Raw genomic sequence first — 72089 nt, forward strand, 5'->3', positions numbered from 1 at the left:
TTGTTGTTTTCTTCTTTCACCATGCTAACCATCCATCTTCCATCTCTGTCCAACCCTTCTGTTTCCCTTCCCTCCCCCCAAGTCTGGCATCTTTCCTTTTTTTCATCACCTGTTCTCAACTACCCTTTCATCCTTCATCTCTCCCTCCTTCCCCACCCCCCAGGGTCCACCATCTCTCCCTTTCTCTTCCCAACTACCTTCCTATCCAGTATCTCTATTCCTCCCTCCATACCATCCCTTGTTTCCAACTTCTTCCCTGTCTGTTCCTTCCCTCCCTAAATCCCATTGTCCACCATCTCTCTCCCTCTCCTCTATTTTTAAGACCCATTATTTCTTTTCCCCAAAGTCCGGCATATGTACGTCTCTTTGAACCCCTTCTCTCCCTCCCTCCATGTACTTCTACACCAGGGCCCCCAGAAAAAGAAATGTACATGTGTTTCACTTTACACCCCCCTCCCCCGAAGGCCTGACCCCCCCTTGAAGGTCTGCACATTCCCCCCCAAAGGTTGACTCCCCCCCTGAAGGCCTGCACTACCCCTTGAAGGACTGCACCCCCCCTCCTGAAGGCCTGCCCTCCCCACATCCATTTACCTAATTCCAGCAGAGAACAATCTGCAGAGAGGATCGCTGGTACTTTAGCGATCCTTGCAGGTTGCCATAGGCCTCAGGAGCTGTCTTCCCTCTGCCCCAATCCTGTCTCTGACTCAGAGGAGGGGCAGGACCAGGCAAAGGGAAGACCTGAGGCCTATGGCAACCTGCAAGAATTGCTAAAGTACCACCTGCCACCGGCTGTCTCCCATTCGTCCCCTTTGGAGATCCCCACAGGAACAAGGAAGTTAAATTAATAGAATACTTAGGCACAGGAAAACAAAGAAATGCAGAAGAGACATACCTTCAAGAACTGCCCCATGTGTCACAATGCTCATTAGTGGAACTGAATAAAAGACAAGTACAAAGGATTTAGAAGGGGTGCACAGCCTGCCAGGTCCGGGTCATCCTGCCCTTCCTTTCCCCCGGTCCACGCTCGGGGCTCGCGCCTGCCTGGTCCCGCACCAACGCTCGAATGGCGCCGTCAACTCCCACGAGTCTGGCGATAACCAACAGCACCATTTGGGCGGCGGTACAGGACCAGGCAGGTGCGAGCCCCGAGCGCGGACCGGGGGAAAGGAAGGGCAGGAGGACCGGACGACTGTGCATCCCTCCAAGCCGTGCACCCGGGGCAGGGTGGACCTCCCCCCCCGGTACGCCACTGATTGGGAGGCCGATTTTGGGGGTTTTAAAATTGTATATCGGGCAGCACTAGGCCTCGGCTCTTACCTCAATCATTACAGGCACTTCTATTTCTTGTGGTGCGCTGAGCTCCATCCCCCACCGACCTTCACCCCGCCCTTCCAGCACTTTGATTGGCCGGCGTTCTTCAAGAGGCGGGCCAATCAGGATGGGAAAAAAAAGAAGGGAAGAAGGGAACCCGCTCTGCGATCAACTGGGGTCGCCTGAGCGAACGACCTGTCAATCGCGATCGACGTGTTGGGCACCCTTGCCATAGATGATTAAAAATACATAAGGAGTACAAGGATAAACTACATTTGTTTAAAAATGCGTCCTCCGCGCCTGATCATAAATTTGTGGAGTATGTAACTTGTCGCTCATGCATATTTTTTTTGCACACACCTCATCAATCCTTAGAGGGAACATTTGTCCCAAGCCTTAGGCCCCTCCTGTGGGTGGGGTCTTAGGCGCATGGGCCCAACCCAGCCTAGTGCGTCCATAGACTAACATGCATGCGTTAATATTTAGTGCATCATTAGCGTGCACTAAAACTCTTAGCGCACCTTTGTAAAAGGAGCCCTTAGTTTAGGTGCCATTTATAGGATTTCCCTCTTATTTGATAGTTAAGGCCACTCAAATAGTAGAATTCTGAAGCAGTTTATTTAATGGCAGAGGGAATCAGCTTAGCAGAGGCAATTAGCAAGCAGTATCTAGAAATTATCTTTAATTGTCTTATATTCTTTCTTCCCAGTAAAAATGTGTCAATAGCCTCTCTTTACCTTCCTCTATAACAGCGTAGCAAGTAGCATAAGATTGTTTCAAAGAACATTAAGTATTGTCTGATGCTAGATGTTTTGGGAGACTCAGGGATTCTTTAAGCTACTGCATAAAATCACCCATAGCACCACGTAAGTGGGTTTAGGCACCTCTAGGCATCCTAACTTTAGGATTTATGCCAGGGTTTTCTTTAACTAAATACCTGCATCAAAGATAGGCACTTTACGGTGTCAAATTCACAGAGATACCTAACTTGCTTGTTCTCTTAGGCTTCCACAGCTGGTCTCATGATCATTATGGTGATATTCATCATGCCATGTCTAGATAAGTGGGACCAACCTTTCAATCTGGGGAAAATCACAGCCTGATGGATAAAATGTTGGCTCCACTTACCTGGACATGGCATGACCTGAACCGTTACAATGATTATGGCTGTGATGAAGGGGTTTTTGTAAAGGCTTACAGCAGCTCTTAACTGTTTGCTACACTGGAGGAAGCCACCCCCACTCCCAGCATGGGAAGAGAAAGAGGTACATGCTAAGCCATTAATTTCATGGGTGTAGATAGAAGGGCTTGTGCTTCTGTATCATTGAGGAGCAGAAGGAAGATTGCATTTAGTGCAGCTCTGGGGATAAGGGATTGTATGGCAGCTCCTGGAGCAGTGGGACGGATCTCCTCATTGTCTAAAATCTGGTACTTCTGCCTCCACCTCAGGCCCCCCCCCCATCCCCCCGGGCATCTCCCCTGTCTACAATTCAGTTTGGTACCTCTCCAAACAGTATTTAGGATGATTCAGTGTGGCCAATTTAGTGCAGCTTCGAAGAAATATCCCACAAAGAAACTGAACATGATGAATTGACCCATTCTGGTCTTGGAATGGTGCATTTCTAGATGTACACAGATACATTTTTGGAGCTGGTATGAATTTATGCACAGGCATTTGTGCATTTAAAAAGGTTTTTGTGAGTATTTTGTAGGTATGTAAGTGGTACAAGTTCTGGGGAAACACATAGATAGATGTCTGTTGTGTTTATGAATAGGCTTAACAGAGGTTCCTTTTTCCAAATTGAGCTTAGGTGCCTTGTAATAAAATCCCTCCCCACATATGCAATGCCCTTGATAAGTGTTATCATACTGATCCCCACACATTTAAGTCAGATTAACATTTGTCTCTCTCTGAGTTTAGCTTTAAAAAAAAAACAGCAGCAAACTATATTTAATGTTAAATATACAGATCTACAGCAGATGCCCCTTGAGAGCAAACTCTAAGGAGAATGACACTATAAAGTTTCTGTATCCTTAGTGGGAGAGTTAAACTCAAAAGCAGTAACAGGCTTAAATGACACCCCCTCCCTTTAATTTGATTTCTATTTCTTTCCTTATATACCTTTTTCCAGTAAGAACATGTCTAAATTTACGGGGTGTCAATAATTTAAAGATGAATTTCTTTGGGATCAACAAGAACCCTGCAACATCTTCTACCAGACCAATGAACTACGTACAGTCTCAGCAGGTGTTTTGTTGGACAAACTATTTCACAGTTTTGAAGACAAAATCTAATTCTATTCTGATATTTTTAATCCTTTCTCATATCCTGTGGAAGTTCGTTGAGTGTTCATGCTCTTTAGGACAGGATTTTATGGCTTCACCTGGATATCATAGGAACGGAGACATCATAATTGGGGGAATAGTAGCTTTGTACAATTTGAATCTAACTGAACGGTTTTCCTTCACAACTCCTCCAAAACTGTATCATGACACATTGTAAGTAGCCTTGTTTAGCTCTTCAATACCAGGTTTATGATCACATATTTTACATAAATGGCCAATAACTGTTGGAGTTAATGAACTTAGTTTGACTATTTTTAAAATTGACTAGGTTGAATTATTTAAATTAAGGATTCTATTACCATTTAGAATTAACTATTTTGCCCAATGGGCTTTGGTGTGATTACTTCAGGCTGACATAACACTGCACAACAAAGTTTTTGCTTCCTGAACACTGCTGGGTGTTTCTTATAGAATTTTGGGTGCTGATCATGAATATTACATCAAAAATTACCCATCACGTACCATTTCAGAGAAATCTTCAATTTTGTCGTGATTTTTTCTTATATTTGGATGCAAACAATTTTTTCTCCCATAAGTGTCTTATCAACAACGGTTTGTGCCGCCTGGGTATGTCCATGCATAAAATCTAGCCAGGTTGGAAGCTGTTTTATGGAAGATGACATCCTGGGCATGTCTGGGCAGGTCTGAACGAGCTTGCGCTGTCTCACCATGCTATAATGGTGGCTTCCATACACCGATCCTGCTCATTTGGTTAATATAGATAGTCCGTGTGTGTATGTAGTATCAGTATAGTAAAGTATAGTAGTATAGTAGCTGTAGCAATATAACAGTAAGTAAGCTTGATGCTATAGACGTTTTGGTGTCGGGCAATATGTCTCGTCGGTGTCGTAACAGCCGCGACACATTCTGCTATATCTGTGGGGAATATACACTTACGCCTCAGAGACGTTCGATGACTGCCCTTGTAAAGAAAGCCTATCATCTGTATTTTGGCTGCAAAATAGGTGATCAAGACAAGCAATGGGCGCCTCACATTTGCTGTGCGACATGTGCTGTTAGTCTGAGAGCCTGGCTCAGAGGTACTCGAAAGACGATGCCATTTGCTGTTCCGATGATATGGCGAGAACAGAAAGACCATGTGACGGACTGTTATTTCTGTTTGACTAATGTGTCTGGTTTCTCTGCCAAAAACAAGAAGTCAATTGAATATCCTAATCTGCCTTCAGCAATGAGACCCATGCCACATGATGACAGTCTTCCAGTTCCGAAACCACCAGAGGATTGGACCTTAGACGAACCAGATGAAGAAACTGCAGTGCAGGGTTCTAACAGTGACATTGACCCGGATTTTGAACCATCCTCATCAGGCGATCCACATCTGATAACACAGTCCGAATTGAACGATTTGGTCAGAGATTTGGGTCTGTCAAAAGCAAAAGCTGAGCTGCTAGGTTCGAGACTGCAGGAATGGTGTTTGCTATCACCAGGTACGAAAATTTCTGTGTTTCGAGACCGGCATCATGATATAACCAAATTTTTTGCACAAGTCGACAGTCTCTGTTTCTGTTGTGACATTGAAGGATTGTTCTCGGTCTTTGGTTGTGATCACAACCCGGAAGAGTGGCGTCTTTTCATTGATTCGTCAATGTTAAGCCTGAAAGCTGTTCTGTTGCACAATGGCAACGTTTATCCTTCAGTACCTGTTGGCTATGCAGCACATATGAAAGAAACATATGAGAATATGGAAATGTTACTAAAGTATGTCCAGTATACCAGGTATAACTGGAATATCTGTGGAGACCTCAAAGTCGTTGCTCTGTTACTAGGACTGCAGCTTGGCTATACAAAGTACTGCTGTTTCATCTGCGAATGGGACAGCCGAGACAGAGAGTCGCACTATTCTAGAAAGAACTGGCCACTCCGTAAAAAGTTAGTTCCAGGACAGAAAAATGTAGCACATGAATCGCTTGTTGACCCGACAAAGATATTTTTGCCTCCTCTTCACATTAAACTGGGACTCATGAAGAATTTTGTGAAAGCAATGAACAAGGAAGGGGAAGGTTTTCGTTATTTAAGACAGATGTTCCCAAGAATAACTGATGCCAAGATCAAAGAGGGTATTTTTGTTGGCCCCCAGATCAGACATGTTATGAGTGACAAGCGATTTGAAGATCTGTTAGTTGGGCCGGAAAAAATTGGCTGGAAAGCCTTGAAAGACGTTGTTGACAATTTTCTGGGCAATTACAGAGCCCCAAACTACATTCAGCTGGTAGACAAACTTCTCAAAGCATACAAGAGAATGAAGTGCAATATGTCACTCAAGATTCATTTCCTCCATTCACACTTGGACTTCTTCCCCGCAAATCTCGGTGCTGTGAGTGACGAGCACGGTGAAAGGTTTCATCAAGACATAGCTACGATGGAGAAACGATACCAGGGCAATTGGAATCCGTCAATGCTTGCCGACTATTGTTGGATGCTACAACGTGATGCACCAGACACTGAATATAAAAGAAACTCGGGAGCAAAACACTTTTAATTCTGTTTCATTTAGTCGCTTGTGCGAAACGTAAACTTGACTATATATTTTATTGTCAGTAAACATAAAAATGTCTATTTCTCATAGTTCTTACGTGATGCAGTAAAACCAAAACCATATTTGAGCATACCAAGTTGGTACCTGTCATAATCACCAAAAACTTTTCAGGAATCAAGACTTAACCAAAAAATTGTTGTGCAGTGTAATCAGCTTTGTAAAAGAGGGTTTTAGGTTCCTAAAACATTGGTTGTCATGGAGTAGAGTAAGGACATGGAAGGAAATTAATTTTCCAGAGCACTTTTTCATAGAAGAGCACCTGTTTGCTGGATAAGTGCTGCTGACTGGGATATTCACAAGCACCATTTGTGAACTGTCTATGAATATCCTTAAAGACCCCTTTGCTTTGTGCGCAAAGTGCCAGTGTCCTAAGTTATGCAGATAAGTTATTAGGATAGCAGATGATATTTGCCACTGTCTGGATAAGTTCCAGTGCTAACCTCCTTATTTGGATATTCAGTGCCAGCCATAATAGCGACACCAAATAAGTGGATATTGGTTGATTGCTGAAAGTGGCAGATAAAAATCAAACTGACCACAGCAACTGAATATTGAATGTGGATGTAGAACTTATTGTCAGAAGTAGGCAACTGTGGGGTCCTTTTATTAAGGCACGTTAGCCATTTTAGCACACGCTAAATATTAGTGCGTGCTAAATGCTAACATGTCCATTATAGACTATGGACGCATTAGCATTAAGCATGAGCTAAAACGATAACACTCCTTAGCAAAAGGACCCCTTAGGCAACTTTTATTGGAAAATTAATTGCAAACCTACAGTTTAATGTCTGACAGCTTGCACTTAAATTTTAAGAAAACATATTAATCCCTTACTCTTCTAACAGAACTCTAAGATCAGATGAACAGCATTTATTAACAATCCCTTCATTAAAAATAATAAATACGCGCCGGCAGTATATTTTTTCAGTCACAGCTCCTCAAAACTGGAATTCTCTCCCAGGTTATTTACGAGAAGAAATCACATTAGAAAAATTTAAAACTAAACTGAAAACTTTTCTTTTTTAACGACGCCTTCACAATTTAACCCCAGCGGAAATTTTTAATTTTTAAGAATTTTAATGAGTCTTAATATCAACCTTTTCTTCTTTCCACAATCTCATATCGAATCATTTTCATATTTTACCCTTTCCTTATGTGTTTTCCATTATTGTATCCCTCTCTTTAATTATATATTGTAATTTCTTCCCCGACCTATCCTTTTGTTTCCAGTTCTTGTCAATTGTCCGTGTCCCGTCAGTCATTATTTATTTTATATATATATCTTTTTACTGTAATTTTAATTACTTGTAAATCGCTTTGAAGAATGACAAAGCGATTAATCAAATACATATTAAACTTGGAAACTTGGATAAATTGTCTAGATAAACTGTCTAGATAAATTGATGAGAAAACACCAGAGATAAATTATTAACAGTTGTGTGGTATGAACAAGCATTTTTGTTTATAATTTCTTGTTAAATTCATTTATTCTGTGCAATAGAACTAGAAATGATCTCTTTTTCCAAACAGTCTGCCCATTTCTACAGTGATGAGTCACACAAGGGAATTCATCAAGGAAATCCATCTGTAGTTTTCTCTTTCATTCCTTCTTACAGTGCTGGACTTGAACCTGCAACCTTGGGGTGCTGAAGCCCTGACCACTAATGTGCCACCTCAGTTATCCACCTGCCTTTTAAAAATCTATTTACTTCAACTTCTTATAAAGACACCTTGATTTTCAGATATTCATTCTATGGAAAATGCTACTTATTTTTGCCTTCTCAAAGCCTGTTAGAAAACCTTTTCCATCTCCAGAGTTTTTAATATGTTGACTATATAAGATTTTGAAACATTCCATGTTACAATGTCCCATTTTTTATGTAGTCACCAAACTCTTCCAGTCACCTAACAAAATCATGCAAAGGCACCATCTCTATAACACTGTCATTCGCACATCTCTGCTAATGTTTCCCTCAACAATAATAATAACACAAGACAAATTAATGGCAAAATTTGGGCTGCAGCTTTATTAACTCGCAATGTACAATAAATCCATCAGTGATAATCATATATCAAAAACAGTGTAGCATACCAATCACAACCCCAGAAGCTAGTCAGTACCATACTAGCTCCATAGACAAAAATGTCCCCACAATCCCCAGCAGGGCTCGCGGTGCCGCAGATTCCTGCTGCCACCCATAGTGTTTCCTCTGTCCTGTTAATCTCTTTCTCCTCAACAACACATTTTCGGTCCTATTAACTCTCCTCTTCTCCCCTCTTAAATTCAATCAATTTGCACCTCGCTTAATCTATTGTAAACCGCATAGAACTTAACGGTATTGCGGTATATAAACTGTTATTATTATTATTAAGTAGCCAGTTAGGTGGGTTAGTGAACTATATATTCAGTTTTCCTGGGATACTTTTTAAATGTAAAGGAAGAATTTATTTTTACTTTGGAAAATAATTACTATTCATCACTTTGCATGTTAAGAAGGACACACATACAAATCAAACATAATCATTGCCGAAACACAGTGTTGTATAAGGTGTCTTGAATATATTTAGAAGTTTCCCTTGTCAGTTGAGCCTATGGTTGGTTATGGAAGTATCTTGTTTGCATTAAAATTTTGGGACTTGTCTTTGTGATGGAGGCTTCTCCTGATATAGTGCAACCATGCAACACATTGTGCTCTGTCCATTTCTTGAGGATGACACTTGTTCAGTGCAAAATTATACTAAGGCTAATACAAGAGCACAGACAGTGGAATGAGATATGATTTTCAGTGGTGGACATAAAAAATATGTTAATTTTTCAATTTGTATCTAATATATCTTTTATTACATGTCTATTTTATATTATCTCAAAAACCTACTCTGACAAAATAACTTAGACACTCAGGAGAGTAGGCTTCACCTTAGTTAAACAATCCTTTTATCTAAAATGAGCCTCAGAGCTAAAGGCCCGACCAGGAACACCAGAGCCTCTGTATTCAGCTTTACAGCTGACCTGCTATAATCATCAGCTCTTCTTACAGCCAGCACTTACCCAGGAAAAAACTCCACCCATGGGAGAAAAAAACCTAAGGTATTGCTAGCTGTAGAGACAAAATCAAACCAAAAGCACTAAACAACCCAGTGTCTAAGAGTATGGTAATACAAATAACATACACTTAACAAAACAAACACATAGACAAGCCAAGTACTAAGCTGCTCAGTCCCGGGAGTTCAACAGAAACAAAGTTTTCACACAGCAGTTCTGCAAACACTGACATTATTTCCTTTTGATCCTAGTTGTAAATCTCCAGTGTCTCTCTTTAAATAAACAAATTCACAGTTCACAGATCCCTGGAAGGTTTCAAACCGCTGAGGGCACACATCTCCTTCTTAAACAAATAACTCAGTCCCAAGGCTCATGTGTAGCTTCCACTGGGGAGTTTAGTGCTTTTGGTTTGATTTTGTCTCTACAGCTAGCAATACCTTAGGTTTTTTCCTTCCTTGGGTGGAGTTTTTTCCTGGGTAAGTGCTGACTGTAAGAGGAGCCGATGATTATAGCAGGTCAGTTATATAGCTGAATATAAAGGCTCTGGCGTTCCTGGCCGGGCTTGTAGCTCTGAGGCTCATTTTGGATAAAAGGATTGTTTAACTTAGGCGAAGCCTACTCTCCTGAGTGTCTAAGTTATTTTGTCAGAGTAGGTTTTTGATGTAGTTTATTTAGCTGACATAAGTTACCTTGTGTGTTGTGCAAGTATTTTATATTATCTAACATTTAATCTCATTACAGAATTAATGCAATAGACTACTACAACTTCCTGGCCTTTGTCTCTGCAGTGGAGGAGATTAACAACTCAGAACTCTTACCCAACCTCACACTGGGGTATCACCTTTATGACTCATACAGTAATCCACTCATGGGACTTTGGGTTGCTATGAATATATTTTCACAAATGGACACACCATGCATTAATTATAACTGCAAAACATCTGGTACAGTTGTTGCTATCATGGAAGGTCTCCCAGCTGAGGGATCAAGTCAAATATCAAATGTGATCTCAATATACCACCACCCACAAGTAAGGGGACATCTACATTTTACTTTATTTCCTATTCTCTAATGCATTTCTACAGACCATCATCTTCTATAAAAGTGAATCCAAGTTGTTATTACAAACATATACATATTTTAAGCTGCTAAAACTATGACAATTAAAGTTATATTTTTAGTAGCATATCTACTTGCAAAGTCAAATGCTAAGTCCTCATAGATCAAACCAATTTTTGAGTAGAAGAAAATTTAAAAATAGTCTGGCAACAGCTACACCCTCAAGTAACCTCAGATATGCAGTGCCAGAGACACCACATGACCTGCACTTAAAATTCAGGTCATGTTGCACCCCTCCCCCTGGGTTTAATAACAACCACAGGAGGTCACGTGATGCTAGAGCCTTGAACAGACATGCCTCTCTGCAGCTCCGGGGTATCTGACCTCCAATTCTCTCATTCTTAGCTAAATCAGACCATAACTATTTTTTTAAATATCTTTGCTGATTGCGCCGAGTGAGGTGGACCAGTGGATACTTTTTTGAGGCGGTATTATATCGCTATTTTTGTAAACGAACAGGGGTCCAGAAACTTCTATGTAACAAAAAATAAACCATGTTTGTCTCATAGATGCTGATGCTGTATATCTCATCCAAACAATAATAATAATGCCTCAGTTGTACCTTCGATATCATCAATCAGAAAGTGATAGTCTCAATTATTTAGCATCCAGGCTCAAAGAGTACTAGTCAATAAATCTGAGTTATATGAAAATACTATGGTATAAACTATATATTCTTGTATGGACCTTCAGACCACCTATAGGTACATACCCCAGGCTGTTGTACTCTTCGTCAGTCCAACTTTATTTATTCAAATTTTGTTGTAGCCGGTTAGGTTTGAAACTTTGCAATACACTAATGAAAGGAGGCCGCTCAGTTGGGGTGGTTTATCTGGAAACTTGGAGAAATTAAGGCTGTAGAGAAATTAAGGCAGTTGTTTGTTGCTGTTTATTTTATAGTATCCCTCGACCCTGAAGAAAGTTTCTCTGTGTGAAACATGCATGTCAGGAGGGGTGAAGATTGAAGAGCATCACTATAAGCTAGAGCTAAGTGATGTTTTGTTGGTTTTAAAATGACCTTAAATAAAAATAAAAATAAACAAAATTTGAATAAATAAAGTTGGACTGACGAAGAGTACAACAGCCTGAGGTATGTACCCTATAGGTGGTCTGAAGGTCCATAAAAGAGTATATAGTTTATACCATAGTATTTTCATATAACTCAGGTATATCTCATCCTCCAAGTCCAAATTCATGGCCATTGAGATGCAGAAATATTCTGCTTAATCTCAATGCTCCAAATGTCTCTAAGACAAGTTTTGGGGTTTTTATTAAAAAATTCAGATATTAATTTATACCACCAGGCGGCCTGATGTCCTAGCAAATCTGTCTGGAAGTATAGAACCTGCAAGCTATAATATTTTCTAAAATTTTGCCATTCAGGGAACCCCTTCTGAAAGGCTTGCTTCAACTGCAACCACTTATAAATTTAAGTCTTTGAAATACCAAAAGATTGTTGCAGTCATGAAAAATCAAGCATTTTCCCATTTGAAATAACATCATCTAATGTATGTATGCCTGCATGCATCCAGTGCTTCCAGGCAATCTTAGACTCACCAATTTGAATCTTGGTGACACATGGATTTCTCTACTGGAATTTCTGTTAAATTGTTAATACATTTCAAGGTTTTCCAGGTGTCAAATATAATACTATTGTCCTTAACGTAACTATGTAACTTGATACTCAACACATGAGCCAGCCATTATGGGGACATAATTTGCCACTTTAAGTGCAGCCAATCAGGAAGATATTCCATGAGCTCAGGAAGGACCCCATATATACCCTGATGCAGTATATAGGTCTGATGATACCTATAAAAGTTTGGGAAATTTACTCCACCCACCGTAATTGGTTTTTGTAAAGATACTAAAGCTATTCTAGCAGTTTTACCTAGCCAAATAAATTTGGTAAGAATGCTATTCAACTTCTTGTAAAAGGACCCCTGAAAATAAACTGGAAACATACCCATTTTGTAGCAAACCAACTGTTATATTCTGATTTCCTTAATGCACCCTTTGGTGATGTGCACGGGGTAGGTGACCCAGAGCTGCTGTCTCTTGCTGCAATTATTGGTATGGGTAGACTACATAGTCTGAGGGGTAAGGGAAGGGTGGGGAGGATGTCCTGGGTGGGAGGTGTTGTTGTTGTGTTTCTGTGTGGGGTATGTGTCTTTTGTGAGTGTGGGGGAGAGTGTGGATGGCAGGCTTGGGAGGCCTATGGGGGTAGGGGCTCGGCGAGGACTTTGGGAATAGAGGAGATCTATCTGGGACATCTCCTCTTTCTTGGTTACAATCGTTTCCTATAATCTTTCTGTTAGTAATGGCTAATTTGAATGTCAAATCACTGAATGTTGATGGGATCCATTCACCCATTAAGAGAACTAAAATCCTCACCTATTTGAAAAAGGAAAGAGGGGATATTGTGTTTCTCCAAGAGACGTATTTGAATAATACCGAACACCTCAAACTCAGGAGGGACTGGGTGGGGCATGTCAGCTTTGCATCTTGCAGCACTAGAAAGAGAGGCGTAGCCATGCTTATTCATAAGAGACTCCCATTTACCTATATAAGGAGATCAAGGATCCCGAAGGTAGATTCCTGTTCTTACAGGGGGAGCTATGGGGGCAACATATTGTGTTGGGAAACATATATGCACCAAATACATACTCCCATGCCTTTTTTTCTTCTTTGGTGGGGACCCTTGCTCAGTTCTCAGATCATTTATTGATACTAGGGGGGATTTTAATATTGTGGCTAATCCCTTCTTAGACTGTAAGCCTGTTAAAGTGCTTCCCAAGTCCCACTACTCTCGCGGGATCAATTTCTTGATGCAGGAGTTGAGCTTGCTAGACGCTTGGCAAACGCTCCATCCCGTGACAGGGATTTTTCATTTTACTCACACACTCACAACACTTATACTAGAATAGACTACCTTCTGATCTCAGAAGCTTTGTTCCCTAAACTGGGGCAGGCCATTATGGCAGCCCCTCATATCAGATCATGCACTTTTGGGGATTTCTTTGCAGTTTACCCAGACTTCCGGGAGTCACGTGTGGCGGATGTCCCCTCATTTATATTTGGACCCTGCTTTTGCAGACTTTTTGGGAAAAAAGTGGGAAGACTTTTCTCAAACTAACACCATGGAGGATGTGGACCCTGTCCTCTATTGGGAAACTGCAAAAGCAGTTATGCGAGGTCACATTTTGGCATATTCTGCCGCTTCCAAACATAAGCGTGAGCAGGATCTGATGGCCTTGACTAAAAAGTTACATGGTTTACATACGCTTCACATTTCTAACTTAGATCAATCTTTGCAAGACATATTGCGGCAAGTAAAAACAATTATAAATGATATCCTGAACCGCGGCTAAAAGCATTTATTATTATAAATACAAACTGCATGTCTGGGGGAACAAAACGAGGCGTATGTTAGCTAACTTGGTGTGTCTTTTGCAGGCTAGGCATGTGATCATTAGCATAAAAGATTCCTTGGGGAAACTACATATGACCCAGAAAGCCATCTCTGACCAGTTTGTCCGCTTTTATACCACTCTCTACTCTGGCCAACCATGTGATGACCAGACGCGCACAGCTTTTTTTCAGGATCTCCAGCTTCCTATCATCTCTGAGCTGCAGCACCTGATGCTTAATCGACTGATTAGCAGGAAGAAATATGTAAGCTTAAACTTGGAAAAACCGCAGGCCCCAATGGGTTTGGCCCTGAATTCTATAAACTCGTCCCACTGAGGGCACTGGGCTCTTTACAGAAGTTTTTTCACAGGCCTGAAGATAGCTATGCCACCTGGGAACTCTCATAACTAAGCCCATGTCATTATACTGCCTAAGCCTGTTAGGCCTTTGGACCAACTAGGGTCCTATAGACCTATTTACCTTTTAAATCAGGACATAAAACTTTTGGCTGGTATCCTTGCCTCACATCTTAATATTCTGCTTCCTGCTCTGATTCATGAGGATCAAGTTGGCTTTGTCCCTGGGAGGCACACATCAATTAATTTACTGAATGTGCTCGCAATTCTCCAATCGCCCCATTCCGCTTTGGACAGAGCCTTGATCACTAGTTTAGATGTTGAATAGGCATTCAACATGGTGTCCTGGAACCATCTTTTTTGGATTCTTGGCCGATTTGGTATTTCTGGTGATTTTGTGGACTGGGTGGCTGCTTTATATCATTGCCCCACCTCCCGGTTGTTGGTGAATGGGAGCCTCTCCAAGGCATTTCAATTGGGTAGGGGCACCCGCCAAGGATGCCCTCTCTCTTTCCTTTATTATTTCTTCTTTCTATGGAGCCCTTTGCTGTTCGCATCCAGATGGGTTCACAGCTGGAAGAGTTGAAACTAGGAGCCCTAGAGTTTTGCATCGGTATGTTCGCGGACGATATGCTCTTATATGTCATGAATACAGATATCCATCTCCCTCTCTTCATGTCATTAATCAACATTTATGGGTCTTTTTCTGGCCTAAAAATAAATTATGATAAAACTGAAGCCTTATTGTTGCATGACTCCCACGCCGATCCCTGGTTCACATGTATGGGGGTGGGTATAGCACTATACCAAACATTCAAAACCCCATATGGAAACATGTACAACATGAAACGGGAGGTTCCCCATTTGGTTTACTAGCTGCTTTGCCCAGGATTGTGGATTGAGAAGTGCCTGGAGAACGGCAGCAGCTAAGTGTTGTTTTTTTCACTGGCCTCTTGGCTTGATTCTGGACCTTAGTGCTTTTGTGCCCCTCGTCCACACTTTCACGTTTGGGGTTGTTTACCCCGGGTGCTGATGTACATTTTCTCTACAGGCTATTACAGTGCTTTTTTGCTCTACAGTTTTTGTGTACATGCAGGAGTGTTTTGTAGAAATGGAGTTTTTTGCCAAATGAAGCAGAACTGAGGTTTTTTCTCCACTTCTTTTTTCGTGTTTCTGTTCTTGTTTAGATTTTCCTGCTGGTTTAACACTTGTGCTGTATGTGTGTGTGTGTGAAAGACCTTCTAGAGTTGTAGAGGTGTACTTGTTTCCATATGGGGTTTTGAATGTTTGGTATATAATCTGACCCTTTATCCCTAGATTAAGAGTGTGGTGGGTACATCACCAAGGAAATTGAAGTACTTGGGCATTACCTTATTTCGTGATCCACAGAAGCATTATGAGGCTAACATCACTGCAACTATTGGGAAGATCAAAGCTATGTGCCATAAGTTGTACTCTCTGCCTTTGTCATTGATGGGGATGGTCGCTCTAGTGAAGATGGTTTTGTTTACAAAACTTCTATATCCCATCCAGACTCTGCCTGTTTGGATTACTAGAACGGATGAGCGTCACCTTAATCAGGTTCTTCGGATGTTTATTTGGCATTCGAAATCCGCCTGCATTAGCTTTCAAAAATGGATTCATCTAAGGCCCATGAGGGGATGGGCATGCTGGATATACATATTTACAATGCTGCATCCCTATTCCACTGGATCCATGAACAAATAGTACCCTACTGTCATTATTCCTCTTTGGGTTTTGTGGCTGCCTGCTGTGCGCCTCTGTCTTTCATGTCTTATATACACGACTTGCATGGGTCCTACATAAGGTTGGCGCATCCCACCTTGGGCTTTCTCACTTCATTTCATTGGGCATGGCGTTGGTGGAGGGGCCAATAACAGAGGTTGTACCACACATCTCCATTCCTCTCCATATTGTGTAATCCCTGTTTTATGCCTGGGTTTTGTGGAATCCAGGGCTTCACGGGATAGGATGAGAGAGGTCATTTTGGGGGACTATTTACACTTGGAAGGGGGTCACTTTCCCTCCTTTTCACAAATTCAGGATCACTGGGGACTCCCACAGCATGGGTTGTATATTTACCTGCAGACTAGACACTATTATGACTCTTTGGTCAACTCTTCTTCCCTGTGGGATTATGGACCGTTAGACAGCAAGGCTTTTCTCACTCTACCTACACTAAACAAAATTTCCACCTGGTACAAGCAGGGCAGAGATATTCAGGGATTGAGATACTTTAACCCTATAGCAAGGGATTGGTCAGCAGAATTGGGAATGGAAGTTAAGCCTTCCGATCAGTAGATCTTTTTTCAAAATGTTTGTCAGTTTGTGAAAGTGGTTTCTTTGCAGGAAACAGTTCAAAATTCTACACAGAGCATACATCTCCCTCTTCAAAGGCTGTACTATGGGACTGTGGTCGGACAATAACTGCATCAAATGTCAACAACTACCTGTATCTTTCCTACACTCCTTTTTTGATTGTTCCAAACTTTTCTTCTGGGACACTGTGCAATGACGCCTCATCTCTACACTTCAAACATTACCTTGGCTGGAATCCCAAGGCGCTTTTGTTGGGGGATGTACAGGATCTTACTCAGCAAGGTCTGCCTGCCTTTTGAATACCAAAAGTTTATCCTTCATGCAACCCTGTTGGAAAAAATATATTCTGCAATATTGAGCCTCTCCAGAGTCTCTCACATACCAGTTGTGGACTGCTCAAATGAGGGCCCTTGTCCCATTTGATATTCACACCTATTCTACAAGAACTAAGGAGGTGTGGAAGGCTTATTGCACCCTTTGGGAGCGTTTTATGTTATCCTTTGATGTACCATAGTTGATGTATTTCTGGGTGGCCTTTACTGGTGGAAGCTTTGGTATCCTGGGTGCTTTGTTCTGATAAGTCTCCTTGGCTGAATGTGTGGGGGTGTGGATGGTTGTATGGAGTAGTGTGTGTGAGATTCTGGGGCTGGGGGTATGTGTGATTGCTGTATGTGTGGGAAGTGTCTGTTGCCAATTATACAGACAACCCCCGGCAAAAGAAAAGATGTGATAGTAGTAAAGATTGCAACGTAAACAATATCAGTAACTCATTTCTTAGCATTGCAATGGAAAGTGAAACGAAACAAAAATCTATACGAAAAAGGAGATTACCACTGAAAAATATCTGGAAAGTGATGACCACAAATGCTCGCAGTTTAAGCAACAAAGTTCATGATCTGCAAGCCCTGATGTTAGACGCAGATCTGGATATTGTTGCTATCACAGAGACGTGGTTCAGTGAATCCCATGGATGGGATGTAAACATACCAGGATAATCTTTTTAGGAAGGACAGAGATGGTCAAAAAGGTGGAGGAGCAGCTCTCTATGTAAAGATCGATATCCAAGCAACCAAAATGCAAGGGATCTGGCGAGAGGAAGAAGCGATATGGATCGCTCTGAAAAGAGAAGATGGAACTTCTATCTACGTGGGTATAGTCTACAGACCTCTGACTCAATTGCAACAAATTGATAAGGATATGATTGTGGATATCCAAAAGTTTGGAAGGAAAGAGGAGGTGCTGCTGTTGGGAGATTTCAACCTGCCGGATGCGGACTGGAATGTTCCGTCTGCGGAATCTGAAAGAAGTAGGGAGATTGTGGATGCCTTTCAAGAGGCTCTGCTCAGACAAATGGTGACGGAACCCACGAGGGAAAAAGCGATATTGGATCTGGTCCTCACAAATGGAGAGAGTATCTCTAATGTTCGAGTGGGTGCTCACCTGGGAAGTAGTGATTATCAAACTGTTTGGTTTGATATAACAGCTAAAGTGGAGAGCGGCCGCATGATACTTAAAGTCCTAGATTTCAAACGTACGGACTTTAATGAAATGGGAGAATACCTGAAGAAAGAGCTGTTAGGATGGGAGAACATAAGAGAAGTGGAAAGACAGTGGTCTAAGCTGAAAGGAGTGATAAAATGGCTACGAACCTTTATGTGAAGAAAATAAATAAAAATAAGAGAAAAAGGAAACCAATATGGTACTCCAAACTAGTGGCGGAGAAAATAAAGGCGAAAGAGTTGACGTTCATGAAATATAAAAAAAATCAAGAAGAGGAGTGCAGAAAGGACTACAGGGTGAAACTAAAAGAAGCCAAGAGAGAAATACGTCTGGCGAAAGTGCAGGCAGAAGAACAAATGGCTAAAAATGTAAAAAAGGAGACAAAAATGTTTTCAGATATATTAGTGAAAGGAGGAAGATGAAAAATGGAATTGCTAAACTAAAAGATGCAGGGAAACGATATGTGAATGAGGAAAAAGCAAATGTGCTAAACAAATACTTCTGTTCTGTGTTCACAGAAGAAAATCCTGGAGAAAGACTAAGATTGTCTTGCAAAGTTACATAAGAAAATGGAGTAGATTCTCCGCCATTCATAGAGGAGAGTGTTTATGAGCAACTTGAAAAACTGAAGATGGACAAAGCAATGGGATCAGATGAGATCCATCCCAGGATACTGAGGGAGCTCAGAGAGGTGCTGGCTGGTCCTATTAAAGACTTGTTCAACAAAGTGGTGTTCCACAGGGGTCAGTGCTCAGACCGCTGCTATTCAATGTATTTATAAATGATCTAGAAACAGGGATGAAGTGTGAAATAATAAAATTTGCAGACGACACCAAACTATTTAGTGGGGCTAGGACTAAAGAGGAATACAAAGATCTACAAAGGGACCTGAACAAACTAGGAGAGTGGGCGACAAGATGGCAGATGAAGTTTAATGTAGAGAAATGTAAAGTCTTGTATATAGGAAACAGAAACCCGAAGTACAGCTATACGATGGGAGGGCTGTTATTGGGAGAGAGTACCCAAGAAAGGGACTTGGGGGTAATGGTGGACGAGACAATGCGCAGTGGCTGCTAAGAAGGCGAATAGAATGCTAGGTATAATCAAGAAAGGTATTACAACCAGAACAAAAAAAGTTATCCTGCCATTGTATCAGGCAATGGTGCATCCACATCTGGAGTACTGCGTCCAATATTGGTCGCCGTACCTTAAGAAGGATATGGTGATGCGCAAGAGGGTTCAGAAGAGAGTGACACCTTTGATAAAAGCTATGGAAAACCTTTCATACACTGAAAGATTGGAGAAACTGGGGCTCTTTTCCCTAGAGAATAGGAGACTTAGAGGGGATATAATAGAGATCTATAAGATTATGAAGGGCATAGAGAAAGTGGACAGGGACAGATTCTTCAAACTCTCAAAAACTACAAGAATGAGAGGGCATTTGGAGAAGTTGAAAGGGGACAGATTCAAAACCAATGCTAGAAAGTTCTTCTTCACCCAATGGGTGGTGGACACCTGGAATGAGCTTCTAGAGGGTGGGATAGGACAGAGTACAGTATTGGGGTTCAAGAAGGGATTGTACAATTTTCTAAAGGAAAAGGGGATAGAGGGGTATAGATAAAGGATTGCTACACAGGTCCTGAACCTGTTGGGCCGACGCATGAGCAAACTGCTGGGCACGATGGACATCTGCTCTGATCCAGCAGAGGCACTACTTATGTTCTTATGTTCTTACTAGCTTTATAGCCCGTTACATTAACGGGTGCTAGAATATATGTGTGTGTGTCTATCTTCATTTTTTTCTCTCTCTGTCTCCTTAGCCGCTTTCTGTATTTCTGTCTTTCTTTGTTTTGGCTGTCCCCCACCACCCCTTGCGTGCTCCCCCTGTCCATTCTCCCTTCCTTTTACCTCCCCTTTGTCCACCACCACCCCTTCACTGCTTCCCTTAGCCAGCAGCAGCCCTTCTCCCTTTGTTTTACCTCCCCCCTGTCCATCAGCACCTCTTCCTGCTCCCCCTGTCCAGCAGTAGGCCTCCCTTCCTTTCCCCCCCCTGTCCATCAGCACCTCTTCCTGCTCCCCCTGTGCAGGAGTAGGCCTCCCTTCCTTTTTCCCCCCCCTGTCCATCAGCACCTCTTCCTGCTCCCCCCGTCCAGCAGTAGGCCTCCCTTCCTTTCCCCCCCCTCTGTCCATCAGCACCTCTTTCTGCTCTCCCTGTCCAGCAGTAGGCCTCCCTTCCTTTCCCCACCCACCACCAGAGCAGAATCTCCCCTCTGTCTATCCCCCCAACAGTCCAGCATCTCCCTTCTCTCTATCTCCCATCAATCCATCATCTCACCTCTGTCTACTCCTGTCAGCCACTGCCGTTTGCCATGTGGTCGATCCGCTGCTGACAGGTGGGGTCCAGTTCCGGCGCGTCACACGCACACAGCAGCGGGAGCAGCACCACCAACAGCAGCGCCGCCATCGGGAGCCCTTCTCAAGGGGGCGGGAAAGGCTGCTGAGGAGCTTCGGGGGCTGCTGAGATGGCAGAGATGGAGCGGCCGAGCTGAACTGGCATCCCCCTCCCTCCCCGGTGCCAGCGCCGCTCTCCCTCTCAGCGGGCTGGGCCGGAAAAAGAGGAGACTGTTGTGTGGTGACGTATAAGCGCGCATGCACACTCTTGTGGCCACATCGTGATGGATCAGTGAACACGGCTTTAGAGTGCGCATGCGCGCTTACCATTTTATTATTATAGATGTAAATCTCTGGAGATGGGTGTGGTTCCCGGAGTTTGGAGAAGAGTGGATGTGGTCCCTATTCACAAAAGTGGTCACAGGGATGAAGTGGGAAACTACAGGCCTGTGAGCCTCACTTCGGTTATTGGAGAAATAATGGAAGTGTTGCTGAAAAAAAGGATAGTTTCAAGTTTAATAAAATTTTGATTTGATCACAAAATCTTATTTCAATGCAATTTACAAACACAATTAAAAATTGGGGTAACATAATAAGAATAACACATTACTCAGACAATTGATTTACACAACTATATACCAGCCAAATACAAGGAAAAAAATAAAATGGATTAAATACAATTTATAAAGTAAATCAAACAGGGTAGGATATTGAAACAGAGGATGGGTAAAAGATTACCTGCTTGATTCTACTTATAGCTCTTTCTATTACTTAAAAAAAAAAAGGCTTGGGGATATAAAAAATGCATGTAACTTAGTTAAAAGCTTCCTTAAAAAGCCAACTTTTTAGTAAGTTTTTAAATTTACCAAGTAATTTTTCATCCCTTATATTAGCTGGGAGGGAATTCCAGATTTGAGGGGCTGTGACAGAAAAGATTGTGTCTCTCCTAGAGTAGATGACTCTTAGTGAAGGGATTAGGAGTAGTGATTTCTCTTCTGATCTTAAAGATCTTAGTTCACGGCAGACAAGATGGCGGAAGGACTGTTAGGCTGAGAGCTTTGTCGCAGAGAGCTCTACCATTACCGTTTCTTCTCCCTTTTTTTCTTCAAGAAACCTACCTTGTAGCATGCCGAAGCGCAGTTGGAGCCTCATGGCGTTTGGGCCCAGCCGGCTTTGGCTCAATGGATGAACTTCTCCGACGAATGCAGGGAGCTGCGGGGGCGTCGGCACGCCCGCAGGAGACGCACCGTGGCGAGATGGAAGCATCCTCCATGGGTCCAGACACCAACTTGAGCCCCGACGCCAGAGTTCCTCCTCCTCCTCCTCAGACCACCAGCTCCCCGCGGGTGGAGGAACCATCGGAAGGTGGTGAGGAACTCTCCCCGGAGGTCGTTGGGAGCAAAGAGGGGGGCATGGTTGTGGATTCCCTGTTGTTTCAGGGGATTCCAGTGGAAACTGAGGTTTCATCATCTCCGCGGATTGTCCGTGAGCAGAGGAACTACACCCAGGAGGGTATACTGGTTGGTTAGAGTTTTTCTTCACAAGAACCTTTCTCTATATTAAAGAAGCCCCAAGAGGTAACACTTGATGCAATTTGGGACCTTGTAGCGGATCTATCTAAATCAGTTAAGCCCCAACTGTTGCAGTTGGAGCATAAGATTTTTTCCCAAGAAAATGAAATTAAGAATATCAAAGTTGACTTGCAAGATTTAAAAACTTCAACAATGAATTCTTCCCAGGAAATTAAACTTGCTAAACAAATAACTGAAACACTGGTGAAAGATAATACTAATTTAAGGAGAAAATTGGAGTCTCTAGAAAACTTTTCTCGCAATAATAATCTTAGATTAATTAATTTTCCTAGGGTTGCGGAGGTAACTCCTAGAGACATGTTAAAATGTTACCTAAAGGAAGTCCTGGAAATTACCGAGGAATTAATGCCGCCATTCACTCGAGTGTACTATCTACCTATTAAAATGGAAGAAAAATTAATGGAAGAAGGCCAACAATCGCTTAATATTTCCAAGGTTTTGGAACTTTCAGATCAGGAGGTAGCAATGCCCGCAACACTTTTGCTTACAGTTGCCTTATCACCTGATAAAAATTGGTTATTGAAACTTTTCTTTAAAAATAAACAGAAAGCTTTTCTTGGGTATAAGATACAAATGTTTCCAGATCTGTCACGAGATACACAGAAAGGTCGACGTGAATTTCTGTTGTTAAAGCCAGGAGTTATTGCTCTTGGGGCAACCTTTTTTCTTCATCACCCATGTAAATATGTGATAATTTATCAAACGCAAAAATATGTATTCTTTGATCCTAGCCAACTTAGAACCTTCTTGTCAATGGCTTCTCTGAAAATAGGAGAGGGAATTTGAGTACTCATTGATTGTTGATTACCTTCTCAGCCTACACAACCTTTAGTCTTCATTTTATTTTTGTAATATTATATTATATTTACTCGCTGATTCTACATCTTGCTTTCCTTATTTAGAGGACTTGAGTTAAAGTTAAGCTTTATATACATTTCTTATTAAGATAGCAGATAATCTGTTTAGTATCGTATTGTCTTACATTTATTTTTGGCTTGACTTTACCTTTCTGTACAAGTGGATACTTGATATGTCATTGAAAAATGAAATAAAATTAAAAAAAAAAAAAAGATCTTATAGGAGTATAGGGAATTAAAAGTTTTTCTAAGAACAAACTTTGTTTGTTAAAATTTTATGTGAAAGTAGAGCTATTTTGTATGTGATTCGTTGGTTAACAGGTAGCCAGTGTTTTTCCTTTAAAAGGGGAGTCACATGATCAAATTTTTTCTGTTTAGTGATTATTTTTATTGTATGAGTTGTATTCTGCGTATTTTTTTAAGAGTAGTTCCCTTATATAAAGCGTTACAATAGTCAATTTTTGCTTTGACTAAGGAGTGCATTAAGATATTTAAGGATGCTTCATCCAGAAATGTAGCTAATGATCTAATCAGCCTATACCTGTAGAAACAGTTCTTCATCAGTGAATTTATTTGGTCATGATAGCTCAGTTTTTGGTCTATAAAGATCCTGAGCATCTTTACCTTAGTGATTTCTTTGATCGTACTGTTATTTATATTTATGCTAGCTCCTAATTTTTGGCCCTCCCTGCATGTAAAGAGCATGACCTCTGTTTTAGATGTATTAATGGCCAACTTGTTATCATGTAGCCATTTAGATATTATTGCTAATTTCATGTTAACTTCCGAAATTTGCTCAACTGATCTTAAATCCAAGGGATACAAAAGCTGAACATCGTCAGCGTAAGCAAACGGTATAAACCCAATTGATTGACTAATGGTTAACAGGGGAGCCAAGAATATATTGAACAGTAGGGGAGATAAAATTGATCCTTGTGGGATCCTGAAACTAGTTGCAATGGTATTTGAGGAAGAGTTATTAAATATCACTTTTGAAGAACGTTCTGAAAAATATGATTGAAACCATCGGACAACGTCGGTTATTCCCAATGATTCGAGTCTATTTAAGAGAAGATGGTGGTCTTTAGTATCAAAGGCTGAGGATAGGTCTAAGGAAATGAGAAGAACAGATTCATGATGATCCCAATGATAAAGGATTGATGATGTCAAACCAATTAGAGAATGTTCAGTTGAATGATGTTGGCAAAAGCCTGTTTGTTGAGGATGAATTGCCCCAGTTTTCTCAAAAAATTCTGATACCTGATTAAAGACTATTTTTTCCATCATTTTTGCAACAAAAGGAATTTTTGCAATGAGTTTGAAGTTTGTGGGGTCATTCAGATTTCCTTTTGGGTCTTTAGGAATAGGGTGAATAGTTGAGTGTTTCCATTTTTTAGGAATGATTCCTGTCTCTAATGATGTAGAGGTCATTTTTTGGATGTATTTTCCAAAAATATTGAAGAATTTTTTCAAGATGTATGGTGGAAGTAACTCAGGAACAATACCTTTTGTATTCAATGAAAGAAATAATCTTTGCAAATCAGAGAGTGTAAATGTTGCAAAATGAGAACATTTTGAAATTGGGATGTTGGCAACTATGATGGAATGATCCGACTTCGTTATTGAAGTGTCTAGAAAATTATTTCTGATCCCTGTAATTTTCTCTATGAAAGAATTGGGCAGATCTTGAGCTGACAAAACACTAGTTGTACTTTGGGCTAAATGGGGTTTAAATATTGTTAAAGATTTTAAGATGGAGAATAGTGTGGAAGAATTATTTGCTGTTCGGATACGGGAGATATTATATTTTTTCTTTGTCTCATTTATTTTATTTTTGTAATATTGTGCTTGGTTTAGATATCTTGATTGGTTGGTAATTGTTTTCTCCCGCCGCCATTTTCTTTCTAGGGATCGTAACTGTTTTTTTGATAAGAGATAATTCAGCTGTGTACCATGGATTTCTTTGTTTTCTGGCGGTGATAGTTTTAGTTACTGTTGGAACTAGCTTGTCTAGAACTATTCTACAAAGTTATCCCAACTTACTATTTGGTCCTCAAAAGATAAATTAGCAAAGTCTTCAAAAGATAAATCAATTATAGACTTTATTTTGGACTCTTCTAAATTACTAAAATCTCTATAGGTGTGATTTTTCCTGATATTTACTAGTCTAAGTTATCTGTTCAAATTGTATGGAAATTAGACTGTGATCTATTCCAGGGGACTGGAGTGATTATTGGTGATGAAAATTCCACACAGAGATTTTTAGATATGAACACCATATCTATAGTATGTCCAACTAAATGAGTTGATTGGGAGATTCTGGGAATTAGATCTAAATTAAATGAAAAATTGATCAAATCTGATGTGAACGAGTTCTCTGGAATATCAAAATGAATGTTAAAATCTCCTAAAACTAGTAGATTTTGAGATATTGTACTAAACTCCATGAGTAGTGACTGTAGTTGTGTCACCAAATCCCAGGTTATGGGGTGTATTTCCTTGAATCTAATGGGTTACAGGATCTGAGGCAACATGGCCTTATATAAGGTAAATCGTGCCAAACGAACCTGATTGAATTTTTTGATTGTGTGACTGGAGAGCTGGATCGAGGACATATTCTAGATGTAATTTACTTAGATTTCAGCAAAGCCTTTGATACAGTTCCTCATAGGAGGCTCTTGAACAAATCTGAAGGGCTGAAGTTAGGACCCAAAGTGGTGAACTGGGTTAGAAACTGGCTGTCAGACAGATGCCAGAGGGTGATGATTAATGGAAGTCACTCGGAGGAAGGAAAGGTGAGTAGTGGAGTCCCTCAGGGTTCGGTGCTGGGGTTGATCAAGTTCAATATGTTTGCGAGTGACATTGCTGAAGGGTTAGAAGGAAAAGTGTGTCTTTTTGCAGATGATACCAAGATTTGAAGCAGAGTAGACTCTGTATAGGGAGTGGAAAAATATGAAAAAGGATCTGCAAAAGTTAGAGGAATGGTCTGATGCCTGGCAACTAAATTTCAATGCAAAGAAATGCAGAGTAATGCATTTGGGGATTAATAATTGGAAGGAATTGTATATGCTGGGAGGTAAGAAGCTGATATGCATGGATGGCGAGAGGGACCTTGGGGTGATAGTGTCTGAAGATCTAAAGGTGAAAAATAGTGTGACAAGGCAGTGGCTGCTGCCAGAAGGATGCTGGGCTGTATAAAGAGAGGCTTAGCCAGTAGAAGGAAGAAGGTATTGATGTCCCTGTACAGGTCATTGGTGAGGCCCCACTTGGAGTATTGTGTTCAGTTTTGGAGACTGTATCTGGCGAAGGATGTAAGAAGACTTGAAGTGGTCCTGAGGAGGGTGCCGAAAATAATAGGAGGCTTGCGCCAGAAGATGTATGAGGAGAGACTGGAAGCACTGAATATGTATACTCTATAGCAATGGAGGGACAGGGGTGATATGATTCAGACATTCAAATACTTGAAGGGTATTAATGTAGAACAAAATCTTTTCCAGAGAAAGGAAAATGGTAAAACCAGAGGACATAATTTGAGGTTCAGGAGTGGTAGATTCAAGAGCAATGTTAGGAAATTCTACTTTACGGAGAGGGTGGTGGATGCCTGGAATGTGCTCCCAAAAGAGGTGGTGGAGAGGAAAACGGTGACTGAGTTCAAAGAAGTGTAGGATGAACACAGAGGATCTAGAATCAGAAAATAATATTAAATATTGAACTAAGGCCAGTACTGGGCAGACTTGCACGGTATGTGTCTGTATATGGCTGTTTGGGGGAGGATGGGCTGGAGAGGGCTTCAATAGCTGGGAGGGTGTAGTTGGGCTGGAGTAGGTTTTGATGGAGATTTCGGCAGTTGAACCCAAGCACAGTACTGGGTAGAGCTTTGGATTCTTGCCCAGAAATAGCTAAGAAAAAATTTAAAAAATTTAAATTGAATCAGGTTGGGCAGACTGGATGGACCATTCGGGTCTTTATCTGCCATCATCTACTATGTTACTATGTCAAGGGAGGGGGGATCGTGGATTCTGTATCTTTTGTTCAATTATGGGCATATGTACTCCAGACCTCTGTTTGTTTTTTCATGCTGTTGGTTGATGGAACCGTGCAGTTCATAACTCTGCCTGCATTTGTGTACTGGCAGGTTCACTTTGCTTGCTTTGTTTACTGTTTATTACTCCGTTTCTATGACCAATACACATTTGTTGTTTTTCTGGTTGCAGTTTGCCTTAATATAGATGATTATACAAAAAATTAACAACCACAATAATTTATGATGTGCCTAAGAAATGTGTATGTACTCTCATCTGCCTGTCTATCATGATCTTGAATATTTATCTGAGCTGAGTGGAAATCATCCAACTGCTTTCCTGCCAGTGGAGAGTGATGTTTTAATATTGGGGTTTCAATATATAGGGACCGGCAAGTTCTCTAGAATCCCAGAGTTTGTCTGTCCCTCACTTTTGAAAATATGATAATAAAACAGCACCCCCCTAGTAACAGGACTGTAGGTGAGGGACTCTTGCTGAGCTTAGAGGGAACAGTGATGATAGGGAGTTCTTAAAGTCAAAGTTCATGCACTGTATTTCCAATGCTTTGCATAAATTGGCATCAGCTCAGTTATGGGCAAAATTTGTTCTTGCTGTTTAGGCAAATAGTACATAACATATGTAGTTCTTAATGATATGTTGATTCTTCTACTAGCAGGTTGATGATCTTTGTGCTAGGCAAGTGGTTCTTGTTCTGTTAGGTTTTATTTTGTTTGTTTTACATAATATGTAGAGGCAAAACCCCATCCTTATCCCCAAATTCATTTCCCCAACCCCTCAGGATGTAGCAAGTTATTACTTGGGGTGTAGCATTTGAGGTAGGAGCAAGTCCCGGTAATTTCTGACCTTTTATTCTTCAGGTTCAAAATGGCACTTGTTAAATCCTTCAGCATATTTTACTTTTAATTGATAATTTAACCCTTAGAAGTAGTCCATTTTGAATCCAAAGCCTGACGAGGGAGAAACAATTGGGTTAACTCCTTCCCCAACTACTATATAGCATGGAATTTCCTGCTTGGCCCAGGGGATCTGTGTGAAGTTAAGGGGCTGGGAGAAGTATGATCATATTACACCTTACTTTTGTCAATTATACTGGCTACTGATTGAAGCGCAGATTAAGTTGAAGCTTTGTTGTTTCTGTTTTAAGGTATTGACAGGCTTAATTCCAGACTATCTCTTAGAATCATTTACATTCAATAACTCCAAACATTCCAGGAAATCACATGCACTATTTTCTTTTCCATCTGTCAAGGGCTGTAAATTTAAAAGATTTCATCAATGTCTGTTGTCTTTTCAAGCGACATTATGGGATAAAGATTTGACTTTCTTAATTATGTCGACTGATTCTTATCTACATTTTCAACATGTCTTAAAAAACATATTTTTTTTATTAAATACTTTGAAAATTAGGCATACCTGGCCTTTCTTCTCATCTTTTGTACTCATAATCTTTTGTGAACTGTATAGAACTTATCGGTATTTGCGGTATAGAAGTGGAGACTTAGAGGGGACATGATAGAAACCTTCAAGATCCTTAAGGGCATAGAGAAAGTGAATAAGGACAGATTCTTCAAACTGTGGGGAGCCACAAGCACTAGGGGTCACTCGGAGAAATTGAAAGGGGACAGGTTTAGAACAAATGCTAGGAAGTTCTTTTTTACCCAGAGGTTGGTGGGCACATGGAACGCGCTTCCGGAGGATGTGATAGGCCAGAACTCTGTACAGGGGTTCAAGGAAGGTTTGGATAGGTTCCTGGAGGATAAGGGGATAGAGGGGTACAGATAGAACTTGAGGTAGGTTATAGAAGTGGTCAAAAACCACGTCACAGGTCACGGACCTGATGGGCTGCCGCGGGAGCGGACCGCTGGGCGAGATGGACCTCGGTCTGACCCAGTGGAGGCAACTACTTATGTTCTTATGTTCTTATGAGTTTTATGTATTATGTATATATGGGTGAGGAGTCTGGGAATGTGACTTTGAAAGCAGTTGGTTCTGGGAAATAAGGTTCATCTCAAGGGACTGGTAATGTTTTTGGAGGAGGAGGTAACTTCAAAGGATGGAAGTGATTTCAGGGGGTAATAATTTATAATGTGGCTAAGAAATGTGTATGTACTCTTATCTGTCTGTCTATCATGATCTTGAATATTTATCTGGCCAAATATAGCATGTATTATCACACTGTTCCCTCTGAGCTAAGTGGATGGAAAGTCTTTACTTGGGGAAAACTCTTTCTAATGAGTAATGTCCCAAAAGCATTTGAACTACAAATTAGTGGCCCAATGTTCCAAGGCAGAAATAATAATACAGATTGTAAAGTTGATCATAATTACAAGTTGTATTATTGACTCCCGCAGTAAACTAATCTATGGTGACCAGAGATATTTTACTATAGCTTAGAAGCTAACTCCCACTATCTGTAGAAGACAAACATAATTCTGAATTAACTATATTTCCTGACAGGTCAGCTATTCTTCTCAGAATCCTTTTAACAGAGATGTAATTAAGTTTCCGTATCTTTATCACACTATGCCCAGTATTCTTAACATCACTACTGGGATTGTGAAGTTGCTGAAACATTTCAACTGGACTTGGGTTGGTATCATTGCACCTGATGATGACAGCAGCTTGGGATTTGTCCAACTGCTGAAAGAAAGGATTGAGCAGAATGGAGCCTGCATTGAATTTACTGAAATATTCAGTCATGCCCATGCTTTGCCGCAAGAAAAAATTGACAGAATTAATGAGACTATTCATAAATCATCAACTAATGTAATCATTGGCCATTTTCACACAGAAGGTACATGGATCTTTGTTGGACAGCTACATATTCTGGAGATATCTGACAAGGTCTGGATCATCATAACAGACTTTGCTATTCCCTTAACCTATCCAGAGGAACTTAGTTTCAAGAATAACACCTTGCTAGTCACAGGAATAAAGAAACATATTCCAAGCTTTTTAAAATTTATACGTGAGGTAAATCCTATTATGTTCCCTAATGATGATGTAATTAAAATGTGGTGGACTGCACTGTGTTACAAACAGTGCCCTCAAATCATTAAAAAAAACTGCAGTAGAGATGAATATATTTATGAATATTTTCACTGTTACAATACTCATTTTGCCAGTAGTTCTAACATCTACAATGCTATATATGTCCTGGCACATGCACTGAAAGACATGCTTTTCTTTGGCTCTGGAAATACCACCATGTGGCATGAAAGCCGACAGAGATTATCAGATTATTTGCCATGGAAGGTAACATTATTTCATAAAGGAATGCTATATTCAGAAACAGAGTGGGTGGCAATTAGTTACGGGTAAAGTGGAGGGTGGCATTTAAAATTTTGTGTATGATCCACTGCCTATCCATTGTTATCTAGATGGTTGCATGCATCTTAAAAAAATTATTATTCAGATTTTGAGTGGAATCAAATATTTGTCAACATCTTCACATATATTTAAATATATAAGGGCACTAAATTATCGATGAGATCTCTATGGAATTTCTGTGGTCACCACATCTCAAAAAAGAAATAGTGGAACTAGAAAAATTTCAAAGAAGAGCAACCCAAAATGATAAAGGGGATGATATCCATCTCATTTGAGGAAAGACTAATGAGGTTATGGCTCTTCAGCTTGGAAAAGTGAAGGCTGAAGTGGGATATGATGGAGGTCTGCAAAATCCTGAGTGGCTTAGAATGGGTAAACGTGAATTGATATTTTACTCTTTCAGAAAGTACAAAGATTAGGGGGCACTCAATGAAATTACATGGAAATACTTTAAAAACAAATAGAAGGAAATTTTTTTTTTTTTTTTCATTCTGCCCCAGATCCTCTATATTGCAGCAATATTGGTGGCTACTTAAAAGCATCTACCAGTCATGTATTAATCGCATGATGGTGCAGTAGAGTGAATTATGTATCCAGGACAGGTGGAGGGGCATAATCAAAAAAAGTGTCTAAGTCCCCTTTTGGTCTAAGTCCCTAAACGTTCAACCCAGAAGCAGGGAAAGTGTCCATAACCAAAACAAACGTCCATGTTTTGATTATGGCCTTCCTCTGCCTAAACGCCCAATCTCCACTACATCTACAAGTACCCCCACAGCACGTCTACACTTTTTAGCCATAATGAAACAAAAACACGCCTAGGCCACAAACGTCCAACAGAAGGGCTTTTAGGTGAAGGAGGAGCCAGTCCTTCGCCTAAAAGCTGGATTCTGTAACCGGTGTCTGTCAAAAACAACACCGGTTACAGAATCCCCCCCCCAACGATCCAGGCAGGAGGGTGCCCAAGCCCTCCTGCCATGTCAAACCGCAACCCCCCCTCCCGACAACATCGGGGCAAGAGGGAGCTCAAGCCCTCTTGCCCCCACCCCGACTCCCCGACATGATTGGGGCAAGAGGGAGCTCAAGCCCTTTTGCTCCAGCCAACCGCAGCACCCCTGACACGATCGGGCAAGAGGGAGCTCAAGCCCTCTTGCCCCGCCGACTCCCCAACTCCCCGACAATATCGGGCCAAGAGGGAGCCCAAGCCCTCCTGGCCCTGGTGACCCCCTACCCCCACCCCGCACTACATTACAGGCAGGAGGGATCCCAGGCTCTCCTGCCCTCGACGCAAACCCCCCTCCCCCCAAGAACCTCCGACCGCCCCCCCAGCCAACCCGCAACCCCCCTGGCCGACCCCCATGACACCCCCACCCCGCTTCCCCATACCTTTGGTTTAGTTGGCCTGACAGACGGGAGCCAAACTCGCCTGTCCGGCAGGCAGACAATGACAGAATGAGGTTGGATTGGCCCATCTGTCCCAAAGCCCCACCTACTGGTGGGCCTAAGGCACCTGGGCCAATCAGAATAGGCCCGGGAGCCTTAGGACCCTCCTGGGGGTGGGGCCTTGGGCACATGGTCGGGTTGGGCTTAAGCTTGCCCAAAGCAACTTCTGGGTGAAACTATACCCACACTCAGCCTTGGGCAAGTTTAAGTGTCCCTACGCATCTCCCCAGACTTGCAAAAACATCTATGATGTAGGCCGCCAGCTTTGGACAGGTTTTTTCTAAAAATGTGCATCCTGATTGGCTGGTTAGACAATGGTAGGATGCCTACCACTGCCTAACATTGGGGCAGCATTTATAGAATCAAGCCCTAAATGGCATTGTGTTTTTAACTGTGAACAAACCTTAGACTTGCAAATAATAAATGTTCTTAAACAAATACATAAAATGAAAATTGGCAGTCCCAGGCTTTCCTGAAAATGTGCCCTTTATTCTTTAGATTCATCATTATCTGAGGAATGTTCACTTTAAGAATGTTCTTGGTGAAGAAATTGTTTTTGATGAGAAAGGAGATTTACCCATGGATTACAATATTGTTAATCTTATATTTTTGCCCAATTGGACAGTGAAGCATGAAATTGTTGGAAGTTATAAACCTTATGCTCCACCTGGGGATGATTTTACTATCAATGAAAGAATGATAGTATGGGAGACTGCATTTACCCAGGTGAGAGAGATGACACATTTTGTAATATTGAAAAAAGCATCAGGGCAGATGATCCATAAGATCCAATTAGAGAGTTGCGCGGGGACAGAAATCCCACCCATCCCCACCTGTCCCCACCAGAATCCCACCTGTCACTACCTGTCCCCATCAGAATCTCCTCCATCGCCCATCTCCATGAGGAATCCCCTCCATCCCCGCCCGTCCCCACGAGGAATTCTCCCCATCACCGCCTGTCCCCATGAGGAATTCCCACTGTCCCTGCCTGTCCCCACCATCACCCATAAAAGTTATCTGTCCCCTTAGTACTTATTTGTATTTGGGACAGTGAAGAGTTAAGTGACTTTCCCAGAATCACAAGGAGATGCAGTGGGAATCAAACCTAGTTCCCTTGGATCTCAGGCCTTTGCACTATTAGGCTACTCTTTAACTTGTCTGACACTATTTGGCCATATTGTTTAAGCTCTTAAAGAAGTTGACTAAGAAGCCTGAATCTGTCTATCATACCATCACTCCCTCCACTCCATCATTCATTCATCTATCTCTCTCCATCAGTATGCAGTGTGCTGCTAATGTCTTATGAAGGGCTTCTGGCCAGCTTTTCTTCACTATCACTCTTTGCTGTCATAAAAAAAGCTAAATGAGAGACTAATAGGGAATTCCTTTCCTGCAGTCTGTCTCCCTTTAAACCATCATTATGCATGCCAATTTCAGCTGTCCATCGACCCTTCTTCCATCCAGTTCTCCTCTTCCCCTTGCCTTAGCCCTCTGAAATAATTTCTACACTGTGAAAACATAGTTTTCTTTGTGCAATGTGCGTGTGAGTGCCTCACAACTACACAAAGAATAACTCTGAGACATGCAAGAAGCTCGAAGTGTGTCGGACATAGTATTTTCCCCCCTCCCCCCAATTATACACATAATAATGCTGCAATCTGTCTGCAGCAGCCTTGCAGGTTAACTCGATACCTTATTGCACGAAAGGGAAATCTGTAAATGCTGAAATGAAGGCATTCTAAGAATAACAGAATTTCCTCTCCCAGCACACTGGAGAGCCCCAATTCAACTTTCTCAGCTTTCCTCCAAAAGGGGAGGAGGCGGAGGTAGGGGAGGTAGATCCCTGTCTTGAGTCTTTGTTTCCAATTGACCACAGCTGGGTTTAGGGCGGATGTTATGTAAATGCATGGGTGGGGAGGGTGGACTTCATACAGGCTGACTTTCTGTTATAGCCTTGCATGTGGCACCGCCCGACCAATCAGCAACAATGCAGTGAGCTCAGCATGTAGGCACACTGAGCGCCTACGTGCTAAGCTCATTGCTCAGAATGGTTATTCCCGCTGCGGCGCTGGACTGGTATCATCTTGAAAATTAGGTAGACCTCAGAATGGGAGATCCTAGTTCCATCCCCGTGGGAGTCCTGTTGGCCTGGGAGGGGTCCCCATGGGAGTCCCGTGGGCCTGGGAGGGGTCCCTGCGGGAGACCCATTGACCTTAAGGGGATCCCCACAGGATTCCCTCAATCCACGTTCCCGTGCAGACCTCTAGATCCAATATGGCAGGAATGTCAGCAGCCCACATCACATCTTTTGACAAAACTTTATTCACTATGCCAACATAACACAAAGCATGCCTGACTCTGGTAGTGTTTCATCTGTCAGGAGCTATAACCCCAGCTGATAATAAAATTAAATAAAACGACAATCAGGTAGTATAAATAGTACATAAATTAAGAAATGTATATTTAAATGTAATGTATATTTAAATGTATATTATAAAAAATTAAACATTATTTAACCAAGACATATGCAACATTCCAGAATATGTAAAAATCAATAAAAGCCAGTCAGATATATAAAAAAGGTTAATTTAAAATCAATAATAGAAACATGTGAAAGAGGGACACCTTAGCAGGCACTTTTCCACAATAAATTACAATCAAGGTTGCATAAGCCTGCTAGTATAGAAAACATAAACCCAAACCCGTCCAGCTCTGGAAGCAGCAGAGAGGAGGGCAGCATAGCAGGAGGCGTGCAAAGGGAGACAGCAGGAGAAACCCAGAGGGGAAAGCAGGAGAGAAGTAGGCAGGATCAGCAGGGGCAGCAGCAAGAGTTAGCTCCGCCCACCCCTGACATCATCCATTGAAGCTCCCCTTTAAAAGGGGAGGGGCCAATGGCACTCAGCCATTAGACGCACGTCAAAGGCACTCACCTTAGCAAGAGTGCCTTTGCGAAGGGCCTTTAGAAGGGACAAGCCGCCACCACTAAAGAAGAGCAGAGGGAGACCACAGCAGATGCAGAGGACTTTCAACTAGGTAAACCCAGCAGGTACAGAGACACAACCAGGCAGACACACAGAGGACAAAGCAGGCACAAAGGGCACACAACCAGGAGGACACTGAGGACATAACCAGGCAGACACAGAGGACACAACAGGCGCTGAGGACACAGCAGGTACTGAGGACACACAGCCAAGCAGACACACAGAGGACAAGGAGGCACAAAGGACACACAACCAGGAGGACACTGAGGACAAAACCAGGCAGACACAGAGGACACAATAGGCGCAGAGGACAGCCACAGCAGGCACAGAAGACACTCTCTAAAGTTAAAAGGGGATAGATTCCGTACAAACATAAGGAAGTTCTTCACCCAGAGAGTGGTAGAAAACTGAATGCTCTTCCCTCCAGGGATTCAAGACAAAGTTAGACAAGTTCCTGCTGAACAAGAACGTTCTCTGGTAGGGCTAGTCTCAGTTAGGGCCACCACTGAGGACTGCTGGGCATGATGGATCACTGGTCTGACCCAGCAGCAGCAATTCTTATGTTCTTATGTTCAAATGACCCCCCCTATTCCAGCAGCAGGAGAGATGTCAACTCTCTCCTGCCACAAACACCCCCCACATTGATGACACCCCCCTTGCAGCGGGAGAGATGCTAATCTTTCCCACTGCAAGTGACCCTAACCCTCAACAGTGGGATGAGATATCCATTCTCTCCTGCTGCCACACAACCCACTGCCTCGATCCCTCTCCTCTTACCTTGAATTATTTGGCCTAACCAGAGGGATGTCTACTCCTTGTGGCCAGTTGACCCAATTCTTCAAAATGGGCCTTCCCCTACCGAGTGCATCCTGGGCCTCAGTGCATCCCCTACCCAGTACATGCTGGGCATGTATAAGGCCCCTCCCATAGGAAGGGCAAATCCTCTAATGGGAAGGGCCTTAACAACCTGGTCAATCAGAGTCCCAAGCCCCTTCCAGATGCACCATGAAGAGGCCTAAGGCTCTGATTGGCCCGGACACACCATGGGAGGGGCCTTAGGCAACCTGGGCCAATCAGAGCCTCAGGCCCCCTCCCTGGTGCATTTTGAAGGTGGTAGGCTAGCTGGCCACAGGGAGTAGGCATCCTTCCAGTCAGTCAACTAATTCAAGGTAAGGGGGAAAGGGGTCAGATGCAGGGGGGTGTTGTGTGGCAGCAGTAGAGTGTGCATCTCTCCCAAACTGTATTAGCAGTTTGTACTACAGAGAGCCACGCTGAATGGCCCATGCTGCTTCTGATGCTCATAGGAACTCTAGGAGCATTAGGAGCAGCGGGGGCTATTCAGCATGACTCACCGTGCTAAAAACTGCTAGTGCTGTTTAATAGAAGAGGGCCTGAGTACCATCTCCAAAGAGGCAAACCTTACCTTTTAAATTTTCAGCAATGTTGCTCACAAACATATTTAACTGAATCAGCCCCAGCACAGATCCTTGAGACACTTCACTGCTCACCTTTCCTTGCTTTGAATAAATTCCATTAACAACCAATTTCTAATCCAGTCCACCACTTTGGGTCCTAACTTCATCCTGTCAAGTTTCTTGAAGAACCTCCTATGAGGAACCATATTGAAAGCTTTGCTGAAGTCTAAGTAAATTACATCTATCGCACTACCTTGATCCAATTTTCTGGGTCACCCAGTCAAAGAAGAGAGAGAGCTAAGCTGTAAGTTTTTAAAGCTGTAAAGTGCTTAAAAACACTCATTCATACCACTAAACATTCTATTTATATGGTGAGAAATGCAAAGAGATTGACATGCAGAAATATTAGTCTAACTCTTGGTAATTTCCCTACTAAGAAAGGTTAAAACTCTTCATAGGACTCACCACATAAAAAAAGGGTGATTCAGCTGGAATCTCCAGGGAAAACACACCAGCTCGACCGGGCCGGCGTGGGAGCCCTGCTCCGCCCCCCCGATCCCGCAGGAGGACACAATTTAAAAAAACAAGACTGGCGCCCAGCGCCCCCACACACCAGCTCGACCGGGCCGGTGTGGGAGCCCTGCTCCGCCCCCCCCTATCCTGCAGGAGGACACAATTTAAAAAAACAAGACCGGCGCCCAGCGCCCCACACACCAGCTCGACCGGGCCGGCGTGGGAGCCCTGCTCCGCCCCCCCCGATCCCGCAGGAGGACACAATTTAAAAAAACAAGACCGGCACCCAGCGCCCCCCACACACCAGCTCGACCGGGCCGACGTGGGAGCCCTGCTCCGCCCCCCTGATCCCGCAGGAGGACACAATTTAAAAAAAAAAGACCGGCGCCCAGCGCCCCCACACACCAGCTCGACCGGGCCGGCGTGGGAGCCCTGCTCCGCCCCCCCGATCCCGCAGGAGGACACAATTTAAAAAAACAAGACCGGCGCCCAGCACCCCCACACACCAGCTCGACTGGGCCAGCGTGGGAGCCCTGCTCCGCCCCCCCGATCCCGCAGGAGGACACAATTTAAAAAAACAAGACCGGCGCCCAGCGCCCCCACACACCAGCTCGACCGGGCCAGTGTGGGAGCCCTGCTCCGCCCCCCGATCCCGCAGGAGGACACAATTTAAAAAAACAAGACCGGCGCCCAGCGCCCCCACACACCAGCTCGACCGGGCCGGCGTGGGAGCCCTGCTCCGCCCCCCCGATCCCGCAGGAGGACACAATTTAAAAAAAACAAGACCGGCGCCCCGCGCCCCCCACACACCAGCTCGACCGGGCCGGCGTGGGAGCCCTGCTCCGCCCCCCCCGATCCCGCAGGAGGACACAATTTAAAAAAAACAAGACCGGCGCCCAGCGCCCCCACCACACCAGCTCGACCGGGCCGGCGTGGGAGCCCTGCTCCGCCCCCCCGATCCCGCAGGAGGACACAATTTTTAACTTGATCCAGCACCAACGGCGCACCGCCGTTCGGCGCGCCGACGAAGGCGCACGACAAAGGCGCATGCGCCTTAGTGCGTGCCTTTGGGAAGCGACTGCAGGGACGACTGCCGAATTACAGAAACTGCCAACACCAGCAAACCTAGAGGTGAGAGAGAATAGCCACCTAACACAAACCGGAAATCACACTAGAACACCACTACCAAAACCAACCAAATAACTACTAGGTGACTCAACTACAAACAGGAACTCGATCAGCCTACATACCGAGTCCCTCCAAAATACCAGCAAATCCCACAACTTCTCTCAACCACTCACACAATGGATACAAGCACATCCAAACTCATCCTTGCCATACTACTGCTATCCCTCTTCATAGACAAATGGAAAATAGCTGGATACCACACACAGCCAATCCCAATCATTACAGTACCACATAAATCCATTCTACAAACCAGGAAACTCCAATCCCCTAGAACCTTGATCCTCTGTTCACCATCCAACCAATCAAGCATACCCACAATCTGGGGAAAAAGACATACAACAAAAACCAAGACAAGCTCACAAAGACCTCAGACATCACAAAAAATACTATCAAATATAGCCCCTACCCCCTTCCCACTCACAAAAATCACACCAATAGCATGTTCATACTTAAATATACGATCGGTAGGCCCAAAAACAGAACTAATCAAAGACTGGCTAATCAAAAATGATCTAGGATGCCTCTTCCTAACTGAAACCTGGCTCACATCCGACACAGACCCTCACATTATTGAAATCTGTCCCAAAGGATACAAAATCGAACTAGTATGCCGAGCCAACAGAAAAGGAGGAGGGCTAGCAATCATAGTAAAAAACAACTTCAACATCAAAGTCCTAGCTAAGCACTCCACCCCCCATTTAGACCTTCTAGCCTGCCAACTCTCGGACACCACCCTTACAGGTAATCTAAATTGCCTTCTATGCTACATCACCCCAGGAAAATGGAACATCACTAAACATGATCTAGAAGAGTTCATCCTCCAGAACTCCCTTTCCTCTACAAATAATCTGATCCTTGGTGATTTAAACCTCCATCTAGAAGACCACACCTCCAAACAAGTAGTAGATATTACATCATACCTCAATGCCCTATCGTACCAGATCCTCAACCCGGAACCAACACACGAAAAAGGTCATCAACTCGATATAGCAGCATACTCATCCCCAAACCTCAACTCACAAAACATACAAATCACCAACGGCGCCTGGCAACCCACCCTATGGTCGGACCACTATAAATCTGGGAGCATCAACTGGGAGCATAACAAAAATAAACCCACTCCTCCCAAAACAAGCTTTACGACCAGGCAGAAAATCGAACCCAACACATTCTGGAGCGCAGTGGATCCAGCAATAGATTACAGCAACCCTAGTGAATTCATAAACACCTGGCGGGCCCTCAGCGAATCGACATTGAACAAACTAGCACCACTAAAAGAAAAAAACAAAATACATAGACAATCAGATAAATGGTTTGACACCGAACTCCTACAACTAAAAAGGAAATGTAGACAACTAGAAAGGGCATGGATAAAACAGAAGCAAGATATTACTAAAACAGAATGGAAAATCCAAATCAAGCAATACAAAATCAAACTGAAGGAAAAACGCAAAGACTATTACTCCAACCTCATAGGCACCGACAAACCAGACACAAAAAAACTGTTCAACCTAGTAAGAAACCTTACCGACACCAAACCATATCTAGCCACCCAGGAAAACCTAACACCTACAGCCTCTCAATTAGCAGACCACTTCAAAAATAAAATAATCTCAATTAGAACAACATTCATTAACCCACAAAACAACGTAGACAAGATTCTAATAAAACCCACAACAGATGAAGCAATACCAGCAGACAGGATCTGGACCGACTTCCCTACAACCCAGTGGACTGAACTGGACAGGTTATACAAAAAATATTGCAAATCATCATGCGATCTGAACAACTGCCCACCATACTTACTAGCAACTGCTTCCACTAACTTCAAAGCCAGCTACACATTATGGCTGCAAACCACACTCAGGGAAGGCCAGTTCCCACCAGACCTCGGAGAAATTATAATTACGCCTATACTGAAGGACCCCAAAGGTCCAACAAATAACCCATCAAATTACAGACCAATCGCTTCTATCCCAACATACATCAAAATAATAGAAGGACTAGTCGCACAACAACTGTCCATGTACCTAGAAGCCCACAACATCCTACATCCATCCCAATCCGGATTCAGAACCAACCACAGTACAGAAACCCTTCTGGTATCTCTACTAGACATAGCTCAAAGTCACCTCAGCCAAGGAAACAGACTGCTAATCATCCAATTTGATCTCTCAGCTGCATTCGATCTGGTGGACCACTCCATACTTCTCCAAATACTAGATGCAATAGGAATCTCAGGTAAAGTTCATAACTGGTTCCAAGGCTTCCTTAAAACTAGAACATACAGAGTCAAATCAAAAGACATTCTATCTGAACCATGGTCCAATCCATGCGGAGTACCACAAGGTTCTCCCCTCTCTCCCACACTTTTCAACCTATTCATAGCTTCCCTAGGCACCACCCTGGATGCCCTAAATATTACTTCTTTCAGCTATGCGGACGACATAACCATCCTCCTCCCATTCGACATAAACAACCCAATCTCCTCAGGACGCCTGAAAACTACATTGGAAACAGTGGAAAAATGGATGACAGATCACAAGTTGAAGTTGAACTCTGACAAAACTAAATTCTTACTATTAGAGAAGGACAAAAAAACCATCCCTAACAGAACTGGAAGTAAACTCAATCAAGTACCCTATACAGAGCGCCCTCAAAATCCTAGGTATACATCTAGACAGACGCTGCACAATGCAAACACAAATCCAAAAAATCACCCAAAAAGCATTCTTCACAATGCGAAATCTAAGAAAAATCAGAAAATTCTTCAATAAAGAACAATTCAGGATCATTGTCCAATCCCTTGTGCTAAGTATTGTAGACTATTGCAACAGCCTCTACTTACCTTGCCCGACCAACACGATAAAAAAACTGCAGTCCATCCAGAACACAGCCCTCAGACTCATATACTCACTCAGCAAACACGACCACATTACCAATGCATACCTTGAATCCCACTGGCTACCAATAAAAGCAAGAACACAATTCAAACTCTACTGTCTCATTTTCAAAGTAACCCACGGCACGGCACCCAGTTACCTAAATAACCGTTTTCACCACTACCTCCCACCAAGAAGAAGAAGAACACAGAACCTTTTCACCTACCCTCCACTCAACGGTACTCGTCGTAAGAAACTTTACGACAACCTCCTGGGGACACAGGCAGCTAAAATAGATTCTGACATCTCAAAATTACTGACCAAAACAACAGACATAAAAGAGTTCCGCAAAGAAATAAAAACATTACTGTTCAAAAAATATCTCCCATCACTCTAACCACCACCCAATGAGCTCCCAATCAACGACTTTGGAAATACCCACCTATATCATCTTTTTATCTGTGATCTAGAATGTACTGTAATTTCTTCTACACTACACCCGATTTAACTGATCGAGTTGACATGTATTACCTCTGTAAAATGCATTATCTTCTATTATATGTAATATCTTCTGTAATAAGTATTATCTTCTGTGAAATTGTAGTATTATAACTCATTACTGTTCCTGTAACTTACTCTTATCCTGAAATGTAACTCTACTGGAATGTCCCAGATATTTTCTATATTGTAATCCGCCTAGAACCGCAAGGCACAGGCGGAATAGAAACCCTAATGTAATGTAATGTAATGTAATATGCTGTCCAAGTTGCATTAACTAGTTGATATTCATCTGGTAGAAGTGAGCATTTTATTAAACATTGCTGCTGGAAAAATTAGGCACAGGTCTTGATATTCAGTTGGCAGTAGGCAGTGTTTTTTTGCTGACCACCACTAAATAGTACCACAAACTCACCCAGCTGCCTAATAATCACTGAAGAACAGGGATCCAAACAGATTTAATTGGTTTCAAGTTCTGTACAATTAAAAAACGACAACTGCATCATCTAGCATCTGAAAATTAGCCAATCCAACATCTTGCTGTAGCATTGGAGGTACTTCCCCTATAGCAACATATTTTTTTGCCAAATGTAAGCTTACTTCTCAATACCTGGACCACCATAAATAACTTACTTGCCATAGCCATAACTTAAATGTTTTACAGTTGCAAACAACTCTCTTGGTTTATCACAACCCTAATCCTTTCCATTTAATATTTATTATGCTCAATGTAACAAAAAATTTACATACTTCATCAACTTTAATTTGTATGTTTCTAAATCCTCTATGAAACAAAAATAGAAACATAGAAACATGATGGCAGATAAAGGCCAAATGGCCCATCCAGTCTGCCCATCCACACTAACCATTATCTATTTCTCTCTCCAAAAGGTCCCACATTCCTATCCCAGGTTTTCTTGAATTCAAACAAAGGGCTTCGATTTTATGCACCACTCTGCTTGTTTCAAGCCATTTTCAGTTTTCTGCTCAAAGGCACGTACATTGTTTTTAGCTCATATTTTTATCTGTGTAACCTACATCATCCGGACCCTTGAGGAAGGTAGTCTTGCCAAAACACGGATCATGTAGGGTCCAGCAGGACAATCATACGTGTATTACAAATTCAGACTTTTATTTGTACTTTTATTGTGAAGAGCAAATAATAAATCATCTTTCAGAACATCCACATCCACAGTCTTTTGTTTTTATCTTTGGGTTAACAGTAAAACAATATCATAATGGTAGTAATTCTGACTCTAATGTTTTCTTTAAACACCCCTACAGAAATGTATATTTGTAAAGTAATTATTACTTCATATGAAAAATAGCTGGCTATAATTAGCTGTTCTAGGGGTATATTACATCTAGAACATAATGTGTGATCTAAGGTCTGATATTGGACAGAAAGTGGACAGAAAAATAATTTGAAATTTATGCACTATACTCTACTGCAGAGGTGCCCATTAGGTCGATCGCGATCGACTGGTAGATCGCGAAGGCAACACGAGTCAATCGCGTTGCCTTCGCATTCTACTTGTTTCCTGACTCAGAAGCACCGAGCCGACCAACTTTTCCCACCCGACGTCAATTCTGACGTCGGAGAGGAAGTTCCGGGCCAGCCAATCGCTGCCTGGCTGGCCCGGATCTTCCTCTCCAACTTCAGAAATGACATTGGTGAGAGGAAATCTGGTTGGCCCGACGCTTCTGTGTGGGGAAGCAGGGAGAGCTTGGGGCGGCGGTTGGGGCGGTGGTTTAGAGGCCTGCTTGGGGCGGTGGTTTGGAGGCCTGTTCCCTGATGGCATCGGCAGTGGCTTGGGAGGAAACAGGGAGACAGAAAGAAGAGGGAGCAGGCAGACAGAAAGAAAGAAGGGAAAAATAAAGAAAGGGGGACAGGAAGACAGAAATAAAGGGGGCATAGAGACAGAAAGACAGACAGAAAGAAAGGGGGGCATGGAGACAGAAAGATAGAAAGTCAGAAAGAAAGATGAGAGGGCAGGGAGAGAGGAAGAAAAAGTTGATGGAGGGAATGAGGTCTGGAAGCATACAGCAGGCTGAAAGAAGGGAAGAAATATTGGATGCACAGTCAGAAGAATAAAGTGCAACCAGAGACTCATGAAATCATCAGACAACAAAGGTAGGAAAAAATGATTTTATTTTCAATTTAGTGATCAAAATGTGTCCGTTTTGAGAATTTATATCTGCTGTCTATATTTTGCACTATGGCCCCCTTTTACTAAACTACAATAGCGGTTTTTAGCGCAGGGAGCCTATGGGCATCGAGAGCAGCGCAGGGCATTCAGCTTAGCTCCATGCACTAAAAGCCGCTATCATGGTTTAGTAAAAAGGGAGGGGTATATTTGTCTATTTTTGTATACTTGTTACTGAGGTGACATTACATAAAGTCATCTGCCTTGACCTCTTTGAAAACCCGCGGAATGTAAATGATAATTAACATTTTTTTTCTGTTTACAGTATACTTTGTGTTTTTTAAAAATGTTATTGTTGATAAATCATTTTGACTTGGTCATTTTAAAAGTAGCTTAAAAGCCCAAAACGTTTGGGCAGTCCTGGTCTACTGTCATTTGAAGACAGATTTTTTTCCCCTCGATTCTTAGACTCCTCCACAATCCAGATGCAGTCAGAGCTGTGCTCCCGGCTACAGGAAATTACCAATAGAAGGAAAGCCCATTTGCTGCTATGATTGTATTCCCTGTCCAGCTGGAGAGATCTCTAATAAAACTGGTAGGTGATATGTAACACTTGAGATGCTCATGATGGCAGGTTTTTCAGTGTGGTGCCTGCTCTGTGAAATTTATAAGGAAATGATTAAGGTCATATTGAAATAGTCCAATAGACCATCTATCTTAGAATTCTGTCTCCAACAGTGGTTAGTCTTGGTTACTTAGCAGAACCCAGTAGAGCTTAATAGGAAAGTCCTTTCCTTATTATTCAAACCAATAAGTATATTTATTTTATTTATTTCATTTTCTATGTCCAAGTCTGATTTGGACATAGGGCAGTAGTCACCCAGTTGTCAGTAGGAAAATGGCTATTCTCAAAAAATATGTCTAAAATATTTTTTTCAAAAATATTCTATCTGTACGCCCAGGAGGTTGATCATTCAGACCAACCTATACATCTATCTGTATTCCACATTCTCAACCAAAAATTTGACCTAGTCCAAAACATGCAGAACAAGACCATTTGGACATAGGGAGGCCAGCCTTAAGAACATAAGAATTGCCACTGCTGGGTCAGACCAGTGGTCCATCATGCCCAGCAGTCAACTCATGTGGCTGCTCTCTGGTCAAAGATAAGCGCCCTAACTGAGACTAGCCCTACCTGCGTACGTTCCAGTTCAGTAGGAACTTGTCTAACTTTGTCTTGAATCCCTGGAGAGTGTTTTCCCCTATGACAGACTCCGGAAGAGTGTTCCAGTCTTCTACCACTCTCTGGGTGAAGAAGAACTTCCTTACGTTCATACGGAATCTATCCACTTTCAATTTTAGAGAGTGACCTTTTGTTCTCCCTACCTTGGAGAGGGTGAACAACCTGTCCTTATCTACTAAGTCTATTCCCTTCAGAATCTTGAATGTTTTGATCATGTCCCCTCTCACTCTCTTCTGTTTGAGAGAGAAGAAGCCCGGGTTCTCTAATCTTTCGCTGTATGGCAACTTCTCCAGCCTCTTAACCATCTTAGTCGCTCTTCTATGGACCCTTTCAAGTAGTACCGTGACCTTCTTCATGTATGGCGACCAGTGCTGTATGCAGTACTCCAGGCGAGGGCGCACCATGGCCCAGTACAGTGGCATGATAACCTTCTCCAATTTGTTGTTGATCCCCTTCTTTATCATTCCTAACATTCTGTTCATCCTTTTTGCCACCGCCACACATGGCGTGGACGGCTTCATTGACTTGTCGATCAGAACTCCCAAGTCTCTTTCCTGGGAGTTCTCTCCAAGTACCGCCCTAGACATCCTGTATTCATGCATGAGATTTTTGTTACCTACATGCATCACTTTACACTTATCCACGTTGAACCTCATCTGCCATCTCGATGCCCTTTCCTCTAGCATGGGGTGCAAGGGCATGGGGTGCAAGGAGATGTACACCGATAGATCAAAAACTGGCTGGCAGGCAGGAAACAGAGGGTTGGAGTAAAGGGCCACTACTCAGACTGGCTATGAGTCCCGAGCGGAGTCCCGCAGGGGTCAGTGCTGGGACCGCTCCTGTTCAATATATTTATTAACGACCTGGAGGCGGGAACAAAATGTGTGGTTATAAAATTTGCGATGACACCAAACTCTGCAGCAGGGTTAGGACCGCGGAAGACTGCGAGGATCTGCAAAGGGACCTAACGATACTGGAAGAGTGGGCAAAAAAGTGGCAAATGAGCTTTAACATAGAGAAATGCAAGGTCATGCATGTAGGGAAAAAGAACCTGATGTTCAGCTACAAAATGGGGGAATCACTGCTAGGGGTAAGTAACCTTGAAAGAGACCTGGGGGTGATGGTGGACACAACATTGAAGGCGTCGGCACAATACGTGATGGCCTCAAGGAAAGCAAACCAAATGTTGGGTATCATTAAGAAGGGTATCACGGCCAGGACGAAGGAAGTCATCTTGCCACTGTATCGTGTAATGGTGCTTCCGCATCTGGAGTACTGTGTCCAGTACTGGTCGCCGTACTTCAAGAAGGACATGACAGTACTTGAGGGAGTCCAGAGAAGAGTGATTACACTGATAAGGGGTAAGGAAAACTTCTCATATGCTGACAGGTTGAAAAAGCTGGGGCTATTCTCCCTGGAAAAGCGGAGACTTAGAGGAGACATGATAGAAACCTTCAAAATCCTGAAAGGCATAGAAAAGATAGACAGGGACAGATTCTTCACACTGTGGGGAACCACAAGTACAAGGGGGCACTCATAGAAATTAAAAGGGAGCAGGTTTAGAACAAACACTAGGAAGTTCTTTTTCACCCAAAGAGTGGTGGACACATGGAACACACTTCCGGAGGCCGTGATAGGCCAGAGCACGTTACAGGGCTTCAAAGCAGGTTTGGATAGGTTCCTATAGGATAAGGGGATTGAGGGGTACAGATAGGAGTTGAGGTAGGTTATAGGAATAGTCAGGGACCATTGCACAGGTGATGGGCCTGGAGGGCCGCCGTGGGAGCGGACCACTGGGCGGGATGGAACACTGGTCTGACCCAGTGGAGGCAAATTCTTATGTTCTTATATGATTATGTCACATTGCAGATCTTCGCAATCCACCTGTGTCTTCACTACTCTGAATAACTTTGTATCATCCGCAAATTTAATCACCTCACTCATCATACCAATGTTCAGATCATTTATAAGGATGTTGAAGAACATGGATCCAAGCACCGAGTCCTGGGCACCCCACTGGTAACGCTCTTCCAGTCCGAGTATTGTCCATTTATCCCCACTCTCTGTTTCCTATGCTCCAGCCAGTTTTTAATCCATGTGAGTATTTCACCCTCAATTCCATGGCTTGCAATTTTCCAAAGTAGTCATTCAAGTGGAACCTTGTCAAAAGCCTTCTGAAAATCCAGATATACAATGTTGACCAGGTCGCCCTTGTTTATCTGCCTGTTTACTCCCTCAAAGAAGTACAGCAAGTTCATCAAACATGATTTGCCTTTTCTAAAACTGTGCTGACTGGCCCATGTCCGTCAAGGTGATCAATGATTTGGTCCTTTATCAGTGACTCTACCATCTTTCCCGGTACTGAGGTCAGACTCACCAGTCTGTAGTTTCCCGGATCTCCCCTCGAACCTTTCTTGAATATCAGCATAACATTTGCCACCTTCCAGTCTTCCAGAATCTTTTCCGATTTGATCAACAGATTGACTATTTGTTGACGCAGTTCAGCTATGGTCCCTTTCAGTTTCTTGATGACCTTTGGATGGATTCCATCCGGTCCTAGGGATTTATTGCTCTTATGCCTATCAATCTGCCTACACACCTCTTCTAGAGTCTAGATTGACCATCAATCCTGTCAGCTTTCCGTCTTTGTTTCCAGCATATAGCCTGTGCAAATCTTCTTTGGTAAATACAGACGTAAAAAATGTGTTCAGTTTGTCAGCGATTGCTTTGTCCTCCTTTAGCGCTCCCTTTATTCTATGGTCATCCAAAGGTCCCACCGCTTCCTTCACTGGTCGTTTCCCCTTAATATATCAAAATAATGGCTTGAAGTTCTTCACTACCTTGGCTATTTTTATCTCGTAGTCTCTTTTGGCCCCTTTTACCAGCTTATGGAATCTTCATTGATGTTTGTGCTTGTTTCAGTTTTCTATTCCTTAAACAAAGTTTTCTTGTCTCTGATCACTTCCTTCACCTCTACAGTAAGCCACACTGGTTCTTTGTTCTTTTTCCTCTTGGATCCCTTGTTGATACGTGGTATATATAGATTTTGTGCCTCAGTGACTGTGTCCTTAAAAAGGGACCAAGCTTGCTCTAGAGTTTTTACAGTGCTTATCCTCTTCTTAATCTTCTTCCCTACCATGAGTCTCATCCCTTCATAATTCCCTTTTCAGAAGTTCAGTGCCATGGCTGTCATTTTGGACCGATGTTTCTCCTCTGTGTCCAGATCGAAGCAGATCATATTGTGATCGCTGTTTACCAGCATCCTTTCTACTTCTTCATCTTGTGCCGGTCCTCGCAGGCCATTTAGAATTAAGTCCAGAATTGCATTTCCTCTAGTATTTTCCTTGACAAGTTATTCCAGGAAGCAATCACCTACAGGATCCAAGAACTTGGTCTCTCTAATGCAGCCGGAGGTGCCTAGGTTCCAGTCTATTCCAGGATAGTTGAAGTCACCCATGATAACTGTGTTGTTCCCTTGCAGTTGCGTTTAATCTCATCCATCATTTCTCCATCAATTTCTTCAGACTGCCCTGGAGGTTGGTAGTAGATGCCAATCTTCATTTCCGGTCCATTTGTTCCCGGAATTTTGACCCATAGAGACTCTAATTTATCCATCTGTTATGGCATGTTCTCTCCAGTAACTTCAATTCCCTCTTTGATGTATATGGCAATGCCTCCTCCTTTTTGAGTCACTCTTTCTCTGTTTGTATCCTAGTAGCACCATGTCCCAGACATTTTCATCAGTCCACCATGTTTCAGTGATGCCGATGATGTCAATGTTATCTTTTTGTGCCACAGCTTCTAATTCACCCATCTTATTTCTAAGGCTCCTTGCGTTTATGTACATACACTTGAGTTTGCAGCCTGTTCCCTTCTTGTCCTTCCCTTTATGTGTCCCTTTTGTTCCCAGAATTTTGACCCATAGAGACTCTAATTTATCCGTCAGTTGTGGCGTGTTCTCTCCAGTAGGTTAAATTCCTTCTTTGATATATATGGTAATGCCCCTACCTTTCTGAGCTACTTTGCTTTGTCAGCAAAGTAGTCCAAGAGCATTTCACTGTTGAGTTTGGTGGTAAGGCACTAGTTGTCTAGTAATGTTGTGATTATCTTTTTTTTATTAGTTTAAAAAGTGTTTTTTTAATCTATTAGGGGTATTTAATAGTTGTTTGGAGCAGTACTTCTTTTTAGCCTCTAGTATGGCTTCCTCATATTCTTCATGTAGTTCCTTCCATTTAGACCTGTCACTGTTAAGCCTGGATTTGTATAATTTATTTTCCACTTTCCTTAGTTATTAAGTTGTCAGTAAACCAGGGAGAGAAGTATTTGCAAGGACATTATTAGATCTCTTCTTCATATAGGGTTCTTACCTCAGTTTGCCAGTCCATGGCAGCCTCAACAGCAGATTTTATGTTCTCATTAGATTTGAAAGGCTAATGTCACTCACAAATATATTAGAACATAAGAAATGCCTTCTCCGGATCAGACCTAAGTCCATCTAGTCCGGCGATCCGCACACGCGGAGGCCCATTTAGGTACTCCTTTATGGAGACCCGGTTTTCCCGTATCCCTCAATATGATTAGCAAGAAGGTGTGCATCCAACTTGCGTTTGAAACCCAGAACAGTAGTCTCCATCACAACCTCTTCCGGGAGAGCATTCCAAGTGCCCACCACTCGTTGTACGAAAAAGAACTTTCCGACGTTAGTCCTAAACCTGCTGCCGCTCAGTTTCAGGCTATGACCTCTTGTCTGTGTCACATCTGAAAATGTTAGTAATGCTGATTCCTGATCTATTTTGTCAAATCCTTTTAATATTTTAAAAGTCTCTATCATATCTCCTCATAGTCTTCTCTTCTCGAGGGTGAACAGTCCCAGTTTCTCGAGGCGTTCTCTGTAGCTCAAATTCTTCATACCTTTGACTAGTTTCGTGGCTCGCCTCTGCACCCTCTCCAGCAGAGTTATATCCTTCTTAAGGTATGGAGACCAGTGTTGGACACAGTATTCTAAGTGTGGTCTAACCATAGCTCTATAAAGTGGCATTATAACTTCTTCCGATCTACTCGTGATCCCCTTCTTAATCGTGCCCAACATCCTGTTTGCTCTTTTCGCCGCCGCCGCACATTGAGCCGAAGGTTTAAGGGTTCTATCAATCATTACCCCCAGATCCTTTTCTTGTTCGCATTTGGTATATTGAACAGAATAAGTCCCAACACTGATTGTGTGACACTCCACTACTCACATTTCCTTTTTCCAAGTGAATTTCAGTAAACTCCACCCTCTGGCATGCTCCATCAACCAGTTTCTAATCCAATTCACCACTTTGGGTTCTGAATTCTGCCCATCAAGTTTATTCAAGAGAAACCTATGCAGAACCATGTCAAAGGCTTTGATGAAGAGAAAATTGAAAAGTGAAAGTGCAAGCAGAAGAGAAAATGGCTAAGAATGTAAATAAGGGAGACACAATTTTTTTTCAGATATATTAGTGAAAGGAAGAAGATGAAAAATGGAATTACGAGACTAAAAGATGATATGTATTGATATGGGGGGAATGATGAGGAAAAAGCAAACATGTTAAACAAATACTTCTGTTCTGTGTTCATGGAAGAAGATCCTGGAGATTGTCTGGTGTGGCCCACTGTAATGCAGAACAATCCTGTATAACTATCACAATGGAACCTTTCACCAATAGCACCCAGACGTGTGGCCCGGAAAAGGAGCCACCCTGCAGGACTGGATTCCAAGATGGAATCAAAAACAACACAAAGTCATTATCATCTATTTCTTCAAAAACATAGTCATATTTATTCTTCCTGAATTCAGGTAAGTAGTTTTCTCCAGACGACTGCTACATTGATCAGAATATTCAAACAGCTGCACCAACAATGAGAAATAACTCAAATAGTACAAAGCCAGCATACAAACCAGTCTTTGCCTTGCCTTCAGAACTGAGGCCACTTCAGCTGTGCTCAGCATTTGTAGTCCAACTCAAACCCAAACACTGGCAGCTACAAAAGCAGGCAATTTTCAAAATCACCAAAAAAAAACAACAATACAGTCTTAGGTAATTATCTTCACCTCACAGAAGCACCACAGTCTCTACAAGCCTCTGGCTAGTTCCATATATTGCCAGGAAACGAGGGAGTGATAGGTTTTGCACAAAAAACAGTCATTAGTTTGACTCTCACAGTTCCCACCCAGGATAACAGCAAAACCTCTCCCCATTAATCACTCCCAAGCTTGTAAAAAGAAAAAAAAACATTCACTAAACAGTCCAGCATCCAAAATCACACTCACTGTTTGGAAATGGAGGCAAAGTCCACCTGCATTGCTTCAGGGACTTGAGGAGCAAATTCTGACCAACCTTCCTCCAATTCCATAGGTAACTCTCCATGGAACACAGGACCTTCCTCTAGCACCTCCATTGGAACGGGGCCATTGCTCCTGCTTGGCTGAGAGGACTCTTTAGGGAGGAAAGGATTAAACCTCCTCCCTAGCTGGCTTCCCTCTCTGTTCTTACACACAGGTTTAAGTACCTTGGGGTAACGCCCTGCTTTGTCAGCCCTGGCAGTGTTCCAAGGGCCTCCTGGGCTCCCCCGGTGGACAGTGTTATTATTATGTTCAGCAACTACTTGTCCCTTCCCAATTCCTCTCCAGGATTTCTTTTCTTCTACTTTTTTCTCTGTCCTAACTGGGACCTGAGCAGGGAGAATATCTGGCTGGTCACACTGGCAAAGCTACACATGAGTATGGAGTAGATACCATACCATTCACAGAAGAAAGTGTTTATGATCAATTTGAAAAATTGAAGGTGGACAAAGCAATGGGACCGGACGGGATCCTTCCAGGATATTGAGGAAGCTCAGAGAGGTTCTCCTGGGCCCTATTAAAGATTTGTTCAACAAATCTGTGGAGATGGGATTGGTTCATGGGGATTGGAGAAAAGCGGATGTATGTCCTATTCACAAAAGTGGTCACAGAGATGAAGTGGGAAACTACAGGCCGGTAAACCTCACTTCAGTTATTGAAAAATAATGGAAGTGTTGCTGAAAGAAAGGATATTGAAATTCCTAGAATCAAATGGGTTACAGGTTCCAAAATAACATGGTTTTACTAAAGGTGAATCATGCCAAACAAATCTGATTGAATTTTTTGATTGGGTGACCAGAGAATTGGATCAAGGGCATATGCTAGATGTAATTTACTTAGATTTCAGCAAAGCCTTTGACACAGTTCCTTATAGAAGGCTTTTGAACAAACTTGATGGGCTGAAGTTAGGACCCAAAGTGGTGAACTAGATTAGAAACTGGTTGATGGACAGATGCCAGAGGGTGGTGGTTAATGGAATTTGCTTGAAAGAAGGAAAGGTTAGTAGTGGAGTCCCTCAGGGATTGGTGCTGGGGCCGATCCTGTTCAATATGTATGTGAGCGACATTGTTTAAGGGTTAGAAGGAAAATTTTGCCTTTTTGTGGATGATACCAAGATTTGTAACAGAGTAGACATCGTGGAGGGAGTAGAAAACAAGAAAAAGGATCTACAAAAATTAGAGGAAAGGTCTATCTGGCAACTAAAATTCAATGCAAAGAATTTGGGATTAGAAATTGGAAGGAGCCATATGTGCTGGGAGGTGAGAGGCTGATATGCATGGATGGGGAGAGGGACCTTGGGGTGATAGTGTCTGAAGATCTAAAGGCAAAGAAACAGTGTGACAAGGCGGTGGCTGTTGCCAGAAGGATGCTAAGCTATATAGAGAAAGACATGACCAGTAGTAGAAAGAAGGTGTTGATGCCCCTGTACAGGTCAATAGTGAGTACTGTGTTCAGTTTTGGAGACCGTATCTGGCAAAGGACATAAAAAGACTTGAAGTGGTCCAGAGGAAGGCAACAAAAATAGTAGGAGGTTTGTACCAGAATACATATGAGAAGAGACTGGAAGTCCTGAATATGTATACCCTAGAGGAAAGGAGCAACAGGGAATATATGATTCAGATGTTCAAATAATTGAAAGGTATTAACATAGAACAAAATCTATTCCATAGAAAGGAAAATGATAAAACCAGAGGACATAATTTGAAGTTGAGGAGTGGTAGACTCAAGAGTAATGTTAGGAAATTCTTCTTTATGGAGAGGGTGGTTGATGAGTGGAATGCGCTCCTATGGGATGTGGTGGAGAAGAAAATGGTGACAGAATTCAAACAAGCATCGGATGAACACAAAGAATCTCTAATCAGAAAATAATGGGTATACACTGAAGGCTAAGACTAGTACTGGGCAGACTTGCATGATCTGTGACCTGAATATTGGCATTCAGTTGTGGACGTGCTAGGGAGGGCTTTGATGGTTAAGATGGGCTGGAGTGAGCTTTGATGGAGACTCCAGTAGATGGAACCTAAGTACACTACTGGGCAGGGCTCTGGGTTTCTGACCCAGAAATATCTAAGAGAAAGGACCATTTAGATAAATTATTAATTTATGGAGGATGTATGGTTGGGCAAACTGGCTGGACCATTCAGGTCTTTATCTGATGTCATTTACTATGTTACTATATAATGCATATCCTCAATCCAATTCTCTGGTCACCCAAGTCAAAGAATTCAATCAGAGTCATTTGGCACAATTTTTTAGGGGTGTTCAATAATTTATCTACCTGAGTATGAAAGAAAGTAGCAAGCATGTTGAAACAAGTCTATACATGTTGTGACATATCTCAAGGTTACTCATGCACAGCTGTGGCTCAGTACAAGTCTAACATTCCAAAAGACAAGATGTCATTAGAATTCCCATGCAAATCAAGAAACTGCTAGATTTGGAGCACAGTTCAGTGATAAACTTTCTCACAAAAGAAGGGAAAAATCCAAATAAGATCCAGTACGTTGATAAAAATAAACCTCAGAAAGAACTCCCCTGGTGGTGACATACAACCTAACGCTGGAAAAACTGAGACAAAGTATAAAAGGTCCACAGCCACTACTCCAGGAGGATGAATTACTGAAAGAGATATTCCCTGCTCCACCCATGCTCGCATTCCGACAGCCACCTAATCTAAAACAAAAACTAGTAAAAAAAAACATACTTCCAAGAAAAACTCACATATCCATGCACTATACCAAACTGCAAACTTTACGGGAAGGGGTAAAACGCGGACCTCACGGACCTGACGGACCTCGCGGATCTAAACCCGTACGGCCTTAAAAATCTGAGGTCCGTGTCGGTTCGTGTCCCTGCCGCTTGTAGTTTCTGTCGCTGACAGACCTTGATTGAGATTTGAGCGCTGACGGATCCGTCTCAGCATAGGGAGGGAAAAGTGTTAGGATCCGTCAGCGCTAAAAATCTCTTCGAGGTCTGTCAGAACCAGAGACTAGTGCTGGAGTGGCAGAGCAGAAGCCAAGAGAGCGGGGACATAGGTTTTGGATGTGCGTTATGGAAAAGAAGTCTCCGAACTCCAGCACTAGTCTCTGGCTCTGATAGACCTCGAAGAGATTTTTAGCGCTGACGGATCCTAACACTTTTCCCTCCCTATGCTGAGACGGATCCGTCAGCGCTCAAATCTCAATCAAGGTCTGTCAGCAACAGAAACTACAAGCGACAGGGACACGGACCGACATGGACCTCAGATTTTTAAGGCCGTACGGGTTTAGATCCGCGAGGTCCGTCAGGTCCGTGAGGTCCGCGTTTTACCCCTTCCCAAACTTTACCAACACATTTCACAGGACCACATAGTCTCTCACATGGGAAAAAAAACATTCAACATGAGGGAATCCTTCACATGCTCATCTTCCAATGTGGTACATATCTTTCAATGATCTGAAGAAGGAGGGTTAGCTTTAAAAGCTAATCAAACAATGCACTAACCTCCTCCTTTACAAAGCTGTGCTAGCATTTTTAGCACCAGCCACTGTAGAAACAGCTCAAACGCTCATAGAATTCCTATGAGCATCTGAGCTGTTACCATGGCAGCCAGTGCTAAAAACACTAGTGTGGCTTTGTAAAGGAGGGGGTAAGTTAGTCCATTATTCCTTTTGTTTTATTTCTATTTAATTCTGTATATTATCTCAATCAGTGGACTAACACAGCTATCATATCATTTCACCATAAAAAGTTAAAAGTGACCCTATATTTAGCTTACAACATGAGATTGAAGCTCTGATTCCAATTGGGAAAGACCAGTACCTTGCTCGGCAGGAGTGTGAGTTTTTAAGTGTTAAAGACCTTATTATTCATACTGTTTATGTGCTCCCTAAAATTCATAATTCAGTCCATTTTAGGATCCAGTTTAAATGTGCCTGTGTCATTTTTAAGCTTCTCTATGGAACATTTGGTCCCTTTATACTGGAATACCCTTAGATCTTGCCATTTGAGGAATACACAGAGATATAAACTATTGTTCCCTTCCTTCAGAGGAATTAAATCAGCCGGGAAACTCAGTCAATCTTTCGCTTATAAATTGGTAGAAATGTGGAATGGAATTCCTTACTCTGTCAGACTGATAGGTCAGTTACAACAATTTTGTAAAGTCCTAAAAACTATTATTTACACAATACTTGAACAGTTTACCTAAAGATTCAACAAATTGATTGCTCTGCAACACTTATTTTCTCTTATGCTCTTGTTTGCTTTTTTTTTTTTTTTTGCTGGTCTTTAATTACTTGTAAACCGAGTCGAGCTCTGCTGGGAGATGACCTGGTATATAAATCTAAGACTAGATTAGATTAGATTAGTCCCCCCTGGAGACCCATCATCTTAGAGTATAAGAAAGGGGGGAAAATGATGTTTGGGTTTGGACATTCCATTTTCTGCAGTATTTTACTTCCCCAAGCCAAATATGTCCTCAGGAATGCCCCTAAAAAGTGCATGTTTTATGAACCCTATGAGTGCATTGTTAAGCAATTCTCTGGCCTACTCTGGTACAGCATTAGATTTGTGGACATAATGGGGGTCTTTTACTAAGGCACGCTAACCAATTTATCATGCATTAAATATTAGTGCGTACTAAATGCTAATATGCCCATTATATTCTATGTGTTAGCATTTAGCACGCACTAATATTTAACACACGTTAAATCAGCTAGTGCACCTTAGTAGAAGACTCCCAATGTTAGCTGTGCTCTGCAAAATGCTACTCTTTTTTTCTATGACTGTTTCTGTTTGATCAGCTTTATCAACTCAATTACAATCTATATATCTTTAATGTCTTAAAAAAACACTGACCCCCTCTTTTACTAAGGTGCGCTAACCAATTCGCGTGCGCCAATTGAATTAGCGCATGCTAAATGCTAACGTGTAACATTAGCGTTTAGCGTGTGCTTAATCGGTTAGCATGCCTTAGTAAAAGAGGACCTAAACTTTTTTGTTCCAGAAATTCAACCTTCATAGTTAATAATGGGATAATACTTTTCTTATAGCTAGATTGATTTTATTATATGTGCATCCTAGATTTACAAATCTAGCTTCATTGTATGTTATCCACTATGAACTAGTTGCTGGTAACAGAAGAATAAAAATGATTTACTGCAACTGTACTGTAAGCATGATCAGCTGAATATCAATCCTAATATTTTTAAAATTTAAAGCAATATTTAACCATTCTTGACAACTGATGCCATTTTTGTGATACTAACAAAATATGTTTTGTTTTTTTTCCTCAGATATGGATAACTGTATAAGATGCCCAGAAGACCAGTGGCCCAATGAAAAAAAAGATGCTTGTGTCCCAAAAATGATAAGCTTCCTTTCCCATGAAGAACCTTTGGGAATCATTCTGATGTTAATTAGCATTTTCTTTCTCTTCATCACTGTCATCATTCTAGGAATCTTCATTAATTACCGAGACACTCCTATTGTGAAATCCAATAACACAAACCTAAGCTACATTCTTCTAGTCTCCCACATGTTCTGCTTCCTCTGCTCATTGATATTTATAGGCCGTCCTGATGAAGTGACTTGTGTTCTCCGACAGACGGCCTTTGGAATAACTTTCTCCATTTCTCTCGCCTCTGTCCTGGCTAAAACAATCACTGTGGTCATGGCTTTCCAGAGCACCAAGCCTGGAAGCAATCTAAGGAAATGGATGGGTTCCAGGGTCTCATACTCTATAGTCCTTTCCTGTTCCCTTTTTCAAGTCTTCCTGTGCCTTGTCTGGTTGGGTGCAGCTCCTCCATTCCCACATATTAACATGCAAGCAGAAGATAAAACCATTCAAATTGAATGTAATGAAGGGTCAGCAATTGCATTCTACTGTGTTCTAGGTTACCTGGGATTTCTGGCTGGTATCAGCTTTATTGTAGCTTTTTTAGCAAGAAATCTACCTGACAGTTTCAATGAGGCCAAGCACATCACTTTTAGCATGCTGGTATTTTGCAGTGTCTGGGTGTCTTTCATCCCAACATATCTAAGCACCAGGGGCAAGTACATGGTAGCAGTGGAGATATTTGCTATTCTGGCCTCTAGTTCTGGAATACTGGGGTGTATCTTCTTCCCTAAGTGCTACATAATTCTATTGAAGCCTGACAGGAACAACAGGAAGTATATCACAAAAAAATAAATTGACTTACCTCCTCTTTTACTAAAGTGTGCTAACCGATTAGTGCACACTAAACACTAATGGACGTGTTAGCGGTTTTTTAGCATGTGTTAATTCAATTAAAGCACACTAATCGGTTAGCACACCTTAGTAAAAGAGGAGGTAAGTTGATAGTGGCAATATTCCGTTTCGTTGGTCTGACTCAGTAATGCTATTCTTATGTTCTGTGCATGTTTTTTTTGTATTACTTCTTGATGTAGTTCTTTGGCACTGAAGGGGCGTTTTCTGTAGCAGTTACTGAGGTGACATTGCATCTGCCTTGACTTCTATGAAAAATGCAGACTATAAATGATAGTTAATTAAAAGTTTCTCTGCATGCAGTGTGCTTTGTGTAGTTTAATTATGTGGTTTATTGTTAATAAGATTATATTGTGTTTATATGAAGAATGAATGGAAGAAATGAGGTGTGTCTGGGGTGGAGCTTGGGTGGGGCTTCAATAGATTCTAAGGTGGAACTTTTGAGCCAACCAAAACAAATAAAAACATTCCACTGCCTATGGCTCTAACCACTATGCCACACTCTCCTCCCATTTACCTGGGACAGTGGATGATTAAGTGACATTTGCTGCATCCAGAAGTGACATCAGTGGGAGAGCCAATGCAGTCATGAGGAGCACGTTGAAGTTGCTCACTGTACAGGTGGATTTCCTGGGTCACCAGGCTGCCCAGTGGTATAAATTGCTGACTGGATTTATTAAAAAGAAACCAAACACTGGTCTGAGAGACATTTGGAGCATTGAGATCAAGCATCAAATTTCTGCATCTCAATGGCCACAAATTTGGACTTGGAGGATGAGATGTACAGTGTCAGCATCTATGAGACAAACATGTTTTTTTCTGTTACATAGAGCATTATGGACCCCTGTTCAGTTACAAAAATTGGATAGCTCTAAGTCTAATAAATGTTGGCACTGTCATCTCGAAGCAGGGGCTTTAGATCATGTATTATTCTATTGTCCATTTATTATGACTTTTTGAAAATCAATTTGGGACCAAATTAATTGTTTATTAGACAATCCAGTGGCATTGTCATATGATACTGTGCTGTTTGGTTTGGCAATGAGAGCAAAAAGTCAGATTTCTTCAAATAATAACAAATTATTACTTATAATGACTGGGGTTGCCATTCAACAAATTATGTATAATTGGAAAAACTGGAGTAGATTAAATTATAATTTCTGGTGGAATTCCTTATGTCATATTTATAAAATGGAAATATTTATTGCAATACAGCGAGGATGTTTTAGGAAATTTCAAGATGTGTGGGAGCCATTAACAAAATAGTGTACTGATTAGCTGATATTTTTTCTCTTAAATTTACAGGTTCAATTATGAGGGGGGAGGGGGTAATTTTATTATTACATAGTGTACAAGGTATTTGATTATATAATAGGAAGGGGTGGGAAGGGTGGGAGATAATAACATATCATTTGTACTATTGATGATTATTAAGTGATATACTTATTGTTAATCTGTTTTAACATATTGACACACTTATTGTAAGTTTGAAAATGAATAAAGATTTTTTTAAAAATAAGTTGCTCACAGCGATTAATTTAGAGTACAGCACTAAGATTGATCTATAGTTTGAAGAAGTTTGATCATGTGAATCCATTCTATCGCGAGTTACACTGGCTCCCGATGGTGGCTCGTGTACTGTTTAAGTTGGGTTGTCTTTGCTAAAAGGTTGTGAATGGCACTGCTCCTATCTATATGACTGATAGATTTCTCATAGCATCGTACAAATACAGTAGAAGATCTCATGCCCTGTTTATTTTTCCATTAATTGAAGGTTATAAAAGGAAGAAATACTTGTATCATACATTAGCATTTCAGGTAGCCTCCTACGACAAATAATTTTGACTGCTGTTATGCAGAGCCTGTTCTTACAAACACTTTAGAATCCTGTTGAAAAGTATTTGGCCAAATAGTTTTAGGCATTTCTTATGTTAGTTCATTATTAATTTTTTTGTTAACCGTGTTGAACTTCTGGTTACGTTGTCTATACGCACGATGTTATGTTATGTTATGTTAAACAACTACAGGTTTGGGGAAGGGAAGGGGGTGCATGTGGTATGGGGAGGAGTGAAGAGGAGGAGGGGTGCCATGCCCCCACCAACATGGCACCTGGGGATGACCACCCCTTTTCCCCTTACCACACCACTGGTCATGTCCATAGTGGCATTAGGCACAATTCTGGCACCTTTCAGCAATGTCACTCACAAACATATTGAACAGAATAAGTCCCAACACTACTCCACTACTCACCTTTCCTTCCTCCAAGTGAGTTTCAGTAACCTCCATCCTCTGGCATGCTCCATCACAATGTCCCATTCTGGTTTTGGAGTGGGTTCATTGCTAGATTCTTGCCATACACAGATATATTTAATTCTTTCTCTTTTTTTCAGTTGGTATGAATTTGTGCATTTAAGAAGGTTTTTGTCAGCATTTTTGTAGATATGTGAGTGGGACTAGTTTTGGTGGAAAAAACCACTTAGATACCTATAAATAGGTTTAATAGAGGTTCCTTTTTCCAAGTTGAGCTTGTAATAAAATCCCTCCCCAAATATGCAATGTCCTTGATAAGTTTCATCATACTGGTCACCACACATTTCAGTCAGATTAATGTTTGTCTCTCTCTTAATAGGAGTTTAGCTTTAAAAAAAAAACAGGAGCAAACTATATTTAAAGTTAAATATACAGAACTACAGCAGATGTCCCTTGAGAGTAAACTCTGAGGAGAAGGACAGTATAAAGCTTCTGTATCCTTAGCATGAGAGTTAAACTCAAAATCAACAACAGGCTTAAATGACACCCCATCCCATGAATTTGATTTCTGTTTCTTTGCTTATGTATCTTTTTCCAGTATGAAAAGGACTGGATTTTAGGGGAGGGCGTCAATAATTTAAAGATGCATTTTTTGAGGATCAACAAGAACCCTGCATCATCTTCTACCAGACCAATGAACTATGCACAGTCTCAGCAGGTGTTTCATTGAACAAATTATTTCACAGTTTTGAAGATTCAAGCTAATTTTATTCTGATTTTTTTAATGCTTTTTCTTATCCAATGGAAGTCATCTGAGTTTTCATGCTCTTTACAGTATGATTTGAAAAAATTGCCTGGATATCACAGGAATGGGGATATCATAATTGGGAGAATAGTAACTGTGTACAAATTGAAACAAACTCATCTGCTTTCCTTCAGATTTCCACCTGAATTGAGTGGTGGACTGATGTAATATAGTAACATATAGTAACATAGTATATGACTGCAGATAAAGACCTGAATGGTCCATCTAGTCTGCCCAACCTGATTCAATCTAAAAAATTTGTTGTTATTTTTTTCTTCTCCTCCTTAGCTATTTCTGGGCAAGGATCTAAAGCTCTGCCCAGTACTGTGCTTAGCTTCCAAATACTGAAGTCTCCGTCAAAGCTCACTCCAGTCCATCTACACCCTCCCAGCCATTGAAGCCCTCCCCAGCCCATCCTCCCTCAAACAGCCATATACACATACCATGCAAGTCTGTCCAGTACTGGCTTTAGTTCTTCAATATTTACTATTATTTTCTTATTCTAGATCCTCTGTGTTCATCCCATGCTTTTTTGAACTCAGTCACCATTTTCCTCTCCACCACCTCACTTGGAAGCATATTCCAGGCATCCACCACCATCTCCATAAAGAAAAATCTCCTTACATTGCTCTTGAGTCTCCCCCCAACCTCAAATTATGTCCTCTGGTTTTACCATTTTCTTTTCTCTGGAAAAGATTTTGTTCTACGTTAATACCTTTCAAGTATTTGAACGTCTGAATCATATCTCCCCTGTCCCTCCTTTCCTCTAAGGTATACATATTCAGAGTTTCCAGTCTCTCCTCATACATCTTTTGTCACAACCCTCCTATCATTTTCATCACCCTCCTCTGGAATTCTTCAAGCCTATTTGTGTCCTTCGTCAGATACGGTCTCCAAAATTGAACACAGTACTCCAAGTGAGGCCTCACCAAAGACCTGTACAGGGGCATCAACACCTTCGCTCTTCTATTGGTTATGCCTCTCTTTATATAGCCCAGCATCCTTCTGGCAGCAGCTACCAGCTTGTCGCACTGTTTCTTCACCTTTAGATCTTCAGACACTATCACCCCAAGGTCCCTTTCCCATCCGTGCATATCAGCTTCTCACCTCCCAGCATATACGGCTCCTTCCAATTATTAATTCCCAAATGCATTACTCTGCATTTCTTTGCATTGAATTTTAGTTGCCAGGCATTAGACCATTCCTCTAACTTTTACAGATCCTTTTTCATATTTTCCACTCCCTCTTCAGTGTCTACTCTTTTACAAATCTTAATATCATCCACAAAAAGGCAAACTTTTCCTTCTAACCCTTCAGCAATGTCACTCACAAACATATTGAACAGGATCAGCCCCAGCACTGAATCCTGAGGGACTCCATTACTCACCTTTCCTTCCTCCGAGCGACTTCCATTAACCACCACCCTCTGGCGTCTGTCCATCAACCAGTTTCAAATCCAGTTCTCCACTTTTGGTCAAAACTTCAGTCCTTCAAGTTTGTTCAAGAGCCTCCTATGAGGAACCGTATCAAAGTCTTTGCTGAAATCTAAGTAAATTACATCTAGCATATGTCCTCGATCCAGTTCTCCAGTCACCCAATCAAAAAATTCAATCAGGTTCGTTTGGCACGATTTACCTTTGTAAAGCCATGTTGCCTCTGATCCTGTAACCCATTAGATTCTAGGAAGCTCACTATTCTTTCTTTCAGCAACACTTCCGTTATTTTTCCAACAACTGAAGTGAGACTTACCAGCCTGTAGTTTCCCGCTTCATCCTTTATGATCACAAATTTTACAATAAATGCCCACTAACTGTAAGACTTACCCCTCTTTTACTAAGGCGTGCTAGCCTATTTAGCATGCGCTAATCAATTTAGCACATGCAAACAATTAGCACATGCTAAATGCTAATACATCCATTATAGTCTATGGACCTTTTAGCGTTTAGCACACGCTAATTGTTTCTGTGCACTAAATCGATTAGCACACACTAATTGAGTTTGTACACGCTAAATCGGTTAGTGCACCTTAGTAAAAGGACCTATTAATGGCCTTAGTTTGAGCTATTGAAATTTACTTAGGGGTCCTTTTACTAAGGAGTGCTAACCGATTTAGCACGCACATATTGATTTAACACACACTAACGATTAGTGCACGCTAAATGCTAATGCGCCCATTATATTCTATGGACACGTTAGCATTTAGCGCTAAATCAGTTAGTACACCTTAGTAAAAGAGGGAGTTAGTTAAATTACCTAACCCCCTCTTTTACTAAGGTGCGCTATGCTTTTTAGCATTCTATAAATATTAACATGCGCAAATCATGCGCTAAATGCTAACATGTGCATGTTATCCTATGGACGTGTTAGCGGTTGGCACACATGTTGATTTAGTGCACGTTAAATGTGCTAAAACGCTTAGTGCACCTTAGTAAAAGAAGGTCTAAATTTAGGATTCTATTAGTGTTCGTATTTCTATATCTTTTTGTGTGTTTATTTATATTATGTCACTCCAATGGCGGAACAATATTTAATTGATCCCTCCGTGGCTCATCTCTATAGATATTTCTGCCATTAGCATGGTCCTCAAATGCACCACCTTGGGCTCCTGTTAATTCATCACCCCAGGTTTTATGTGTGGCCTCCTCATCGGACCCAGGTGTGGTGTAATAGTTTTAAATAACTTATTTTAAATAGCTATAAATAGTTTTAATAAAGTTGATAGTATCACTTATCTTAAACGTGGTCTTCAAATCTAGGATAGCTTAGTCGACATGTTTCACAACCAAGTTTCATTAAGGCCATACATCCCTGTAATGAATAAATATATTTAGCCACTTATTTTTTATATAAATCTTAGAAAAAACCTTAAGAAAAACCCAAAAAAAGCTTTCCCCATGATCCCAAGCCCCTCTAACTAATAGCACCCGGGACCCGTCTTATTACCTTTATAGCTCCGTGCTACTCCACCTGACCACAATATATTAACATGGCCACCGCGTTCTAAAAATCATTTAAATACCCATCGGTTGAATATGACAACGTCAGCATCTCCTACGTCAGCATCACCATAAGGGCCGCAGGAAAAATTACCACATTCCTAACACCAGGGGGCATTATGAATTAATCCTGTTGCAGGAAACTTAAAAGATATTTGTAATAGAGGAACTCCCATACTTGACTTACAGTAAAGAAGCCCATTCTAGCTCTAAATTTAGTCCTGTGGGTATCACCGTATTTAAGCAGTATATCCATTGCTGTTCCATATAATTCAATTTCTCTTCCCAATTCCCACCTGACCTCTCTCCCTTTATAATATCTATAATTCTCCATTTAATCTGATTTATGGTATGTTGGTGTTGGATCAAAGGGACTGCCTGATTACCTGTATAAATGTGTGATTTATGTTTGTTCAGCCGAAGCTGTATGGGCCGCTTGGTACACCCAACATACACCAAATTGCATGGGCATACAATAATATAGACCACTCTATTGGATTTGCAATTTGTATTAAGCAAAGATTTAATTTTGGTTCCTGTCTAGGGGTCCTGCCATAAATCTCCCTCGATGGTATGCTAGCACCACTGGCAGTGACCACATTTCCTATGACTGCCTGTCAGTTCCTTGTTGTTATAGATTTTATTAAGTCCCAAAATTTGGACAATAGTTCTCCCTTTGTTAAAAGCAAACATAGGATAGGATTCAAAACCCTTCAAAATTTGTAGTATGGGCCAATGTTCTTTTATCAGGCCAATGGTCTTAGGGATAGCGTCCGAGTATGGTAGGACGCATATAATATTCTCCTGATCCCTAGCTAAAGGGATCAGAAGGGATGGCTGGTGTTCCTGGATCAGTAGTTCCTGTTGGGCATGACGGGCTCTTAAATAAGCCTTCTTTATTACCCCTTCAGGGTATCCTCTCTGTCAGAAATGTCCTTGAAGTTCATTGGCTTTCTCCTTAAATTCTTGAATGGTGGAGCAGATATGTCTTACCCGCAAGAATTGACTAATGGGGAGACTATATTTAAGGCGATAAGGGTGAAAACTGGTAAAGTGCAAAAGGGTATTCTGGGCTACTGCTTTTCTATGGAGACTGGTGGCAATATTGTTCTTCTCCCTGGATATAAGGATATCTAAGAATTCAATCGAGCTGGTATTGTAAGACGCTGTAAACTGTAAGTGTTAACTTATGGTATTGATACAGCATATGAAATCATCCAGACTCTGTTTAGTACCGTTCCAAATGAAGAAAACATCATCCAAGAAACATTTCCAGATAGGTACATGAGCCATATATTGATCTGATGTAAAAATAATCTCTTCCTCTAGTTTTTCCACATATAGGGTGGCCACAGAGGGAGTCATGGCTGCCCCCTTGGCCACTCCCTGTGTCTGTTTATAGAAGGAGCCCTCAAATACAAAGTAATTACAAGTGATCACCCATTCAGCTAACTTCATTAAAAATGTTGGTTTCATAGTTATGGAAAGAGACAGATGTAATATTAGATATATATGACTTATTAATTATAAATTATATTAGAGAGCTTTTGGAATGTCACTATGTTATAATCTTTTTTAGTATAGTGACAGATATATTCTAGAGATATGAGTTTTATTTTTAATCCTGTAGCTGTATCATTAGTGTATCCTCGCTAAAAGGCATTTCCCACACAGGAAAGCTAGGGACCTCCCTTCACTTCAAAATCACTGAGCTCTGGAACAACCTTACCTCCCCTCTTCGGAAATAGAGCTCTCTCCAAATTTTCCGCAAACATCTGAAAACCTGGCTTTTCTCAAAAAATGTAAGTCTCCCTCCAATTTAGGAATCAAAGAAACTCTTATATCTTGGCATCCCAAGTCCTCTAAATTTTCTTCACACTTCTACCTCTAACCCTCTGTTGTAGTTCCTTCCTATTTCTCCTAATGTAAACCGCGTCGAGCTCTACGAATGTGAAGATGATGCGATATACAAACCTAAGGTTTAGATTAGATTAGTGTTTAATAAACATGATTTGAGTCTTTTATAAATTGAGAAATGGTTTACTTTTAATGAGAATGTTAGATATACTATGATTTTCTTCTAGTGAGCCAAGTATATATATTATATTCTTATATGTTCTTCTGTTTGATTATTTAAATAGTTATTTTATTATAAAATCTGTATTTTAATAGTATAATTATTTAAATGAGGGAATGGGTATGAGTCTTTAAGATTTAATTTTTCTGTAGTTTATGGTGGGGTTACTGATATTGAATTTTATTATTTTAATATTCCACTTATATATTGGATATTCTATTAATCATTAATTTATTTTAATCATTTAGTCTTTCATATTGGGTACTATTAATTTTTTTGTAAATTTGTTTTATATTTTGTTTGAATAAGATGATAATTTTATATAATAATTTTTAGTGTCTTTAATTTAAGATGATATAAATTATATAATTTAATTTATTATTTACAAGATTTCATATTGAATTTTTATTATTTTAATATTCACTTATATATTGGGTATCTATTAATTATTATTTATTTAATCATTTAGTCTTCATATGGAGTATTTTATTAATTTTTTGTAAATTCTGTTTTATTTTTTGTTTGGATAAGTGGTAATTTTTATATAATTGATTTTAATTTAATTTATCATTTTTAAAGATTTCATTATAGTATGAGTTGATAGTTGCTGGATGGGGATATTTTTTCAATTTCCTGTTCTTTATGTGTGCTGTCATTACTTATATTTTTTTACGGGGGAAGGGTTGCAGGAGGGTATAATAGGGGTTTTATGGGAGGGTAATTGGATGTGTATTTGGATAATTTATTATATAATAATATAATAATATAATATAACTTTATTCTTTATATACCGCCAACATCTTGCGACTCTAGGCGGTTTACAGCAAAGAATATTGCAATGTACATCTGATAGTAACAGCATTAATGATAATAACAACAGTTATGTATTGCAGGGTCATGAAGTACCTTTGCGGTTTGCACAGGGTTTGGAAGTTAGTGATTGGGTGGTTAACAGTTTACAAGAACAGATTTGGGGAGTGATTACGAGGGGGGTTTATTGTCCTTGTTCATTGCCTAGGTATTTTGTGAACAGTTCATTTACTTGGGCTCCTTAAAATATATATAAATATAATGTATTTCAAAATGTATTAATTGAATGTTAATGGACTCAATCACCCTATAAAGAAAAAGAAAACCTTATCTTTTCTTAAAAGACAGGGGGAAGATATTTATTTTCTGCAAGAAACTCATAAGTTGGAAGGGGGTTGGGTTAAACAGTGGTTTTTTTGCTCCTGCTGTAGGCAAAAAAGCTGGTGTTGCTATTTTGATACATAAAAAAATGTATGGCTACTTTTAATATGTTATCTATGGATCCTTTGGGAAGGTGGATTCAAGTAAAAATGAGCTCAGGGAAAGATACCTTGATACTGTTTAATATTTATGCACCTAATTCAAATCAATCTGAGTTTTTTAAAAACCTTCAACAAATAATTTTACCATCATCTTCCTCCAATTTAATCTTGGCAGGGGACTTTAACGCAGTAATGGACCCTGTCAGTAAAAGCCTAGTAAAATTTTAAATCTCTAGGATTAGATAATTTTGATAAATTCTTGTGGTTTAAAAGATATTTGGAGGATTCTTCATTTCAATGATCAGGAATTTTCATTTTATTCCCATGTTCACAAATCATTTTCTAGAATTGATTATATTTTTGTTTCAGATAATTTAGTACAGAAGGTTAAGAAGGCGAATATAGATTCAATAATTCTATCAGATCATGGGGGTATTTGGATTGATTTTGAGATAGATGAACAAGAAAATAATAGACCTATTTGGAGGTTTAATAATGCATTGCTAGCAGATTCCAACTTTATAGAAAAATTTAATCTAAAAATAAGTGAATTTTTTCAGTTTAACGAATCAGAAGAAATTTCTCAGGAAACACTATGGGATGCCTTTAAAGCTACCATGAGAGGATACATAATTTCGTACTCATCATATATTAGAAAACAACTAAATAAAGATTTTTTAATTTTAGAACAAAATATTAGAGAATTGGAAATTAAATTAAAGGAAAAATGGGAACAAAATATTTTTCAGACTTTGCTAAAAGAAAAATTCAGATACAATGAGATTTCTTCACAATTGGCTAGAAAAGAGTTGGTGTCCTATAAGGCTTTGTATTATGGAACCTCAAATAAGGCGGGAAGATTACTAGCTAATTATTAAAAAGAAAAAAAGAAAAGTTAATATAATGGCTATTTCAGATGATAATGGAATAATTCAATCTCAAATTAAAAATATCTTACAACAATTTTTGATATTTTATGAAAGCTTGTATTCTTCTGAGCATTATTCTAGTAAAGAGAAAGATGGTTTTGAATTTTTAAAGTTGATTGATGGGCCTAAAGTTCCTGATCATATGAAAGAAAATCTTGAAGCACCTAAACTAAACTAAACTAAACTAAACCTTAGGTTTGTATACCGCATCATCTCCGCAAGCGCAGAGCTCGGCACGGTTTACAGAGGTTAGGAGGAAAAGGAAACTACAAAGATGGATATGGGAGAGGGAATAAGAAGATAGGGAGGGAACAGGGTACTAGAGAACGAGGGGTGATTATATTTTTGAAAAGAGCCAAGTTTTCAGATGTTTACGGAAGGATTGGAAGGAGCTAACATTTCTGAGCGGGGATGGGAGGTTGTTCCAGAGTTCTGTGGTTCTAAAAGGGAGGGATGTTCCAAGTTTTCCCGCGCGGGATATACCTTTTGTAGATGGGAAAGATAGTTTCAGTTTTTGGGAGGATCTAGAGGAGAGTGGGTTAGAGGAATTCCAAAGGAGTGGGATAACGGGGGGTAGGATGCCATGTAGAATCTTGAAGGATAAGCAGGCACATTTGTAGAGGACTCTGGAGTATACTGGGAGCCAGTGAAGCTTGGAGAGGAGAGGGGAGACGTGATCAAACTTGCCCTTTGTGAAAATAAGCTTGGCCGCGGCATTCTGAATTAGTTGAAGTCTGTGGAGGTTTTTCTTAGTTAGGCATATATAGAGGGAGTTGCAGTAGTCCAGTCTGGAGAGGATGGTGGATTGAACGAGGATGGCGAAATGAGAATGGTGAAAGTAGGATCTTACTTTCCTCAACATATGGAGGCTAAAGAAGCATTTTTTTACCAGGGAGTTGAGGTGATCACTGAAGGAGAGGGAGGAGTCTAGGATGAAGCCTAGGACTTTGCTTGAAAACTCGAGCTGGAGAGTGGGGCCGGAAGGTAGTGGAATGGAGGAGGGTAAATGGTCTGAAATAGGGCCGAGCCAAAGTAGTTTTGTTTTGGACTCATTTAGTTTCATTTGTACAGATTGGGCCCAGGATTGGAGGTTCGTGATACATGAGGATATGTTTTCGGTGAGGTTAGAGAGGTTCGAGTCGGTCTCAAGGAGGATGAGGATGTCGTCAGCGTAAGAGTAGAGAGTTTCTAGGGGGGATAGATGAAGTAGTTTCAGAGAGGACATGTAGATGTTGAAAAGGATAGGGGAGAGGGGGGAGCCTTGCGGGACTCCACATTTCGGCTTCCAGGGGGGGGATGAGGTACCGTTTGTGTTTACGGTGTAGGAGCGGAAGCGTAGGAATTTCGAGAACCAGTCTAGGACAGTGGAGCTTATGCCTATTTCGGAGAGTTGGAAGATTAGGATGTCGTGGTGAACGACATCGAAGGCTGCGGAGAGGTCGAATTGAAGAAGAACAGCAGATTTGTTACGCGATTGGAGTTGTTGCACTTTAGAGATTAGTGAGGCCAGGAGGGATTCGGTGCTGAAGTTGGGTCTGAAGCCGAATTGGTGGGGTAGGAGGATAGAGAATCTTTCTAGGTAGGAAGAGAGTTGGGTGGATATGATAGATTCTAATAGCTTGGTTAGGAGAGGGATATTTGCTATAGGGCGGTAATTTGATGGAATGGAGGGATCAAGGTCGGCCTTTTTCAGTAAAGGGGATGGGAAATTCAGTAATGTTGATGGGAAATTGTTAGCTAAGATATTGGCTTTGCGTTTGAATAAGGCTCTCCCTTATATTATTGGTATGCATCAAACAGGATTTGTTGCTCAAAGACATTCTTCAAATAATACCAGATTAGCTTTTCATATTTTACATTTAACAAAGGATATGAAGGATCCGGCTTTCTCTGTATCTTTAGATGCAGAGAAGGCATTTGATCGGGTAGAATGGACTTTCATGTATCAAGCAATGGATTGGTTTGGTATTGGTTCTCGATTTATACAAATGATTCAATCCCAGTATAGCTCCCCATCTGCTAGATTATATATAAATAATACTTTTTCAGAAAGGTTCTGTTTAGGAAGGGGAGTTAGACAGGGTTGTCCATTATCTCCTTTGTTATTTGATATTGTTTTGGAACCTCTACTTTTAGCTATTCAACAATCAAAGGAGATAGAGGGTATTCCTTATGCAGGTCGGGAATATAAAATTTCTGCATATGCAGATGATATATTGATTCATTTGAGGAATCCTGAATCAACTATTCCACATTTACTGGATTTGATTGATAGATTTGGAAAATTCTCGGGTTATAAAATAAATTGGAATAAATCAGAAATTCTTCCACTAAATGTACATTTTATAAAAGGTTTATTTGATTCGTTTCAGTTTAGTTGGAAGAAAGATGGAATAAAATATTTAGGAATTTGAATAAAAGTACGTTGGAAGAAACAATGAAGGTAAAATGAAAAATCCTTATTACTAAAGGTTACAGAATTGTGTGAGCAATGGAATACTTTGCATTTATCCTGATGGGAGAGAATTCAAACAGTATAGATGATGATTTTATCTATAGTTTGTTACCAAATGAGTATGTTACCAGTTTATTTTCAAGAGTCCTTTTATAAAAAATTAAATAATATTCTGACAAAATTTGTTTGGCTTGAGAAAAAAACCAAGAATTGCTTTAGTATCATTGCAAAAACCAATTGTGGAGGATGGGGTAAATTTTCCAAACTTTTATAGGTACCATCAAGCCTATATATTGCATCAAGGTATGTATTGGATCCTCTCTGAGCTTATAGATCATCAACCGGATTGGTTATATTTGGAACAGAAATTGGTGTCCCCTATAAGACATTATATTTCATAAATATGCTAAGGACAACATAATTTTATTGGATACTTGGAAAACAATTAAATTTATTGATAAATTAACAGAGGTTCCAATAATGAATTCTACTTTACAGTCCTTATAGTTAAACTCCAAGATTCAAATAGGCGGTGCTGGGATTGCTTGGAAGAATTGGATGCAGGCAAATATTTGGACATTAGACAATCTTATTTCTAATGGTAATCTGCTTGAGTTTTCACAACTGCAGCATTCATTTGGTATTTCGAAGACTCAACAATATAGGTGCTTACAGTTGAAGCAGGCTATTCAGACGGGGTTCCCTGAATGGAAAAATTTAAAAACTTATTTCAGCTTGCAAATCCTTTGCTACCAAACAGATTTAATAGGACATCAGGCTGCCCAGTGGTATAAATTGATTTCTGGATTTTTAAATAAAAAAACCAATAAATAGTCTTAGAGACATTTGGAGTATCGAGATAAAACAGTATATTTCTGTTTCTCGTTGGCCACGAATTTGGACTTGGAGATTAAAATGTACAATGTCAGCATCTATGATACAAACATGGTTGTTTTTATTACATATGATTTTTTGGTCCCCATTCGGTTAAACAAAGTAGATAGTTCTAAATCTAATAGATGTTGGCATTGTTATATTGATATAGGGACTTTGGATCATCTTTTGTTTTTTTGTCCATTGATACTTGGCTTTTGGAAGTCGATTTGGGGGCAAATTAACAATATTCTTCAATCCTCTATTCCTTTGACATATGAAGCAATAATTTCTGGAACGATTCTTCATGTTAAACCCACTTTGGATAAAAATAATAGTCGCCTTTTCATGATTTTAACAGGAATAGGGATTCAAATGATCACATCTAATTGGAAACATCATGATAGGATTAATTTTAGTTTTTGGTGGGCAACTGTATACAACTACATACACTTTTAGAGCCTGATAGCTATTAATACTAGGTATCCTCTAAATAACCATATATCTTTATACAGCCTGTCAAGCTGATAGTACTGTATTTCTGCATAACCTCGTAGATCCTGTTAAATTGATAGTACTGTTTATCTCCAAAACTACCTGACAAGCATAAACAAATTGCTACTGCCGATACTCTTATATCCCACTGATAGATCTCCTTAATCCTACTTAACACTGTTAGCTCCCCATGAACCAGCAGTACCCTACATAATATTGATAGCCGCACACCAAGTACCTAACTCCAGACTCTCTAACTCCCTAAACAAAAATCACTATGCCTCCCAATTTATCTACAATCACATTCCTACATTTAATATTCTTCCTACTCCTAACCAACAGAAAAGCAGAAGGATATCATACATCCTCTATCCCAACCTTAACAAAATCCCATAGATTCCCTCCACCTACCAGAAAATTATACTCGCCCAGAAACTTGATAGACTGCTCCTCACTCAACCATATCAGCATACCAACCAACTGGAGAAATAGACCAACCCTAAAATCAAAATCGGTAAACCACAACTATCACCCACTAACCAAAGAAAATCTCCTCCACCCAAACTGCTCACCCACTCCCCAAACTCTTAACACTACATTATCCTGTGCATATATGAACATCAGATCAATAAGCACAAAAGCAGACCTTATTAAGGACTGGATAATTAAAAAACAACTAAGCTGCTTATTCCTATCCGAAACCTGGTTAACCTCAGAATCCGATCCCTCCATCACAGAACTCTGCCCAATAGGTTATAAAATTGAATTAATCTGCAGAAAAAAAAAACGTGGTGGAGGCCTAGCCATCATACTCAAAAACA

At 41.1% G+C, this 72089-nt stretch overlaps 1 protein-coding gene across 1 annotated transcript; it reads left to right on the plus strand.

Moving 5' to 3' along the window:
- Window positions 1-21630: 21630 nt before the first annotated feature.
- LOC117346188 (vomeronasal type-2 receptor 26-like) lies at window positions 21631-57039 on the plus strand. Its single transcript, XM_033915591.1, has 5 exons — window positions 21631-21894; window positions 29324-30121; window positions 32135-32362; window positions 43729-43855; window positions 56144-57039. The coding sequence occupies exons 1-5, from the start codon at window positions 21631-21633 to the stop codon at window positions 57037-57039; spliced, it is 2313 nt and encodes a 770-aa protein (XP_033771482.1).
- Window positions 57040-72089: the final 15050 nt, after the last annotated feature.

The sequence above is a fragment of the Geotrypetes seraphini genome, chromosome 12 (assembly GCF_902459505.1).
Source record: "Geotrypetes seraphini chromosome 12, aGeoSer1.1, whole genome shotgun sequence".
Classification (NCBI taxonomy): domain Eukaryota; kingdom Metazoa; phylum Chordata; class Amphibia; order Gymnophiona; family Dermophiidae; genus Geotrypetes; species Geotrypetes seraphini.

Excerpts from the sequence above, each read along its gene's own strand:
- LOC117346188 (XM_033915591.1), top strand. The coding sequence starts at position 21,631 with ATGGAAGCATCCTCCATGGGTCCAGACACCAACTTGAGCCCCGACGCC. Across the intron at positions 21,895-29,323 it reads ACACCCAGGAGGGTATACTG|GTCAGCTATTCTTCTCAGAA; the intron begins GTTGGTTAGAGT and ends ATTTCCTGACAG. Across the intron at positions 30,122-32,134 it reads CAGATTATTTGCCATGGAAG|ATTCATCATTATCTGAGGAA; the intron begins GTAACATTATTT and ends TTTATTCTTTAG.